General features: G+C 49.5%; 1 protein-coding gene and 1 pseudogene across 2 annotated transcripts in view; one reads left to right on the top strand and one right to left on the bottom strand.

The window, feature by feature from the left end:
• Nucleotides 1-8,074, bottom strand: part of LOC138452936 (zinc finger protein 773-like) — a 161,321-nt gene extending 153,247 nt beyond the window's left edge. Inside the window, exon 1 of one of the 2 annotated variants that reach the window (XM_069605300.1) lies at nt 7,902-8,074. In XM_069605300.1, coding sequence (XP_069461401.1) covers nt 7,902-7,907 — 6 coding nt within the window. In that variant the 5' untranslated portion in view covers nt 7,908-8,074. The remainder of the gene's footprint in view (nt 1-7,901) is intronic. The other variant, XM_069605299.1, reaches the window with a different exon arrangement.
• Nucleotides 8,075-37,706: 29,632 nt separating this feature from the next.
• Nucleotides 37,707-69,875, top strand: LOC138452724 (uncharacterized protein DKFZp434B061-like; annotated as a pseudogene).
• Nucleotides 69,876-72,089: the final 2,214 nt, after the last annotated feature.

Here is a 72,089-nt window from a genome sequence, read left to right as displayed (position 1 = left end):
TACTTTCTGGGAGCACCTAAAGTGGTTTTTAAGCAGCATTACTTATTTCCGAATTGACTGATTATTTAATTTCTGGAATACAATAGAGGTGTGCATCTCTACTCTACATTTACTTGGTTTCTTTTGGGAACTGTTTTTTATTAAAGTTTGTTTTGTTCAGTGGGAGATTTCATCAAAGATGAGCAGACCAGCAAGACTCATGGAGCCACACATAGCTCACCAAGATCAAAGGATCTCACCAATTGTCCTTTCAGGCTCTGCACACAATCACACCAACTGTGCATTCCCACGGTCATCTGCAGCACCAAACATGCAAGAGGACAACCACATACCAGAACCAGGAAGAATGACTACTCATGGAGCAAGATACGCGTCCAAGATGGCAAGACAATTCAGAAAACTGCTAAAAATCTGGCTCTTCAACACCGCAGATTCAAATTGAAATGACTAAACAATCAAACAGGAAACAGGAAAGAACAGGAGGACAGAATTCAGGATGGCACTGACAACACCCAGAACCAACTAAGGGAAACTCCTACAATAACAAGAGAGTCGACGCTAGGTCGAATAGGACACACGCGACACCCCCATGAGGACAGAAATTAGCATCCCTGCCCAACTCCATCCAACAACCTCACCCACTCCATGAACGCTACCAAGTACCATACTTACAGCGATGCCAATGAAACCAATCCACTAACAATTTCACACCTCTGCATACACCTCTCAAACTCTAACCAAACACAACTACAAGCCTATAACATAACAATCCAAACAAACTTCACTACACTGCAACAACAAAACAAACCATGTATAGACTCGCACAACAGCACACAATGGCTACCGACCGGAAAACACCCCGAGCCTAGCTAACAGTGTTAATCGGGTTGAGGCTGCCAACGGCACATCACTGCTCTCTTGCACTTTTTACCGCTTATTCCCACTAACTCACCTCCTCCCCCTTCCGTTTTCAGAGCTGCCAGAGCACCAGGGGACCACTCCGGTGGTGATAGTGCACGGTACAAATATCCTTAACATTAACTCTACTGCAATCTGTCCCTACAGAGGGAGGTGATGTAGCATACTATGTATGCTCGTCCCAGAATGCACTGCAGCACCCATTACGCACGTTCTACGCTGCATCATGTCGCCATAGGACGTGCAGAGAGAAAGGAGACAGACGTCGACTACTCGCGGCGGGTGCAGCTACGTGCATACAGTATTAGTAAAGGTACTCTGCTCGTACAACATCTGCTGGGCCCTGGACCTTTGGGCGTTTTGTGAAGACCACCAGCCACCAGTCATACCTCACAGACCGCAAAATAATTTACCACAGCTGGGTCCTTTACATAGTATCAATGCCAGCTGGGTAGTACATAAATTGGGGTGCTAAGGAGGGCACAGCCGAGGCCTCCCTGCCATGTTTCCCAGTTCCATGCATGACACCGCGAGCCAGTCCTGCTTTTTGCTTCCAATTGCATGCTAGTTTTGTTTTTCTCATTGCAAGGCTAGGCCTACAAGTCCCACCATGCAATGCGAAAAATAAACACAGGACTGGCTCAAAGATTCCGCATGGAACTGGGAAACTTGGCAGCTATGCAGAGGGTTCAGCTTGGGCACCTAGTGAGGATGGTGTAAACCGTGCTACAGTTCCCCATGATCAGGGGTGGACTGGGTAGCACGAGAGGCCCTGGAAATAATGTTCGAAGTGGCCCCATACTAACCCCTTTTCCTATGAGAAAATGTAAAAATAAAGTACAATACCACACAAAAGAGGCCCAACGGGCAGAGACCTACCAGTCCACCCCTGTCCATGATGCAAATGCAATCTTAGGTTGGGCTGATGTCTTTCAGCTTGTAATTAAGAGGGGCCACACTGGGACAGGGGACTCATAGGATGAGGAGGGTAAGAAGAGGGGGCCAGAAGGAAAACGGGGAGAAGGAAACTGTGGGCAGTAAAGAATGATAGAGAAAAGGCCACATAAAGGAATGGGCACATAGAGAGACTTACTTCATAGGACGGGCACAGCAACGTGAGGGCGGGCATACTGGGAGGGTGCAGAAATAGCAATGAGATAGAACATACAGGGTTCCTAGTGAGAAGGGGCAGTGGTGGGCTGGCCTACAGGGGTCTATGGAGATAGAACACATGGGTGAGGGGTTCCTAGTGAGAAGGGGCAGCGGTGGACTGGCCTACAGGGGACTATGGAGATAGAACACATGGGTGAGGGGTTGCTTAATGAGATAGGGGCGGCGGTGGGCTGGCCTACAGGGGACTATGGAGATAGAACACATGGGTGAGGGGTTTCTTAATGAGATAGGGGCGGCGGTGGACTGGCCTACAGGGGACTATGGAGATAGAACACATGGGTGAGGGGTTGCTTAATGAGATAGGGGCGGCGGTGGGCTGGCCTACAGGGGTCTATGGAGATAGAACACATGGGTGAGGGGTTTCTTAATGAGATAGGGGCGGCGGTGGGCTGGCCTACAGGGGACTATGGAGATAGAACACATGGGTGAGGGGTTCCTAGTGAGATAGGGGCGGCGGTGGACTGGCCTACAGGGGACTATGGAGATAGAACACATGGGTGAGAGGTTTCTTAATGAGATAGGGGCGGCGGTGGGCTGGCCTACAGGGGTCTATGGAGATAGAACACATGGGTGAGGGGTTCCTAGTGAGAAGGGGCGGCGGTGGGCTGGCCTACAGGGGACTATGGAGATAGAACACATGGGTGAGGGGTTGCTTAATGAGATAGGGGCGGCGGTGGACTGGCCTACAGGGGACTATGGAGATAGAACACATGGGTGAGGGGTTTCTTAATGAGATAGGGGCGGCGGTGGACTGGCCTACAGGGGACTATGGAGATAGAACACATGGGTGAGGGGTTCCTAGTGAGAAGGGGCAGCGGTGGACTGGCCTACAGGGGACTATGGAGATAGAACACATGGGTGAGGGGTTCCTAGTGAGAAGGGGCAGCGGTGGACTGGCCTACAGGGGACTATGGAGATAGAACACATGGGTGAGGGGTTGCTTAATGAGATAGGGGCGGCGGTGGGCTGGCCTACAGGGGACTATGGAGATAGAACACATGGGTGAGGGGTTTCTTAATGAGATAGGGGCGGCGGTGGACTGGCCTACAGGGGACTATGGAGATAGAACACATGGGTGAGGGGTTCCTAGTGAGAAGGGGCAGCGGTGGGCTGGCCTACAGGGGACTATGGAGATAGAACTCATGGGTGAGGGGTTTCTTAATGATATAGGGGCGGCGGTGGGCTGGCCTACAGGGGACTATGGAGATAGAACACATGGGTGAGGGGTTGCTTAATGAGATAGGGGCGGCGGTGGGCTGGCCTACAGGGGACTATGGAGATAGAACACATGGGTGAGGGGTTCCTAGTGAGAAGGGGCAGCGGTGGGCTGGCCTACAGGGGACTATGGAGATAGAACACATGGGTGAGGGGTTGCTTAATGAGATAGGGGCGGCGGTGGGCTGGCCTACAGGGGTCTATGGAGATAGAACACATGGGTGAGGGGTTCCTAGTGAGAAGGGGCGGCGGTGGGCTGGCCTACAGGGGTCTATGGAGATAGAACACATGGGTGAGGGGTTCCTAGTGAGAAGGGGCAGCGGTGGGCTGGCCTACAGGGGACTATGGAGATAGAACACATGGGTGAGGGGTTGCTTAATGAGATAGGGGCGGCGGTGGGCTGGCCTACAGGGGTCTATGGAGATAGAACACATGGGTGAGGGGTTCCTAGTGAGAAGGGGCGGCGGTGGGCTGGCCTACAGGGGACTATGGAGATAGAACACATGGGTGAGAGGTTTCTTAATGAGATAGGGGCGGCGGTGGGCTGGCCTACAGGGGACTATGGAGATAGAACACATGGGTGAGGGGTTTCTTAATGAGATAGGGGCGGCGGTGGGCTGGCCTACAGGGGACTATGGAGATAGAACACATGGGTGAGGGGTTTCTTAATGAGATAGGGGCGGCGGTGGGCTGGCCTACAGGGGACTATGGAGATAGAACACATGGGTGAGAGGTTTCTTAATGAGATAGGGGCGGCGGTGGGCTGGCCTACAGGGGACTATGGAGATAGAACACATGGGTGAGGGGTTTCTTAATGAGATAGGGGCGGCGGTGGGCTGGCCTACAGGGGACTATGGAGATAGAACACATGGGTGAGAGGTTTCTTAATGAGATAGGGGCGGCGGTGGGCTGGCCTACAGGGGACTATGGAGATAGAACACATGGGTGAGGGGTTTCTTAATGAGATAGGGGCGGCGGTGGGCTGGCCTACAGGGGACTATGGAGATAGAACACATGGGTGAGGGGTTTCTTAATGAGATAGGGGCGGCGGTGGGCTGGCCTACAGGGGACTATGGAGATAGAACACATGGGTGAGGGGTTGCTTAATGAGATAGGGGCGGCGGTGGGCTGGCCTACAGGGGACTATGGAGATAGAACACATGGGTGAGGGGTTTCTTAATGAGATAGGGGCGGCGGAGGGCTGGCCTACAGGGGATTATGGATAGAACACATGGGTGAGGGGTTTCTTAATGAGATAGGGGCGGCGGTGGGCTGGCCTACAGGGGACTATGGAGATAGAACACATGGGTGAGGGGTTTCTTAATGAGATAGGGGCGGCGGTGGGCTGGCCTACAGGGGACTATGGAGATAGAACACATGGGTGAGGGGTTGCTTAATGAGATAGGGGCGGCGGTGGGCTGGCCTACAGGGGACTATGGAGATAGAACACATGGGTGAGGGGTTTCTTAATGAGATAGGGGCGGCGGTGGGCTTGCCTACAGGGGATTATGGATAGAACACATGGGTGAGGGGTTTCTTAATGAGATAGGGGCGGCGGTGGGCTGGCCTACAGGGGACTATGGAGATAGAACACATGGGTGAGGGGTTTCTTAATGAGATAGGGGCGGCGGTGGGCTGGCCTACAGGGGACTATGGAGATAGAACACATGGGTGAGGGGTTTCTTAATGAGATAGGGGCGGCGGTGGGCTGGCCTATAGGGGACTATGGAGATAGAACACATGGGTGAGAGGTTTCTTAATGAGATAGGGGCGGCGGTGGGCTGGCCTATAGGGGACTATGGAGATAGAACACATGGGTGAGGGGTTTCTTAATGAGATAGGGGCGGCGGTGGGCTGGCCTACAGGGGACTATGGAGATAGAACACATGGGTGAGGGGTTTTTTAATGAGATAGGGGCGGCGGTGGGCTGGCCTACAGGGGACTATGGAGATAGAACACATGGGTGAGAGGTTTCTTAATGAGATAGGGGCGGCGGTGGGCTGGCCTACAGGGGACTATGGAGATAGAACACATGGGTGAGGGGTTTCTTAATGAGATAGGGGCGGCGGTGGGCTGGCCTACAGGGGACTATGGAGATAGAACACATGGGTGAGAGGTTTCTTAATGAGATAGGGGCGGCGGTGGGCTGGCCTACAGGGGACTATGGAGATAGAACACATGGGTGAGGGGTTTCTTAATGAGATAGGGGCGGCGGTGGGCTGGCCTACAGGGGACTATGGAGATAGAACACATGGGTGAGGGGTTTCTTAATGAGATAGGGGCGGCGGTGGGCTGGCCTACAGGGGACTATGGAGATAGAACACATGGGTGAGGGGTTGCTTAATGAGATAGGGGCGGCGGTGGGCTGGCCTACAGGGGACTATGGAGATAGAACACATGGGTGAGGGGTTTCTTAATGAGATAGGGGCGGCGGAGGGCTGGCCTACAGGGGATTATGGATAGAACACATGGGTGAGGGGTTTCTTAATGAGATAGGGGCGGCGGTGGGCTGGCCTACAGGGGACTATGGAGATAGAACACATGGGTGAGGGGTTTCTTAATGAGATAGGGGCGGCGGTGGGCTGGCCTACAGGGGACTATGGAGATAGAACACATGGGTGAGGGGTTGCTTAATGAGATAGGGGCGGCGGTGGGCTGGCCTACAGGGGACTATGGAGATAGAACACATGGGTGAGGGGTTTCTTAATGAGATAGGGGCGGCGGTGGGCTGGCCTACAGGGGATTATGGATAGAACACATGGGTGAGGGGTTTCTTAATGAGATAGGGGCGGCGGTGGGCTGGCCTACAGGGGACTATGGAGATAGAACACATGGGTGAGGGGTTTCTTAATGAGATAGGGGCGGCGGTGGGCTGGCCTACAGGGGACTATGGAGATAGAACACATGGGTGAGGGGTTTCTTAATGAGATAGGGGCGGCGGTGGGCTGGCCTACAGGGGACTATGGAGATAGAACACATGGGTGAGAGGTTTCTTAATGAGATAGGGGCGGCGGTGGGCTGGCCTATAGGGGACTATGGAGATAGAACACATGGGTGAGGGGTTTCTTAATGAGATAGGGGCGGCGGTGGGCTGGCCTACAGGGGACTATGGAGATAGAACACATGGGTGAGAGGTTTCTTAATGAGATAGGGGCGGCGGTGGGCTGGCCTACAGGGGACTATGGAGATAGAACACATGGGTGAGGGGTTTCTTAATGAGATAGGGGCGGCGGTGGGCTGGCCTACAGGGGACTATGGAGATAGAACACATGGGTGAGGGGTTTCTTAATGAGATAGGGGCGGCGGTGGGCTGGCCTACAGGGGATTATGGATAGAACACATGGGTGAGGGGTTTCTTAATGAGATAGGGGCGGCGGTGGGCTGGCCTACAGGGGACTATGGAGATAGAACACATGGGTGAGGGGTTTCTTAATGAGATAGGGGCGGCGGTGGGCTGGCCTACAGGGGACTATGGAGATAGAACACATGGGTGAGGGGTTTCTTAATGAGATAGGGGCGGCGGTGGGCTGGCCTATAGGGGACTATGGAGATAGAACACATGGGTGAGAGGTTTCTTAATGAGATAGGGGCGGCGGTGGGCTGGCCTATAGGGGACTATGGAGATAGAACACATGGGTGAGGGGTTTCTTAATGAGATAGGGGCGGCGGTGGGCTGGCCTACAGGGGACTATGGAGATAGAACACATGGGTGAGAGGTTTCTTAATGAGATAGGGGCGGCGGTGGGCTGGCCTACAGGGGACTATGGAGATAGAACACATGGGTGAGGGGTTTCTTAATGAGATAGGGGCGGCGGTGGGCTGGCCTACAGGGGACTATGGAGATAGAACACATGGGTGAGGGGTTTCTTAATGAGATAGGGGCGGCGGTGGGCTGGCCTACAGGGGTCTATGGAGATAGAACACATGGGTGAGGGGTTTCTTAATGAGATAGGGGCGGCGGTGGGCTGGCCTACAGGAGACTCTGGAGATTTTCCAGTTGGCCTTTAATGAATGGGCCTGTTTTGAGTGGGTGCCCTGGTTTTCTTCTCATCGCTTTTTTCCATCTCTCGTTTCCCCATCACACATTTGAAGGAAACAGTGTGAAAGCTGCCAGGCTGTTATGCTTTACTCTCAACAGGGGACACAGGGATAGCAGGCAGCATAGGCACAGAGGTGGAGATGGCACACAGGGAGAGTGTGCCAGCCTGAGTGAGGAGGATACATATAGGAAAACGGGGGCAATACAGAGAGGGTGACAGAGGAACAGCACTGGCTAACAGTGAGGGGATCTTACAAAGGCACGAGGCAGGCAGGGAGAAGGGGGCACACAGGGGCATCATAGAAAGGACACACAGAGCTAGGGGGTGGGCACTGTGAGAGAGATGATGTTTATAGCTAGGACCACGGGGCCCAGGGACACGCAGGGAGGCAGCGTGGGCAAACAGGAAGTTCACACTGAGAAGGGCACAGCTATGGAGCGTGCACCGTGAGAGTGGGGCCACAGGGACAGGGCATTTAGGGTCGGTGGGCACGGAGGGATAAAGGGGCTCTCGAGGTGAGGAGGCCCGGGCAGGAAATCATCAAGTGTTATTCACCTCCATGGCTTGCGGGCATTACTGCCGTATATCCGCCTCTTGGGAACAGATGACACGTGACTTCAAGTGCACCTCTTCACCCCAAAGCCAGGGGGCAACTGCTTGAGCTGGTCTTTCTTAGTTAGGCTGTCGGCTTCCGCAGCGGGCGGGGGGTGGAGGGGGGTGCGGGTGCAGGATGGGTCTGCTCGGAGAAGAGACGCTGCTCCCCGAGTCAGGGGCACTGGGGCCCGTGGTGCCAGAACAGCTGGGCACCGTCCAGACCCTGGCCAAGCTCGCAGGTCCATGCGGGAGACCTGTCAGACTGGTGTTTAAGAGTAACCCATTATAAGCCTGGCAGTGCCCAGATCATGCCAGCGCCGAACACGTGCCACCAGGGCATGGGGAAAAACCTCCTAATATTTCATTACCCAGATAGGATGGCGGCGCCCAGATGCATAACGGGGTGCTTTGCCGGGGTCTCGAGAGACCAGATACACAGCGAGGGTGGTGTGGGAGGGGGGGATAGTAGGATACAGAGGTGTGGAGGAGGGGTACACCTGTGCAGGGTGGCAGGGAGGAGAGGGGAGGATGGCGTCTAGCGAGCCAGGTGGCCCAGAGGGGTGGGGATGGCCTAGCTGTTTTCTGAGTGTGGGGGCAAGTCGGATGCTGACGGGGAGGAGGTTCCATGGCCCTGGGGGGTGTAGGCAGAGAAGGCTAGTTTTCTGGTCCTTTCCTTTTTGCAGCAGCGGATTTCAGGTCTGCACGTGTCCTGGCTTCTGGTGGTGCGCTGTCCACCAGAGATGCTGTGCTTGCCCGCGAGGTAGCTGGGTGACTTGATGGCGACTGCCTCATGGAAAGACCATTGTGATGTGATAAGAGGTTTATAGTTGTTGCTGATGTGGAAGGTCAGCCAGGCTGTGTGGCCAAGAGTAGGAGGCGGGAGATTGCTGTCGAGGGGAGCATTGGTGGAACTAGATTAAAACGGGGAGACAGTGACATGGTCCTTTGGTGGATGGCTGGGGGAAGCAAGAAGGGGTATTAGCGCTGTAAAGAATGGGTTAGCGCTGTTTGCATGAACAGGCTTACCCCGGGGTTAAAAGAAGGGTGAAGACTATGAAAGAAGGAGGGGCGTGGCCTTGGGGAGAAGATGGGGGAGAAAATAGGGAGACAGGGTTAGAGGAATTGAGGGGAGAGGTGGGAAAAAAGGACAGGAATGCTTTTGGTTAATGATCAATAGTCTGTAAGGCTAAAGAGCCAGGTTAGCGTGTTATTGTAAGCCGTGACCTTTCACATTAAATCAACCTTTTCCACCACACGCGAGTCTGGGGCTTTTGTGCAGTTTAGCCCAACGCTTCTGCTGGCAGGCTGGTGCTCCAGTGCAGAGACGGGCACCTCTTGCCAGGACAGGAGCAGACAGGCAGGCGTTATGAGAGTAGTCACACAAAGAAATTCAAAAGCGGTAGGAAATTATAAATTGATAGACTGTAGTCCTAATTTACACGGGATCCAATAAGAGATATCCTAATTATTTTAACCTGAAACAAACTGAGATAATCAAATAGAAATATAATACCAAAAAGAAAGGTTTTTTTTTCCTTTTTTTTATTTTACAAAAAATAAACAAGAAGAATTATGATATTGAAGTGACATAAAATTTACAGTGAGAAACAAACATTCCAGAGCATATAAGTCTGGGTGTACAATAACACATTTGCCATAATTTAACATTTAAATAAAGACAAAATATATATATAAAAGGGAAAAACATTTAGTGCAATTTTGTTTAAGCAAAAGTGTGAAATCACTTATACATATATGCCTTGTTTATTCAAAAGTGTAAATTCACTTATACAGGTCTGCCATTTTTGCAAAAGGAAAAAAAAACCTTTCTTTTTGGTATTATAGTTCTATTTGATTATCTCAGTTTGTTTCAGGTTAGAATAATTAGGATATCTCTTATTGGATACCGTGTAAATCAGGACTACGGTCTATCAATTTATTATTTTCTACAGCTTTTGAATTTCTTTGTGTGACTATTAGAGACCCCCTCAATAGCTGTATCACGTTGTGGCAATCCCCTATATTGTAATTGTTATGAGAGTAGCCAATTGGGCACAAGGTTCACAAAGAGAGTCCGGACATGTGAGTGCATGCACAGAAGCCACAGGGCTTGCCGTTAGGAGAGACATGATCACCAACAGGTGACAGGAGTGAGTCCACAGGAGAGGTTGACTTGGATATGGAGTGCATGCACGAGACAGGTGCATTGTCACCATGTCAATGAGAGACATGATAGGAGTGCATGATCTGGAGAGGCAGAGCTCACCATGTCAATAAGAGCGAGACAGATGATGAGAGTGCATGCACTGGAGAGACGCTGCTCTTCATGTTAGGAGGGACAGAGAGAGATGATACAAGTGTATGCACTGGAGAGACGCAGTGTGCATGCACTAGAGAGACGCTGCTCTCCATGGTAGTAGGAAAGAGACAGATGATAAGAGTGCATGCACTGGAGAAACGCGGCTTTCCATGTTAGGAGGGACAGAGAGAGATGATACAAGTGCATGCACTGGAGGGACGCAGCGTGCATGCACTAGAGAGACACTGCTCTCCATGGTAGTAGGAAAGAGACAGATGATAAGAGTGCATGCACTGGAGAGACGCTGCTCTTTATGTTAGGAGGGACAGAGAGAGATGATACAAGTGCATGCACTGGAGAGACGCAGTGTGCATGCACTAGAGAGACGCTGCTCTCCATGGTAGTAGGAAAGAGACAGATGATAAGAGTGCATGCACTGGAGAGACGCGGCTCTCCATGTTAGGAGGGACAGAGAGAGATGATACAAGTGCATGGAGGGGAAACCCTACCGACAAAGAGGCTATTAGCCTAGAAAAAAATCTTTCTAACATTAGCTATTCGATTGCCAACAATGGTCCCACTATCGGTTCCAACAACCAACTTGATTGGATTGTTTCCAACAATGTAGACCTTACTGTAACTAACACACAACCCTGTATCTGGAGCGATCATTACAAAATCGATCCACACTATCCCTGCCTTCCAAAAAAACCTATTCCGACAATCTACCCAAAATTACCCAGAGCAGAAACCTCAAGAAAATCACGCCAGATATGCTTTCGAGGGGGATCTCACACATCATGGATAACACCACAGACAACGACCCCTGTGACACTATCATCACCACCTATAACAACTACTTTCAAGATCTCCTAGACAAGTATGCCCCACTGAAAAACAAACTAGTGCGCCCCAATCTCAACCACCAAAGCTGGTACACTACGGAACTAGGCACCCTAAAGACTATCAAAAGGAAACTTGAAAGACAGTGGCTCAAAAACCCTACAGCACCCAATAAAGACACATGGAAGAAATCGGACACTCAGTACAGAAATAAAATTAAAGAAACAAAGAAAAACTTTTATAACGAGCAAATTTCAGGTGCATCCAACTCCACAGGAAAGCTATTTCAAATCTTAAAAACCTTCGAAAAACCACCCACTCTTACCCCTCCTTTCCAGCCATCTCTGCTGGACTGCGAAAAGGTCCAAACTGCTTTTTCTCAAAAGATCCTAAAAGCTAGAGACACTATCTTAAATTGCAACACCACTGACATTCCATTGACTCACATCAAAACTGATCCCGAGATTAAAGTATTCAAATTCCAATTCACACCAATAACACCAGAAACCATGGCGGAGACTCTCTCTAACATGAATTGCACTTCATGCCCTGAAAACATACTGCCCCCCAAGTTTATCCTAGATAACATAGACGTTTTTTCACCCTATCTTTGCCGTATGACAAACTCGTCCTTTAGAGACCAGACCGTCCCTACTAGCCTAAAAACTGTCACAGTCACACCATTGGTTAAAAAACCCGGCCTTGACCAGCAAAATCCAGCCAATCTCCGCCCTATCACGAACTGCAACTTTTTGTTGAAAGTTCTTGATAAAGTGGCCACCCAACAACTACAAGAGTACGTGGACAAGCACGATCTGTTACATCCCCAGCAATCAGGATTCCGAAGTGCACACAGCACGGAATCAGCATTACTTGACCTTCAATCCAAGATGCTAGAAATTCTGGATGGAGGCAAGGCTGGCCTGCTTGTTCTATTAGACCTCTCGGCGGCGTTCGACCTATTAGACCACGGTAAACTCCGTGAGGCCCTGGGAAAAGCAGGTAACTGTGCCGAGGAAGCTATTAATTGGATATCCTCTTTTTGAATGACAGAAAATCCAAAATCACATGGGGTGGACACTCCTCTGGCACGAATCCAGTGGATTGCGGTGTCCCACAAGGTGCAAGTTTCTCCCCTCTCTTATTCAATCTTTATATCCGTTGCCTCTGCGCCCTCCTCTCACAGTTGGGTATTTACTTTACCAACTTCGCAGATGATACCCAACTGATTATAGAACTCAGTGGAGACCACATCACAGACAACAACAGACTCTCAGCAATCTATAATACTATAGAAAGCTGGATGAAAGCCCACTGGATGTGTCTGAATAGTTCTAAAACTGAACTCATGACTTTCGGATCTTCAAAAGCCCTATCCAATTTAGGCCCAGCCTACTCATCTTTTACTATTAAGGACTCCAACATCCTGGTCTCTAATAAGGTGAAAACACTTGGCATATACCTACAATCCTCATTAGGAGCAGATGCTCAGGTCACTTTTCTCAAAAAAAACTGTCAATACTATCAGAGACTACTACACCGTATTAGGCCGTATCTTAATGCCACAAATTGCGCCACTATTGCTAGAGCCACGATTTTGTCCCGACTGGACTATGGGAATGCGCTGATGCTCGGTTCAAGTAACTCCTGCATTAAACAATGCCAAATAATCCAAAACAATGCCGTTAGAACCATCACCGGGAAGTCCAAGCGTGAGCATATTACCCATGAACGCAGAGGCCTTCACTGGCTCGCCATTGAGGAGCGCATTAAATTCAAATCCTTGACACTGGTCCACCGCTGTCTTTATGGCACGGCCCCCACATACCTAGAGAAGGAATTTCGCTGGTACGAACCAAGCCGCTGTCTTAGATCAGCAAAAAAAGGGCTACTCAAAGTTAGCCATACTAAAGTCAAAGCTAATGGACTCGGGAGAGCTTTCCCTACCAAAGCTATAGCACTCTGGAAAGAGTTGCCTGACAATCTCAGTTGTGAAAGTAGGTACTTGCTATTTAGGAAGCAGCTGAAAACGTTACTTTTTCGGTAAGCCGTTACATATTCAGCACGGACTCCCTTGAGTCCCCCGTCCTTTCTTTTTTATGTTGTCCTGTGATCTGTCCTCTCGTGTGCTTGTCGCGCCCTGATGCTTGCGAGCTCCGGCGCGTTACAAATATATAAATAAATAAATAAATAAATAAATGGAGAGACGCAGTGTGCATGCACTAGAGAGACACTGCTCTCCATGGTAGTAGGAAAGAGACAGATGATAAGAGTGCATGCACTGGAGAGACGCTGCTCTTCATGTTAGGAGGGACAGAGAGAGATGATACAAGTGCATGCACTGGAGAGACGCAGTGTGCATGCACTAGAGAGACGATGCTCTCCATGGTAGTAGGAAAGAGACAGATGATAAGAGTGCATGCACTGGAGAGACGCTGCTCTTCATGTTAGGAGGGACAGAGAGGGATGATACAAGTGCATGCACTTGAGAGACGCAGCTCTCCATGGTAGTAGGAAAGAGACAGATGATAAGAGTGCATGCACTGGAGAGACGCGGCTCTCCATGCTAGGAGGGAGAGAGACATATGAAAGGAGTGCATGCACTGGAGAGATGCTGCTCTTCATGTTAGGAGGGAGAGAGACATATGATAGGAGTGCATGCACTGGAGAGATGCTGCTTTCCATGTTAGGAGGGAGAGCAATAGATGATAGGAGTGCATGCACAGGAGAGAGACTACTGTCCATAGTAGGAGGGAGAGAGACAGATGATAGGAGTGGATGCACTGGAGAGAGACTACTGTCCATAGTAGGAGGGAGAGAGACAGATGATAGGAGTGGATACACTGGAGAGACTCTGATCACCATGTTAAGAGGAAGAGAGACAGATGATAGGAGTGCATGCACTGCAGAGAGACTATTGTCCATAGTAGGAGGGAGAGAGACAGATGATGAGTGCATGCATTTGAGAGACGCTACTCTCCATGTTAGGAGGTAGAGAGACAGGTGATAGAAGTGCATGCTCTGGAGAGATGCTGCTCTCCATGTTAGAAGGGAGAGAGACAGATGTTAGGAGTGCATGCACTGGAGAGACAGTAGTTTTCATTTTAGGAGGGACAGAGACAGATAATATGAGTGCATACACTGTAGTGATGCTACTCTGCATGTTACGAAGGAGAGAGACAGATGATAGGAGTGCATGCACTGGAGAGACAGTGGTTTTCATCTTAGGAGGGGGAGAGACAGATGTTAGGAGTGCATGCACTGGAGAGACAGTGGTTTTCATGTTACGAGGGAGAGAGACAGATGAGTGAGATGTCAGCAATGTGAGGCGGAAAACTGTTTGATTATTGTTCAAAGCATGCCAGTTCATTAAGCTGAAAATAATAGTAAATGCCTCGCTATTCCTACTCTGCTGAGGATTTCCCAGCCTAACAAAACTAAGGGGAAACACTCTAACACAGGATGTCTGGCCCTCACACTTAAACATACACTACAAAGAAAAATATATGGCAATTCAGTCAACATACACCAGGATAATTAGAGCTTCTTGTGAATCTTTTCAGTAAACTGGGTGAACTCCCTTTTCCAGGATTCAAGGTTCGTTCAGCTCCACTGTTCATCAAAAGAAAAAGAAGGAAATCCACAAAGGTAGCGAAGTCTCCAGTCAGTTCTTGCAGTCCCAATAGGAAGGTAAAATATTGCTAACCAAAGTTCCAAAAACATTGTTCTTCTTCCTAAAAAAATACAGACTTTACACTTCCTCGGAATAGCATCAATGGGCCTCATTCCGAGTACGGCGCTAACCAATGGCGCTATTAACGCCTTGGTTGACGCCGTACCCGGAACGGCAGCGCCTTAGTGGATGGCGGAATCACCGCCCCATTCCAAGGTTGGCGGGGCGGTAATTCCCCATTCACCAATGCTCTTCCCCATTCCCAAATGAGCGCCCATAGGGCTCAATGGGAATGGGGAAGATGCAAATAACGGTGACCGTTCATTACGGTCACCGTTATTGGCTTGGAGGCGCCTTTGCGCCCTCGACTTTAACACCTGCTCAAAGCAGGCATTAAATGCGAGGGCGCAGAGGGAACTCGGAGTATGGCGGTAAGGGAATACCGCCACAGGTCTCATTACCGGTGGCCGCTATCCCTTACCGCCATACACGGAATGAGGCCCAATGTCATTACTGGCCACAATGCCTTTTCACCACTTTCAAGAAGACTTGATACAGTTCAAAAGAAATACAACTTCTAGAAGGGTAGTGGGACATGAGTCTTGGTTAACAGTGCCTATTTTTCTGTTGAAATCGGTGTACAACCACAGCTTCACTAGTAGGCTTCACAATAGGTACATTTGTCAGTATGACTTCTCAGTGCTACCACTACTTCCACTTCAACAGCTTTACTTCTACCATAGTGTACCATGAAGACATTCTCCTTTGCCTCATAGCCTTCCACTTTGCTTATGTCACTGAAGGTTTTCATCCACTGACAATCAGATACCATGATTCTCTTCATAGAACTTTAACACCTTCAGATAGGCAAGGCACTCTTCCTCTGAATGACTCTCTTCAAAAGGGGCAGCCTCTTTTCCTCTCATGTCTGTCTGCTACAGTAACAACCCAAGTTTGCCTTCATGACCCACTTCGCACAGTCTTTGGCAATAAAGGTTGTGTCAACTTGAACAATCTTTATGAGCAGCAACCCCTTCCCCAACTTTGCCTTCACCTTCTCTGACAACTGTAAGCCAAATAATTACCCCAAACTTTGGTGCCACTCTCTTGGCTTCAGGTAGTGCTTGCCCATTGATGTCTTAAGCAAGATTACACTTCTATTGGCCTCACAGTATGGATATCCTTTTTTTATTTTTTATGTATTCATTTGTTTTTGGTACAATCACCTTTACAAATGTTTCTTACATAGTTTAAAACCACAATATAAACCTATATTTTTGTATCTTTAGAACACATAAAAATATTAGTAAACATGAACATCATATTCCAGTAATAAATTAAAATCAAACAGAGCTTCACATCTCTTCAAATTAAAGTCATATGAATTCTTGATTACAGCTAGATCATTACATCATTCTTATAGATCTTATTCACTCATATAGCAGCATTTCAGTGTTTCCTCAAGAATAACAATGAAGTGTATTAGTGCCAATATCACCCTCTGTGATTTCCCCCACATGCATTGTGACTAAAGCAACTCTCTTGACAGAGCTAAATTACTGTTGTAAAATTTACCCAACTGAGAACTTCTGATGTTTTCGAGCTCGCTACAATATATAACCAGATGTTTAAGCGATTCAGGACTATCTTTATTACGACAAAATCTACAACACATTCCTACTCCATGATTTGAAGCTTCGGAGCAGTACTTGATTCTTTCTCCTGTGTGTATGAGGTTTAATTTAAATCTCAGATACATATATCCTGCTTTAGGACATGGGAAGATAGTTAGATGGTGTAATCTCGGTGATTGTTTATGGAAGAAATGATAATGATCGTTATAGGATGTGAATGTTGCATTAGCTTCTATGATGCTTACCCAGTCCATTCGGAAAAATTTATTTTTGACCACGTTCTGTCATTCATACAATTCTTTGTGGTCCATGGCTATACTACGTAATAGCTCTTCCATCTTCTCAGTATGTCGTTTGATCGACATTGGATTTTATTTCATAACCATACAACACAAATCTTGGTACAATGAATTCGGAGGAGGATACAACATTTTGCTTTAATTCGTTAGCTTACGCCACCAGAATTTTGAGGCTAACGAATTTAGCCCAAATTCATGTATTATAGAATTGGGTACAGTTTTGGGTAGGCCTAATACAAATTTCCATATTTTTCCTTGCAGTTTGTTTAATATCTTTGTGAGATCCAAAATACACAAATCTAGACTATACAGTAGAATTGCTTCGACCTTCAGGGTATAAAATTCAAACAAAGGTTTGAGGGAAAATGTTGCATATTTGTAAAATATAACTTTCATTTGCGATATGAGAGGGGTAGCTTTCTGGTTAAGGGTGTTCCTCCACATATGCAGAGAATTAGAGTCACTTAAATTGTATCCCAAATACCTGGTTTTTAGCACACGCTGGTTAACTATATTGTTAATTTGCCAAGTGTACCTACATACTTTTTTCCTATTTGCAAAAACTATTATATTTGATTTATTAGCATTAATAGCCAAATTGTTGCTCTTTGCAGATATATTGAAGGCATTTAGTTTGGTCTGTAGCCCATATGGAGTGCGATCGCATAAAATGATGTAATCCACGAAGGCCAACCAGTTGATTCGAGTATCTCCCAATTTTACTGGAAATACCAACAATTCATCCCACAGCCTATCTACGTCGCATATATAAAGATTAAACAGGATAGCCGCTAACTAGCATCCCTGTTTGACACCCATAGCAGTGTCAATAGCATCAGTGTCGTTCCATCCTGCTTAATCCGCACCATGTAGGACGTATTACAATGTAAAAGGGCTATGATCCCTACAATGTGACCAGGAATCCCATAGTTTATAAGCTTGATCCATAGCCGCTCCCTGATGACGCTATCAAACGTGGCTGAGAGGTCCAAAGATGCCATATAGGCCGCCCCTAAAGATGTAGTAAGGGAATATTGTAGTAGATGGGCAAGAATCGTGGCGTTGAGTGTGGTGCCCATAGATTTTCTGAACCCAACCTGATATTTGGATAACAGTTGTTTATTCTCAACCCAAAACTCTAGTTCTCTTAACAATAATGTCGCAAAGACCTTTGCTGTCACATCGATCAAGGATATCGGGAGAAAATTAGCTGGATTGTCAATCGGCCCTTTCTTATGAATGGGGACAATTATCGCTGAAAACCAAGATTTCGGAATGGTTTTGGTTTCAAATATTGATTCAAATGTAGGCTTAATAAATTTTGCCCAGAAGTTAGGGTCGTTTTGTAATACACAAGATGGAATCCCATCTGGCCCAGCCTCCCTGGAGTATGATAATTTTTCAATGGCCCATATGATTTCACTCAACGACCAAGGACATTTACTAGCAACTCTTTGAGTGAGATCAGTAAAGTTATAAGAGTTAAACTCAATAGGGAGCCTATATTTCTCCCATATATACTAAGACCATACCTTGGCAGAAATTGCTGAATGGAAAATCGGTTGAGACACTTTCCCCTGTGAGCGTAAAATTCCCCAGATATCCTTGACTTTATGTTTGCAAATTAAGCTAATGAGCTTTTCATTTTCTGTTAAATGTTGCAAACGTTTGATCTCCTTGATGGTCTGTCTACAATGCAGCTGTATGTAATTTTGAACTATAGCATATTCCCTATGATCACCAATCAAAGTTCTAGCACTTCTCATCTCACGGTTACGTTTTCTTTTTGTTTCTGAAATTTGAATGCTAAACTTGCAGTCACAAGGTTTTACATACTTTTTTTGTTCAGTTGCTAGGACTGCAATGTGCATCGTTTAATCACATTCTGTGTTTAATTTATTAATTTTAGATGTATTCCATATCAATGTAGTCCTAGCTTCGAGGTGCCAGATGTCACGATTTACTAAGAATGCAAATTCTCGGCATAATTTTGGATTCCATCTTACTGACTTTGTTGGTTTGTCTATTTCAATTAAAGATAGATGGCTAATATTCGTATAATTTTCCCATGGTAATTGCATCACTAAATTTAGCATCATATGATCACCACAAGTCATACATTTGACTTCAGTGGCCCTCATTACAACACCGGCGGTAACCAATGTTGCTATTAGCACCATGGTTGCTGCCGGTATTGTAACGAGTCCGCCATTGGTAAATGGGGAAATACCATCCCATTACAAGGTTGGTGGGGTGGTAATTCCCCATTTACCATTGGCCCTTCCCCATTCCCATTTTTTCCCCATAGGGCTAAATGGGACTGGGGAAGGCGGTAATTACGGTACCGCAAATTGCGGTACCGTAATTACCTCGGAAGTCCCTTTGCGGGTCCCTAATTTAACTGCTGGTCCAGACCAGCAGTTAAGGTCGGGAGCCGCAAAGGGACCTCGTAATCAAGCGTTAAGGGTTTAACGGCACCGTAAAAGGTGTCAGCGCCGTTAAACCCTTAACGCCAGGGTCGTAATGACCCCCAATGGGTTTAACTGTTTTAAGTAGGCATTCCGACACCGCAGCATAATCTATCTTCGAGCATAGTTTTCCTCTAAACCATGTCTAGTGCTTCTGGTCTGGAGCATGTGAAATTATGTGTAGATTCCAGTTGTATAAAAGGTCAGACCAGAAATATCCCTGGTCCGTTACACGGGCTGAGTACATATTTCTTGCATTTGATGAAATAGGAGGATTTAAATCACAGAGAACAGAATTAAAATCACCTCCTAAAATGACCTCGTATTCAACATTTCTCACCAACAACATCTGTAAGGTGGCATCTAATTCCTTCATGATTCTAAAACATATACCAGCATTAGGCTTACAATGGAGATGAACCACTATGCCCTTGATAGTACCAACTGTAATTTCAATGAGTAAAAGGGCATCAGAGGAATACATCAAGTTAGCATGCATTTTACAGGCATTATTCACAAGTGTCAATAAGCCACCGGATGGACGCCCCAAAACTCCCCTTGTAGCTGGATGGTTAAAGGCAGTATACCCGTCTAAGACGATTGGATTGGTTGCCATTGTCTCCTGTATCATTATCACACTGGAATCGGAAGATAACATCTTATTTTTTATACATTTGTGTAAGTTGTTAAAACTGCAACAATTCCAGCTCACTATTGATACTGGAGACAATTATGAGTGACTTTGCTCTGACTGTGCGGAACCAGCTTCTTTCAGTAAAGATTCTAGTCCCGCTAGACCCTTAATAGCATTAACCACTCAGGTCAATTGTGTAAGTAGATTTTGTGTAATCAGTGTGTCAGCGCTCAGATTACCTCCAACATTGTTGGAACGTGACAACTGGGGTTTTTGAAATTCTATAAATTCGTTGACCTCATTCATGTCACCAAAACCATGCAATTCATGACCCAACATCTCAAAGTTATCCTTTTGCTCCCTTAGCATTTTTGCAATTAACGTCGATTGTACCTTATATACCATCCTACGATTGTTAGAAATGGATAGTTTGATCCAATCTATATCGTGGGAAATCAAGTTCCTTAGTGTTGGTATTTGTTGAAACATGCTTAAAAGATGGGACCGGTTTATTCTATTTTTCCCAAGAGTTTGTGGATCACTGCTCCAACCAATGATCAGATGCATTTCCTTCTTGTTCTCATCTTTGCTCCGTGAATTAAAGGCATCTGACAAATTCTCATTCACATGACCCGGGATAGTGAGTTTTCCCCCAATAGCAATACCACCTTGTTGAGAGTTGGAACTAGAGGGATCTATACTAGGGGTTTCTCCCGGATCATTAGAACATTCATTATTGTGATCTTTGTTTCTGTTATCCGGCAGATCGTCGGATGTAGTATCCTGCACACCTAGGTTCACATTGCTTGAAATCTGAGAATTACAGGGTACTAGTGGCGTATTTGCACTTTTTAGCCCTGCTTTTGTTTGGGGACCTTTAAGTGTAATTGTTTTGTCACTTTCCCCATTACGGCCATCTCTCTTAAATGTTGTTTTGTTTTTCGTAACCTGGTAAAACCCAGCTAGGTTCATTTGTTTCAGGTTATTTGATTGAGCCTTTCCAGGCATGGGATTACCTCCCTTTTGTGTAGTTACTTGTGGGACTTCAACTACCCCCTGATAAGTGTCTGGGATAATCATATTTTGAGGGTTCTTACTTACCATCTGTGGTTGCTCAGATGGGGGTTCAACTTCAAGATGCACTCGAGATTCGACATGTAATTGGCCAAAATCAAAATCGTTAGTTTATGGCACCTGTGTGTCTTCCATTTTATTATTTTTTTTCCTTTTTTTGGGGACAACGTTCCTTTTTTTCCCTTCAATTTTATTAGGAGAAATACGGACAGTTCTTTTTTTTATTTTTTCTTCTCTTTTTTGCTCTTTGGTGTAATTTCTTTGCCTTTTTAGACATAAAAAAATGTCCAACCCTTATCTGAGGGGAGCTCATTTGTATTTTGTGCCACCCTCTCTTCTTCCTTTCTGATATCATCTTGTTGATGATATCTCTGAAGGACTGTCAGGAGTGAGAGTGTTTGGCACCGGACAGGTATCTTTATTGGCGACATTTTGAGGACACTCTGTTACCTTCCTTTCATTAATCATCAAGTTTTCCAGAAGTCTCAATCTCTCATGATTTGATTTGGCTAACTTGATGAGCTCAATCTTTTCAATCTCCTTCTGGGAGGGGTAGTATGAGCCAGAGGGTCCTATCAATTGTTCACTCTGCACACAAGTACACCCTACTTTGGTAAGTGGAGTCATGGTTTCTGTAGCTTGAGATATTATGATACAAGGATCGTTCTTGACCGTTACATGGGTAACCGTGTCCTCAGGTCTCTTTGCATTAATAGAGGCCTGGAGGGATGCCATGCCTTCATATGCAAACATAAACCCTTCTAGTTTGTTGAGTTTTCCTACCATTTCAGCCAGGGATCCTTTCATTTCTTTTATTGCATAATGTGTGTATTCATGCCCCTTATCCAGGAGATTCAAGATGTGTGTTATAACGGGAAAAGTGTGACAATTGTGTTCATTGAGGTCCAACATTGTTTCATCAGTTACATTTTGGGAGATATTAGCTCTCCCTGGTGACTTCAATTATTATCCTTATTACCAATATTGAGTTTACGTAAAGGATCGAATTCTTCATATACATTGTGATCCCATACTTTTGGAATCTCCAGGAATGGCGGGGGATGAACAACAACATCAGCCTCAATAGTCTTTCTATACCTAAATTCACCATCGGGGCTGTATACCAATGTTTTTCGGTTTCTTTTTGAGTGTGTAAATGTACAAAATCTCTCTGTCTTCGTGGAGTAGAGACAGGTGTAGAGGGTCCTGTGGATAAACATACACGTCTGTCTAGTTTGACCATAATCGCTGGGGCCAACATCGAGACATCTGCAATCTCACAGTTACCGAGATTTTCACTTGGCAGGGATGTTTCTTGCAAATGGTCATTCCCATTATTTGCCCTATTTTCGAAAATCTGGTTGTTCCCATTTAATTCACTTAGGAACAATACCTTTACCTCGTTTTTGTCGGAATGAGTGACATACGTCATGACCTTCAATATGAGCAATAGAGGCATTATATGGTCATTATAGACGGTATAGTGAATGAGAGCTCTCTTATCCTGTGCTCTGAGGTGCCATCTAAGAGTGTATCATCATGTTCAATCTCATTTCTGTTTGTGTTTTTTGTTACTACAATGGTCTTTTTTTCTACAACAGCCGTCAAGACCTTACCATTTCTTAGGCTGGTTGCCATTTTTGTAAAACCTATTCGAACAAGCGTTCCAATTAATACCTTAGATAGTGATACGTATCAGAAACCAACCCAACAAGTTTGTATCAAAATGGTCTCTTCACCAAGATTAAATTCTGGAAATATGATACATAAAAAGGAATAAGGGTTCAACGACTCAGGGCCCACAGTCACACCTATTCAAATAGTACCTTAGAATAGAGAGAACATTTACCACATATGAGGGTTCAAAGGCACAAGGCCCGCAGTCACCCCTATTCAGATATTACCTTATAGTAATTAAAAAATGTGCCACATATGAGGGTTCAAAGGCGCAAGGCCCGCAGTCACCCCTATTCAGATATTACCTTATAGTAAAGTAAAGATTTTCCACGTGCAAGAGTTCAAAGGCACAAGGCCCGCCATCACCCCTATTCAGGTACTACCTAGAGTGGAAAGAGTCTTACCACATGTGAAGGTTCAAGGGCACTATGCCCACAGTTGCCCTCTTTGTTTAATATCTTTGCTGTGAGCGCTTGTCCTAGGCTGTATGTAGTAGTATAAGAAGTGTAAAAGAGGCTCCAAGGCTATTATGCCACTCGGTCACCTTCACACATTAATACCACGCTAAAGCTCCTAGGCACAGGAATTACATATGCTCCAGCGGAGGTCAAACAAGACGACATGGGACATTAGCAACTAACACACACTCCACGTGTCATAAGAACTTCACAGATTGAGAGAAAACATTGCAATGTGAAATGCTTAAGAGTTCGGTAATAAACAATGTGACTTTCTTCCACACAACGTGAGGCAAATCAGTGCTCCAAGCCTCCCTTTATCCACTGGCACAGTCAAACGAACAGTTTTTATAGAGCTTGCTCGTTAAGTTCTCTTGCCACGCAGTTTTTGTGACTATGCGTACAACATGACAGTATTGAATAACTAAGCTGCACTTGCGTAGAAGTCCAACACTGAGAGCTCCAAGCATAGATTTCTCAGGGCACATTCACAACGGCAAATAGCTTAAGTCACTTTTTCTTTTTGATCCATACGTATGGTTGGAATGTATACGGAAATGACTGCTGAGAGGCTTGGTTCACCATACAGTAGGCAATGGGAGTAAGAAAAGAGGAAAAAACAGTCTTACCGTTCTGGTGCGTTAAGTACAGAAGCGCAGTATGTAACTCGCACCACAGCACCTGAACACCCAAACACAGAAACACACTGCTGGCACTACGCGCCGCGCTCCGCACTTGCGTGGTGTGTTTATGGAAAATGAAGGTGGATTGATGAAAATGGTCAAAGGACTAATCCCAATGAATCAGGAAGTAGAGGTCTCAATACAGATGGACGGAGCTCCATGGAATAGGTCTTCCTCCCAGTCACACAGAAACACACTTCTGGCACAATGCGCCACGCTCTGCGCATTTGCGCGGTGTGTTTATGGAAAACGAAGGTGGATTGATGAAAATGATGAAAGGACTAATCCCAATGAATCATGAAGTAAAGGTCTCAATACAGCTGGACGGAGCTCCACGGAATAGGTCTTCCTCCCAGTCAAATAGAAACACACTGCCAGCACACCACAGTATGGATATGATTGCATTCTGGCTCTGAGGTAGGCTGCTTCCAGTGTCAAATAGGGAATGTTTGCTCTTTCTCCTCAGCCGCATATGCAATGATACAATGTTTAACCACTTGACTTCTTACAAGAGTTGTGATTGGCCATGTGAACAAAGGATTAGAGTTCAGTAGTTCTTTGGAAATCAAAATTAGGCACACACAACCACTTCTTAATACGTTTTACAAAGGTTAGAGGTTCAACAATGTCTTTCGCAACATTGTTCTGTATAATGGAAGACACATGACCACTTCTTCATAAAGTTTATAAGCTTTAAGAGTTTAACAATGGTCTTTGTAATGTTTACTCTTCACACGAGTTAGATGTGAATTACTCGTTCAGACGCTAGTGCTACTTTCCCATTCTCCCTTGGTTTAAAACTTCAATTAACACTTCAGCTTGCTTAAACTTATATGCAAGGGAATATTGGAACTGGATACTGTTGCTGGCAAAGTTTGCACAAGGATTCAGAACGCTAGGTTTGACTCACCGGCTTCTGTGATCCTTGTTCTGCAGATTGCCCAACATCTATTACATCAGGCACAACCTCTACTGCTCCTGGTTTCTCAGGGCCCTGCACCTTTTCTCGCTGAAGGTGTCCTTGGTCCAGCCACTCTCATTTGAAGCCCCTCACTCCCGAGGCCTGCGACTTGCTCACAGCTCCTCGCTTCAGTATCCAACATGGCTCCTGCACAGCAATCATGGCAAACAGGCTCACAAGAGGAAAGACAGCCTATCTGCACAACTTCCGCTGCACAGCCTCTGCACTTCAGTGTTTGGGAAACCAGGACCCTCTCAGAACAAGCAGGTGAAATCTACAGCATCCACGTTCCGGCGTCCCCCTGGTTCTCTCACTTCTGCTTGATTTGACAGCACTGTGTCTTCTACCTTCTGCCTCTGCTACTACAGCTCTCACTCCAGCCACAGTTCCAGCTCCTTCTCATTTTCTGCACCTGAAGGGGCCTTTTATACCTCTGGATTCCTTCAGATGTGGGCTGTTAGGCTTATTTGCCTGACTCCTGCAACTCCTTGCCTCTTCAGACCTCTTCCCCATCCCAGTACTCTTGGGATTATGGGGCAGGTAGTCCCCAACAACAAAATGACTTCTTTTAAGAATTGGCTTGACTTTGAGCATGAATTTGCTTCCCTCAAAGTCATTTAAAGTGGAATCATTAGAATTCATTGTTATAGGGGAAGACAATTTTGTTAAGGCAATATGTTTAAAGTTCTTTCAATTCTGGCTTTGGGGTTGAATAAGCCATTACCTGTTTTAGTAACCTAAAAATGCTCTTCCTTTCAGAGGACACATACTGCGTCACCCCGGGGCCTGTCTCCTCTCAGGGGATCTTCCCAGAGTACACCACCCCCAAGGTCAGGATCAGGAAGTGTCGGCCTTTCCCTGGCCACCTGGGAGGAGACTCTAGGCAGGGGGGTTTAGTGAGGGGTCCATAGTAATCTTCACAGCATGCACTGGAGAGACGTAGCTCACCATGTTAAGAGGAAGAAACACAGATGATAGGAGTGGATGCACTAGTGTGACACTACTCTCCATGTCAATATGAGTGAGACAGATGATGAGAGTGCATGCACTAGAGAGATGCTGCTATTCATGTTAGGAGGGAGAGAGACATGATAGGAGTGAATGCACTGGAGAGACACTTCTCTCCATGGTAGCAGGAGAGAGACAGATGATAGGAGTGCATGCACTGGAGAGATGCAACTCTCCATGTTAAGAGGGAGAGACACAGATTATACGAGTGCATGCACTGGGGAGACGTTGCTCTCCATGTTAGCAGGGAGAGAGACAGATGATAAGAGTGCATGCACTGGAGAGACACTGCTTTCCCTGTTAGAAGGGAGAGAGACAGATTATAGAAGTGCATGCACTGGAGAGAGGGTGCTCAGCATGTTAGGAGGGAGAGAGACAGTTGATAGAAGTGCATGCAATGGAGAGACACTGCTTTCCCTGTTAGGAGGGAGAGAGACAGATTATAGAAGTGCATGCACTGGAGAGAGGGTGCTCAGCATGTTAGGAGGGAGAGAGACAGATTATAGAAGTGCATGCACTGGAGAGACACTGCTTTCCCTGTTAGGAGGGAGAGAGACAGATTATAGAAGTGCATGCACTGGAGAGAGGGTGCTCAGCATGTTAGGAGGGAGAGAGACAGTTGATAGAAGTGCATGCAATGGAGAGACACTGCTTTCCCTGTTGGGAGAGAGACAGATTATAGAAGTGCATGCACTGGAGAGAGGATGCTCAGCATGTTAGGAGGGAGAGAGACAGATGATAGAAGTGCATGTGTAGAGATATCGCGAGAGTCACCAACTCTCGCGAGATCTCGCTTTGGTGGCGAGGACCACCCCCGCGCGCTTCGCGCGCATTACGGGAGCACCAGAGGATGCGGCAAGACGCGTCCTGCCGGCTCCTCCGAGATTAGGGCCTGGGGGCTCGCACCACGAGACATTTTAGTCCCACAGCCCTGCAAAAGTTATTAAGCACATTTGCCTAGCCTTCAGGTTCTGTATTACTTACATGTTCCTGGCAGATGTCCACTGTGCAATAAAAGACATCCAGCCAGTCATCACACCTCCTGTCATCTGTGCAAGCGTTTACTACATAAATTGGAGACGAGGATCACCACTGCAACCCACGTGGGATCATGCAAGGAGCGACGCCGCCACCCCCCTTCCTGCAAACTCCAGGTAAACCCGCCATCCCGTGGCCGCAATGGCAACCCCTTTTCACGACGTATGTAGAGGCGCTAGGAGGGGCAGGATTTTCAGCGGCACGGCGTAGGGCTATGTTACTTAATGCCCTAGGAGTGAAAGGACAGCGGGTGTTTGAGAGTCTCACCCCGATCCCTGTGGCAGGGGACAACGATGACGTCTTTAAGGAGGCAATTAGGAGAATAGTGAAGAGATTTGCCAGTAAAGAGAACACAGTGTTGCACAGAATACGCTTTTACACCCGCAGACAAGAAATATCTGAACCTGTCGACGATTACGTCACCAAGCTGCGAGAACTGGCGGCGCTGTGCAGTTTCGGCAACAATGCTGAGAGCCTCATCTGTGACATGTTGACAGTCCACACTAACAACAGAAAAGTTCAAGATAAATTCATTATGGAGAAAGAATTACAACTGGAGAAGGCGATCGAAATTACCAGAGCGGTTGAAGAAACGGCGGGAAGATGAAAAGAACTCACGGGAACCCACAGTTCTGCTGAAATCCTAGCAGTCACATTTCACTCAAAGAAAGAAAGACAGACACCCGACACAAGAGAGGGGAGAGGAGGTAAGAAAGAACCTCTGAAATGCCACAGGTGCACCAGCACGAAACACCTGGCGTTCGATAGGGAGTGCCCAGCTTGAGACAAGGAGTGCTCCATCTGCAAACGCATTGGCCATTTCTCGTTGGTATGTCGGTGGAGGAACAAGAAAGTTACCAGTGTAAACACGGATCACAACAGGGAGCGAGAATCGTCCTCAGAAGATGAGGGGAGACCCACAGTCATTATGGTAAACAGCACAAGGGCAAGAAGAGAAAAGCCCCATTGCACAATCAAAATTGATGGTTGCGAAACAAGAGTTATGGCGGACTCTGGTTCGGACCTCACCTTAATACCCCTACGGACATATAAGGAAAGGGTGGGGAAAGAAAAGGTCCAAGTTCTCACCACACGACACAAACCCACAGTATTTGGAGGGGCGTCAGTTGAACTACTGGGATATATCAAAGGGAAGGTGGAGTTTAAAGGAAGATAAACCACCACCAGAGTGTATTTCAGCCACGAAGGTCCAGCGGTACTGGGATGGGACGACCAAGACAAGCTCAAAATCAAACTGGACCCCAGCACAGAAGACCAGGTACTGTCTGTCTGCGCGAGTAATGGGCCCATTGTCAAGAGTGACTACCCAAAACTTTTCTCGGAGGAGCCGGGTCACATCAAGGGCTTTGTCCATAAAATAATGCTCAAAAAGAATGCCTTCCCAGTCAAACATCGAGTGAGGCCTGTGCCAGCAACCGCAAGAGACACTCTCAGGGATCAATTGGACAAAATGAGAGCGGAGGGTGTCATTGAAGAAGTTGAAGCGTCAGAATGGCTGAGCCCAGTAGTGCTGATAAAGAAACCGAACTCGCAAGAGCTAAGGGTGTGTATAGACCTTTGCAGTTTAAAGTTAGAGGTCATCACCGACAACTACCCACTACCGAGCATAAATTAACTCATTTTGTTGATGAAGGAAGCCATAATTTTCTCAAAACTGGATATGAGAAACGCATACCACCAAATACAATTGCATGAAGAGTCAAAACCCCTCACAGCATTCATCACACCATTTGGCACCTATCAGTTCACCAAGATGCCATTCGGGTTATCGTCGGCAGCGTCAGCGTTTCAACGCATGATGGATGTCTTGTTACGAAAGGTCAAAAACGTCGCATATTTCCAGGACGACATCCTTGTGTACGCAGGGGATGAACAAACGCATGACGCCACATTGAAAACTGTCCTGACCAAGTTGCAAGAAGCAGGGGTGAGGCTACGCCATGAAAAATGCGCATTCAAAGTGAAAGAGGTCGAATACTTGGGGTACAAAATCTCAGAAAAAGGGATCAGTCCCAAACAAAATCTGATGCATGCGATCATAAAAGCACCGGAACCTACCAGCAAAGACGAAGTAAGATCATTTCTTGGACTGGCAGAGTATTACGCAAAATTTATCCCCATGTTCTCTGAAACCTCAGCACCACTCCGTGACCTACTCAAAAAAGGTTTGGTATTCTCGTGGCAAGAACCCCAGAAGAAGGCGGTTGAAAGTATAAAACGGCACCTCATGGAAGCGCCGTGTTTACAGCCATTTAACCCAGAGTGGGATACAGTCATCACCACGGATGCCAGTGCATATGGACTAGGAGCAGTTCTTACGCAGAAGAAGGGGGACACGGAGCATGTGGTAGCCTTTGCCTCGAAGGCCTTGTCCTCGGCGGAACAGAACTACTCTACCATAGAAAAGGAAATGTTGGCGTGCGCATGGGCGGTAGAACATTTTAGAACATATGTGTGGGGCACGAAATTCAAATTCGTGACAGACCACAAACCCCTCATCCACATGCTCAGCCCGGGAGGTACCAAAGTGTCCACACCCAGATTGGCACACATTGCAGCAAAACTGCAAGAATACACGTTTGAAGTGCAGCACATATCAGGGTGGAAGAATTCGCAGGCTGACTGCATGTCTAGATTGCCAGAAGGTAAAGACAAGGCCACCACGTTTCTACAAGGAGAATGCATAGTGGAATCTATCACCGATATAAAAGCACCTGATTATATGGAACTCAGCGAGAAACATTGGCTGGAAGAGGACAGAAAAGACCCGGCCATGGCGAAAATCCGTGAGTGGATCAAGGAAGGGTGGCCAGGTGAAAAAATGGTGCCAGAAGGTATGAGACCCTATTGGAAGGTGGCCGAAGAGATATCTGAAACGGACGGAATAATAATGAAGGCGGACCAGATAATCCCACCTGTAGGCATGAGGAGCACCATTCTATGCAGAGCCCACGCTGGTCACCTGGGAAACACGATGACCCGGCGCAGAGTCCGGGAGGCCTACTGGTGGCCGTCCATGGACCAAGAGATTCGCACCATGATAGAGCGCTGTCATGAGTGCCTCAATAGCGACAAAAGACTGAAACTCAGACAGGCACCCCTAATTCCCACAGAAGTACCAGAAGCGGTGTGGTCAAAAGTGGGCATAGACTTTATAGGACCTCTGGAAGCGATGGCACCAGAACATCGGTACGGCATAGTGCTGGTTGATTACCTATCCAAGTGGGTCGAGGCTGAGTTCGTCCCAAACATTACCACAGCGATGGTAATTGAAGTCCTCACGGAAACTTTTCAAAGAGAAGGCCTCCCCAAGGAAGTAGTAACAGACAATGGGGTACAACTGATCTCACGGGACATGGAACAATTCCTAAGAAAGCACAATATAGGCCAAAAGAAGGCGGCCTTGCATCATCCCCAAGCCAATGGGCTTGTTGAAAGGGCCAACAGGTTCATTAAGGGAGCAATCCAACTAGCCACGGCTTCTGGGATGGACCCCCTAAAAACTACCAAGGAGGCCATAGCGGCCCACAGACTCACTCCAAACGGAATAACGCAAATATCCCCGTTTCGAATGTTGAGAGGGAGGAGTGCAGCCTCCACGCTCATACCACCATGGTTAACCAAAGTGAGAGAAGATGAAGCAGTGGACATGTCAGAAGTGGTGTGGAGAATGGAAAACAGCAAGGCACGCATGAAAACATGGAGTGACCAAAGAAGAAGAACCAAGCAAGCGTCAGACATTGGAGGGGGAGATTGGGTCAAAATAAGACTACCAAAAAAGGACCAAATCACATGCTCTCGGTTCAGCAGACCCACCAAAGTGGTCCACAGGGGAACTAACCATGTCCGTACCGAGGACGGGCGCACATGGAATCTGGAAAGAGTAGCCCTATATCAGAAGAGACAAGAAAGAGACGGAGAGACCACATGCCGAAGAAGGAATAGACAACGAGCGAAGGGAACAACGGGAGCCCGAGAGAAACGACAAAGAAAGGGAAGAAACAGAGATGGAACCGGGATCGCCCATGCCAGAATCCGAACAGGAGCAACAGGAAGATCGCACTGGAAAGGGTGACCGGCCGAGATGAGAGCACAGAAGACCGGTGAGATACAGTGACTATGTTATGCAATGAACTTCCTCTTTCCGTATCAAAGGGAGGTGTGTAGAGATATCGCGAGAGTCACCAACTCTCGCGAGATCTCGCTTTGGTGGCGAGGCCCGCCCCCGCGCGCTTCGCGCGCATTACGGGAGCACCAGAGGACGCGGCAAGACGCGTCCTGCTGGCTCCTCCGAGATTAGGGCCTGGGGGCTCGCACTACGAGACATTTTAGTCCCACAGCCCTGCAACAGTTATTAGGCACGTTTGCCTAGCCTTCAGGTTCTGTATTACTTACATGTTCCCGGCAGATGTCCACTGTGCAATAAAAGACATCCAGCCAGTCATCACGCCTCCTGTCATCTGTGCAAGCGTTTACTACGGCATGCACTGGAGAGACACTGCTCAGAATGCTAGAAGGGAGAGAGACAGATGATGGGAGTGCATGCACTGGAGAGACACTGCTTTCCCTGTTAGGAGTGAGAGAGACAGATTATAGAAGTGCATGCACTGAAGAGAGGGTGCTCAGCATGTTAGGAGGGAGAGAGACAGATGATAGAAGTGCATGCACTGGAGAGACACTGCTTTCCCTGTTAGGAGGGAGAGAGATAGATGATAGAAGTGCATGCACTGGAGAGAGGGTGCTCAGCATGTTAGAAGGGAGAGAGACAGATGATAGAAGTGTATGCACTGGAGAGACACTGCTTTCCCTGTTAGGAGGGAGAGAGATAGATGATAGAAGTGCATGCACTGGAGAGAGGGTGCTCAGCATGTTAGAAGGGAGAGAGACAGATGATAGAAGTGCATGCACTGGAGAGACACTGCTTTCCCTGTTAGGAGGGAGAGAGATAGATGATAGAAGTGCATATACTGGAGAGACACCGCTTTCCCTGTTAGGAGGGAGAGACACGGATGATAGAAGTGCATGCACTGGAGAGAGGGTGCTCAGCATGTTAGGAGGGAGAGAAACAGATGATAGAAGTGCATGCACTGGAGAGACACTACTCTCCATGGTAGCAGGAGAGAGACAGATGATAGGAGTGCATGCACTGGAGAGATGCAACTCTCCATGTTAAGAGGGAGAGACACAGATTATACGAGTGCATGCACTGGGGAGACGTTGCTCTCCATGTTAGGAGGGAGAGAGACATAATAGGAGTACATGCACTGGAGACACCCTGCTCAGAATGCTAGAAGGGAGAGAGACAGATGATAAGAGTGCATGCACTGGAGAGACACTGCTTTCCCTGTTAGGAGGGAGAGAGACAGATTATAGAAGTGCATGCACTGGAGAGACACTGCTTTCCCTGTTAGGATGGAGAGAGACAGATTATAGAAGTGCATGCACTGGAGAGACACCGCTTTCTCTGTTAGGAGGGAGAGACATGGATGATAGAAGTGCATGCACTGGAGAGAGGGTGCTCAGAATGTTAGGAGGGAGAGAGACAGATGATAGAAGTGCATGCACTGGAGAGAGGGTGCTCAGCATGTTAGGAGGGAGAGAGACAGATGATAGAAGTGCATGCACTGGAGAGAGGGTGCTCAGCATGTTAGGAGGGAGAGAGACAGATGATAGAAGTGCATGCACTGGAGAGACGCTGCTCAGCATGTTAGGAGGGAGAGAGACAGATGATAGAAGTGCATGCACTGGAGAGAGGGTGCTCAGCATGTTAGGAGGGAGAGAGACAGGTGATAGAAGTGCATGTACTGGAGAGAGGGTGCTCAGCATGTTAGGAGGGGGAGAGACAGATGACAGAAGTGCATGCACTGGAGAGAGGATGCTCAGCATGTTTGGAGAGAGAAAGAGAGAGAGAGAGAGAGAGAGAGAGAGAGAGAGAGAGAGGAAGAGAGAGAGAGAGAGAGAGGCAGATGATAGGAGTTTATGCACTGGAGAGACACTGCTTTCCATCTGAAGAGGGAGAGAGACAGATGATCGGAGTGCATGCAATAGAGAGACACTGCTCTCCATTTTAAGAGGGAGAGAGAGACAGATGATGGGAGTTCATGCACTGGGGAGATGCTGCTTTCCCTGTTAGGAGAGAGAGCTGTTAGGAGAGAGAGAGAGAGATGATAGGAGTGCATGCACTGGAGAGACACTGCTCCATGTTAAGCTTGAGAGAGAAAGATGATGGGAGTGCATGCATTGGAGAGACGCTACTCCCCATGTTAGGAGGGAGAGTGTCAGATAATAGGAGTGCATGCACTGGAGAGACACTACTCTCCATGTTAGGAGGGAGAGAGGCAGATGATGGGAGTGCATGCACAGGAGAGACGTGACTCACCATGTTAAGAGGGAGCGAGACAGATGATAGAAGTGCATGCACTAGAGAGACGTTACTGTCCATGTTAGGAGGGAGAGAGACAGATGATAGGAGTACATGCACTGGAGAGTGGCTGCTTCCCAGGTTATGAGGGATGTAGTGAAGGACACACACCAGCTTCTTAAAGATACGTCTTCTTCATTTAAAATGCATACGGATACTGAACTCGCCTCCTCATCGTCCTCCTACTTCCCTCGTCACGTCCGCTTGCGAAGCGCAGGGTGAGCCTTCTCTTAAAGAGACGGATACCTGTAACAACACCCCCGGACAAATGTCCTTGTGTGTATTAAACATGAGAACTCAACAACTTGGGTTTAACATTCCTCAACTAGTCTTGGCGGCCGATTGATGGTCCTTTGTGGGCGTCCTTGTGGCTCTTGAACCGAGCCGCCATCAATATAACCAGGCGATTCCAACTGACGTAATACCTTGGGTTCACAGGAGACCCACTCCTCATCTCGGGCATCGTAGTATTCAGGGTCCGGGTCCGGAGGCGGAGGTCTCTCCTCCTCTCCTCTATTGGCTTGCTTGAACAAGGAACTGTTCCTGGTTACCTCCCTTACATCGTTGGCTGCTGTTATCATTGTTCCTTTAACAGCAGTCACTTCAAAAGGCTTGGGGGTAAACTGTGAGTCTGTTTTCTTGCTCATGTTTTGTTGGACCCAAACTTCATCACCTATGTGAAACTCCTTTGGCCGGGCTCTTCTTCTTTCATCTGTCTCAACTCTAGTCATTTCCTTGCATTCATCCCCGAACTGGTTCGGGCTGTATTGCTGGGTTTCTGACGAATCTGGTGCAAACCTGGTATTTCATCATGAGCTCCGTTGGGGTTCTGTTAGTGACTTCATGCGGTGTGTTGCGGTAGTCTCTCAACATCCGACACAGTGCCTGATGTGGATCTGAGCCATCAATGCGGGACCTTTGCAACGTCTTCTTGAACAAGGCCATGAACCTTTCTGCCATCCTGTTAGCTTGGGGCCAGCGTGGCGTGATCTTTAGATGATTGAAACCCATGTGTCTTTCAAATACTCCAAACTCATGTCCACTGAAGGGTGATCCATTATCAGACTCAATGGTGTTTGGGATCCCCCATTCGCTTATGACTTTGTCGAAGATAGCAGCTACATGGGCGAATGCTGTGGATTTCACCTTCTTTACAATGGGGAATCTGGAGTGTTCATCAATGAAGAGTAACAAGTACTGACCGTTTCGAGGGGCCCGTAGAAATCTACTGCGACTCGCTCCCAGAGGTGTTCGGGGATCTTAGCGTTCTGAGCAGAGCCGGGGGCTCTGCTTTGGCAGTACATTGACAGGCTACACAGTTTTTCACCCACCAGGAACGGGAACCAGACATGATATCTGAGTTGTCTTTTGGTATTGTCAGCGCCCGATGGCCTTCATGGGCGGTCTTGATGATCTCTGATCAGAGTGTCGCTGGAATGACTAATCTGGACCCCCTTAGCAGGATGGACTTATCCTGGACGGCCAATTCTGTGTGCACCTTGGTTAACCTCTCGAGTTCATCTTTGCAGGCACCTGGGTGTCCTAGCACTGCATGGCGGAAGGCCTTCCACCTGTTGTTTTCCATTAGGCTTATAGCTAAGGCCATGGAGGGTTCCGCTGCTGAGGCAGAGGCTTTGGATTCTATCGAGATGGCTGGAGGCAGAGCGTTGACTGTCACATATCTGATGTATTCCTGTCACATAGTCTGGGGATCGGCTTGCCAGCTGGGTGTCTGGACAGGTAGTCTGCCTGATTGTTTTCGCCACCTGGCTGGTGGATGATCTCGAAGTCGTATTCCTGTAGGCGAATGCCCCAGTGCTCAATTCTTGGGGGCATATTTGTTCTGGGGTTCCCGAAGAGGGACAGCAGAGCCTGATGGTCCGTGATGAGGGCGAACCTTTTTCCGATTACGAAATTGTGGAAATGTTTGCAGGCCCAGACAGCTGCCAAACTTTCCTCTCCACCTGGGATTAAGCGGATTTGGGGAGGGGCTAGTGCTGTGCTGGCATAGGGCACTATGTGTCTCGGGTTGGCATCAGGGCTGCAGGTTTGTGCTAAGATGGCCCCTAAGCCCACCGGGCTGATGTCTACAACAATCTTAGTGTGCCAGTCCGGGTCGAAATAGGCAAGCCTCCGGGCTTCAGCCAAAGCAAGTTTGATTGTGTCAAATGCCCCCTGCCATTCATTGGACCAAACAAACGGGACCTCCTTCTGTAGCAGGCACCTCAGTGGTTCTGTGATGGTGGCAAAGTGGGGCACATATCTGGCGCAATAGCCTGCCATCCCCAGGAACTATTTCAAATCACCTACTTGGCAGGCTTCCTGCAGGTTGAAAATGGTGGAAACTTTGTCCGGATCAGGGGTCATGCCATCAGCTGAGAAGATGTGGCTGAAGAATTTGAGCCTTTACTTGCTAAATCAGTACTTTTCTAGATTGAGGGTCAGTCCTGCTTCTTGAACAGCAGTACACGCAGCACGGAGGGCTATGTCATGTTCTTCATGTGTCTTTCCGAATACAAGGATGTCATCACTATAATTGAGTGTCACCTTCACAGGCCTGATAACCTGTCTGATGGCTTTGTGGAAGATTTCAGCCGCTGATGAAATTCCGAAATTCAATCGTTTATACCGGAAAAGTCCATCATGGGATGCAAACGTGGTGATCACTCTCGGGTCGGGATGGAGTACCATTTGATGGTAGCCTTGGTTGTGATCGAGTTTTGAAAAGAGGACAGCTTTATTGAGTTGGACTATCATGTCTTCTATCCTTGGTCCTGGATGCCGTTCCCTTTGAATAGCCATGTTGGCCATCCTCATGTCCACAGGCGACCTCCTTCCTTCAGAACAATGACAAGTGGTGAGACCCATGGCGTCAGGTCTGTGTTCGGTTCAATGGTGTCATCCCTTAGGAGTTGATTAAGTTCATTGGATACTACCGTCTGGAGGTGGAATCCGACCCAGTGCGGAATTTGTGGGACAGGGCGGACCGACGGGTCAATGTGCAGTTTGACCGGGGGACCCTTCATCTTGCTGAGCCCTTGGCACAGGAGCGGGAATTCCTTCAGGATGTCATCTCTTGTGATGGCTGTATTTGATGGCGGTTTATGTTCTATGCTGCAACTGCATCCCTGTGTTGCAGATACGGGTTCTGTTGAATGAATGGTGTCACCTTCTTGCATGTGGATGTTGATTAGACCTAGGCATGAAGCAGTCTTATAGCTCAGTAGGCATCACCCTTTGGTTGGGCTCTGTATTACGTGAATGATCGGCGTTGTCGACTTGTCTCCATGAATGAGCCATCGCTTGTATGATCCAACACTATGCAGAGGGACGTCAGCACCCCATTGAAAGATTCTAGATGATGTCTGTGCCAGGGTTGGTTTGCTTTGAATTTGGTGAAATTCTTTCTCCTCCATAATGTTCACAGTGGCCCCTGAGTCGAAGAGGAAGCAACATTTCTTGTCACAAATGTCCACCGGTATTCGTGGTGCTTCTCTTGCTCCGCTGTCATCCATGATGAGGTTCACAAATTTGTCTTGTGAATACATATCATTTTGCACACATTCGTAGTCTTGGCTGAATTGTGGCATGATGTGGTGGCTTGGACGTGATGATGGTGGTGATCCGTCATATTTGTCACAAATTTGTGGCTTCAGCTCTTGTGACTCATATTCCTGAGGTTCATCTTCCAGAAAAAGTTCATCAACGATTCTCACATATCTTCTTGGCCTTTGTTGGTATGGGCGTACCTGGTATGATTGGTTTTGTGGTGTCCTTTGATATGATCTATATTGCGGCATCAAGGGTGTCCATGGCATAGGGAAAGGTCTGCCTTCTCTACAGACAGATTGGAAATGTCCTTTCCTTCTGCAATTTCCACACTTTTGGGTGAGTGCAGGGCAAGAACCAGCCTTGTGGAAAGCCATCCCACACCGGTAGCACTGGCATTGCATCCTTGGTGTTGACGTATAGGTGGGTCCATTGGCTCTCTCTCCCCCTCTTGTGGTATTTGTGTGGATTGCTGCTATCACATCTCCTCGATCTTACTTGGGTGTTGTGGTGCTGGTCATCTACGTCGCTTGTCTGTCTACTCGTTCGAGGATTCTGGCCATTTCGCTAACTTCTTCGATGGTAAGGGGTTTCTTGAGAAGCTGTTTCTTCAGAGTTGGTGAGAGAAATCCTTCTATTACTCTTAGGCGAATAGCCTCATCTAGGGAAAATGTGTGGAACTGGCAATGCGCCCCTTTGATTTGTAGTCTAGTGATGAACTCATCCACGGTTTCTTCAATTCGTTGGGTGCATTGGTTAAACACATATCTCTCATAATCCCTGTTGGGTTCTATTACCAGTCTCTTGTTGAGGGCCGTGAGTAGTGATGCAAAATCAGGGTGTTCCGCTGACGGGATGGTTTTGATCAGTGTTTTAATTTCAGTGCCAGCAGTATTGAGGAACGTACTGCGTAGTCGTGGGGATGCCTCCTCACCTGAGGCTGCTATGAAGTTATTGAAATCCTCAAGCCATTCCACCCACCGGCGCCCTTTGACGGCCTGCAGGGTCATTGAAAACGGTGGGGGCATGCGCCACGCGGTGGCAGTTGACCTTGTTGTCAGTGATTGGGCCGGCGGGGCCTGCCATGCTCGATCAGGTGATGAGCTCATGGTTGCGTTGGGCTTTGAGATGGATCTCGGGCGCGTCCCTGTTGAGATGTATGGGTAAGGGATGTTTCTTGGTGCATCAGGTAACACCTAATGGGGTTCCTATTATGCTTTGTGTTTTCCTTAACATAAAGGGAGTGAAGTGTTGTATGATGGCTGTCTCACTACACTTGTGTTTTGAGTCCCTTGTTTAGGGGCAGGCCCAAACACCCACCTGGGACTGTCTTTGAAGACTTGTTGGCTCTGCTGCAAGGTGAGCCCAGTGTAGGAACGTACTTGTGGCTCCTGCCATTGGTAGGCTGTTGTACTGCAAAAAGGAACAGTGCGCATGGTCCTTCTCGTGCAGTTCAGGTTGTGCGCAGTGTTTTCCTGATGGCGGGCACACAGAGAGGGTGCGTGGCCCAGGATTGGTTCTCCGGCACGTCCGTTGGATGGTGAAAGGAAGCGATCCATAGGATGGTGGGAGGGCGCTGGCTCTCTGGGCCAAGCTGGCGTGACTGTGCAGCGGGATCGCTGGCGCGGATTTAGGAAACGGGGCACGCTTACTGACACTGCTGCCCAGCGGGATTGCTGGTGTGGACATTGGAGGCGTGGCAGGATTGCCTGTGTGTGTAGAAGGAGGAGCGCCTCATCGCCAGTTGTTAGCCCCAGGGGACTGGATGTAATGAAGAACACACACCAGCTTCTTAAAGATATGTCTTCTTTATTTAACATGCATATGGATATTGAACTCGCCTCCCCACCCTCCTCCTACTTCCCTCGTCACGTCCGCTCGTGATGCGCAGGGGGAGCATTGTCTTAAAGGGACAGGTCCCTGTAATAGCATTCACTGAAGAGACGCTGCTCTTCATGTTAGGAGAGAGAGAGAGGCAGATGATAGGAGTGCATGCACTGGAGCGACGCTGCTCTCCATATTAGGAGGGAGAGAGACAGATGATAGGAGTGCATGCTCTAGAGAGACGCTGCTCGCCATGTTAAAGGGGAGAGAGACATATGATTGTTATGTTCTCCCTTGCCGGTGCTCCGCTGAAGGGCGAACGCATGAGAGCCTGCATGGAAGGCCCAGCTGTGCAGAGCTACAAACAGACACGTCACGCGTGGTATAAATCATGCCCGGAACTGGCTCACTCGCAGTGGGGAGGGCTCTTTATTTTAGGCGCCTTACGGCACAGCGCTCCTGGGACGTAAGGCGTACATAACATTCCTCCTTTTTCCAACAGAACACAATACCACATAATCTATGTAACTGTGTTAACCAAAACAGTTTAACTCTTCTGTGTACTCTAGTCCAGCACAGTTTTGCCCTCCCTCCAATGCAACTTTAGCACTCTTTTAACTTCTCCGGGGCCCTCAGTGCTGTTCTTAAAGCATAATGTCCTGGCCTAGGGGCCGTCCCCGGACTGGTTCACCATTTGAGATGACCTTCCTCATTTGGAGACGCCTCAACAGGTCCGTCCGGTGGTTCGTCTGACTCGTACCTCAGGCTCGCCTCTCCCTCGGGTGATGGTTTGCACCCTCCAACGGTGGCTCTGCTTCCTCCAGGAGCTGCTGGTCCCCATCAGTCCACATTTGTTGGGGCACCCTCTTGAACCACGAGGCATTCCAGGTGATCAAGCGGCGACCTTCTGCTGCCGTCACCATTGTCCCTTTGTTTCGGGTCACAGTCCAGGGGACTTGGTCATACTGAGTTTCGAGCTTGGACTTCGTGGAGTTTCGCACCACCAACACCTGGTCTCCGACTTGGTGTTCCGAGTTCCGTGCATGCCTCCTGATTCTCATGCGTTCATTTGCAATTACTCTCCTACGTTGACTGAGATTACTGTCATTTGTATCTATGTCCCTGCTAGGGAATGGGGGTTTGACGAGTTTATCAATGTCCCATACATGATGTCTTCCGGTGGTAGCCCCGTGGAGCTGTGGGGCGTCACCCGATAGGTCCATAGGAATCGGTACCGGCCCACTCTCCAGGGGCTATTATGTGCCCTGCGTAGACGTAGCACCTTGTTAATGGTTCGCATGAACCTTTCTCCATCGGCGTTTGCTGGTGGCCATCTAGGCGTGATGTAGTGCTATTGGATGTGCAGATCAGACAGGTACTTCTTTATCTCCGTTCCATGGAATGGCAGTCCATTGTCGCTTTTGATGCGTCGTGGCAGGCCATGGGTGGCAAACATCTTTTGCAGGGCTGGTATCACCATTTCTGCTGCTGTGGAGGACACAATCTCCACCTCCGGGTATCTTGAATGGTCATCGATTCCTACCAACAGATACGTTCCTTCCTGAACTATGCAGAAATCGATGCTGATCGCATCCCATCTTGAGGACCCACGCTCTGCCGACTGTATGGATTCAGGGTTTGGTGGTGCACTTTTAACCTGGCAAGGGAGGCAGGCTGCTATGAGTTGCTCCACCTTGGTGTCAATGTGTGTGAACCACGCTCAGTGTCGGATCCTGGCCTTACTCCTGACCATTCCTTGGTGGCCTTCGTGGGCCAGCTCTATGATTCTGTCCTGCAGACTGTTGGGGATCACAATCGGGGCCCCTTCTCAGGATTAACCCTTCACTGGTGACCGACAGGTCTTGTCGTATCGGGAACATGCCCCTGAGGAAGTCTTTGGCCTCGGGTGTGCGGTTGTGTACATTGCAGAGGAAGGATTTCCACTCGCATGATATGATGGTGTTCTTGATTAGGTCACACCAGGGGTCAGTTTGGGTGGTTTATACGATGTCCACGATTCTGACTGCTTTGGGTTTCATAGTGTGTACAACCTGGCATATGTGCTCCTCCTTTTCTTCTGCCTCATTCACTTCTCCTAGGGTAGCTGCCCTTGGGTGCCTGGATAGGAAGTCCGCTGGGTTGTTGGTGCCTGCTTGGTAGGCTAACTCGAACTCGTATTGTTGCAGGTATAGCAGCCACTTCCATATTTTGCTGGGGGTTGCGAAGATGACCCCCTGAATATCGGGATAAGGGGCTTGTGGTCTGTGTAAGCCTTGAACTTCCGCCCATAGAGACAGATGTGGAAATGGCAGTATCCCCACAAAACTGCAATGGCCGCTTTCTCTATGTGTGAGTACCATTGTTCTGTTGGTGTTAGGGTGTGAGAGGCATAGGCGATTGGCTTTGTCTCCCCTGTTTGAGCTACTTGAACAAGGATGGCCCCAAATCTGGCAGGTCTGGCGTCGACATACAGTTCTGTTGATAGTGTGGGGACATAGTAGGCCATTGTTGTCTCAGCTGAGAGGGATGTTTTGATCTGCTGGAACGCCTCCTGGCAGTCAAGGCTCCAGGCCCATTTGGTGTTAGATTTGGTGAGTTCTCCAAGCGGCTCAAACCTTGTTGCCAGGTTGGGGATAAACCTCCCGCAGTATGTCGCCATTCCCAAGAATCTGTGTACCTCTGTGGGTGTTGTTGGGGGAGAGGCTTCGTTAATGACCGCAACTTTTTGAGGTTCAGCCGAAACTCCAGCGCTGTTAAACACGTACCCGAAAAATGTGATCTCCTCCTTCATGAATTCGCACTTTTCCCGGTGGATGGTCAAACCTGTGGCCTCCAACCCGCTGAGCACCATCTCGAGGCGACGCGTGTGTTCGTATCTGTCGCTGGCATGGATGAGGATGTCACCGCTGACATTCAGCACTCTGGGGATGCCCTGTATCACCTCCTGGATGGCTTGCTGGAAAACCTATGCCGCTGAGGAGATGCCGAAACTCAGCCTTTCGTATTGGCGTAGGCCCAGGTGCGTGGAGAAGGTAGTGATATATCTTGAGCCACGATGTAGCTTCAACTGATGGTACCAAGCGTTGAGGTCAATTCTCGAGAACACTTTCGACCCTGTGAGGTCCATAATAATTTCGTCAAAGGTGGGGGTGATTTGTCATTCCCGCTTCATTGCTGCATTTGGAAGGTGCATGTCGAGGCAGATTCTCACCTTTCCCAGTTGCTTCGGCTTCATTGTCGGTGTTGGCCCAGTTACCTCTAATATGATTCCTGGTTTTTCAAGTTCTCACAGCTCTTTTTCGACTAGGTCCCTCATGTGGAACGGGGTTCTTCTGTGATGCACTGCTTTGGGCTGTACTGATTGGTCGATGTGGAGCTTTATAAGTTTTCCTTTTAGGCATCCAATGCCTTTAAGGATGCCCGAGTACTTCCCGAGGAGGCTGGTGATGTCTGTTGAGTCTGTTACATCACAGATGAAACGGATTAGTGCCAGGTTTTCCGCTGCATCACCACTTAGTATGCATTTGATTCGTGCATTGACGATGTATACCCTTGACTGTAGGACTCGATCGCCTCTGCTGTTGTTCTGAAGTGATCCTCCGCTGGTAGTGGGTTTTGCATCCATAGGCAAATAACAGTGTATCCGTTGGCTTTAGGCCGGACGGGGACGCAGCTTTTGGAACATTGTTGCCAGTATGACATTTACTGATGCTCTAGTGTCAATTGTCATTTGTGTCTCTTGGCCCTGTATGGCCACTAGGCATTTGCGTCTTCTTTGTCTCTTTGCCGACTCCATGTCTCTGTGTTCAAGTGCTGAGACTAGGCAGACATTCCTCCTCCTTCTCGTTTGTCCACTTCCCGCATCTTTCGTTGGGTCACCCTGATCATACTGGATTCGTCGGTTGATGAATTGGCAGTCTCTATGCAGTGGGCGTTGGCTTGTTTCTTCTTCTTGGGGATGCCTTTGCCTTGTTGCAGTTGGGGTTGGGGGCGTTGTGATTGCATTGACGATTTGCAGACTGTCGCATAGTGGTCCTTCCGGCCACATGCTCAGCACGTGGTTCCTTGTGCTGGGAAATTTCTTCTTACATGATGCACACCTCCGCACCATCCACACTTTGTAGGCCCTGGGATCCTTGATTGCCACCGTGGTGAGTTGTTTGTTTCATTGAAATCTTCCCTCAGCGGTTGGCGATTGGTGATTTGAGCTATTGTCGCCGTTGCCGGCATCAGTTGGAGCTTCTGCAATGTGGTGCTCATATGTGACGCCTTCACGAGCGAGAGTTCTCTTTGACGTCCAAATTTGAGGATCCCGGCTAGGGGAATGCCTTTTTTGCTCAACACCATTCTGCGCAGTTTTTCAGAGTGCATGCCATTGATGATTTGGTGTCTTATCTCCTTCTCAACATTGTGGAATTCACACAAGAGTGTGAGTTTCCTGAGTCTTGTGTGGTAGGCGTCAAGTGTTTCCTCCTCAATCTGAATAGTGGCACAGAAGATAAAAGTTTCGTAGTCCGGGTTCAGTTGTGGCATGAAATGTGCCATGACAGCTTCTTTGGCCAGTTGGTAGATGTCTGAACCATTGCCGATTACCAGTTAGTTGAAAATGCGCTGGACTTTGTCACCCACATTGAGCAGAAGGTGTGACATCATCTTCCTGGGCGTTGTGATGTCTTTGCAGTCCATCACCATCTCAAACTTCTGGATCCACAATAGCCAGCGGAGGCCCACTGACGATGGGTCGGTGTAGGGGTCGAATGGCCCAAGCGCCATTGTCGTCCCACCGCGAGGTCGAGAGGATGGTGCTGTGGGTGTCATTGACGCTGCTATCCTCGATGACGTGCTGGGTCTGGGTGTGGACAGACAAGTCGCCATGTTGTTCCCGGAGCCGGAATTTCCATAGTTGACATGTATGTGCGGTGAATCACTCCTCACCTTCGTGACCTTTGTGTTGATGGGGCATTGAGGTACCCAGGGGCTCTTCTCAATTGCTGTATGCGGTGCAGTGGCTCCTACTGCGTCACCTGGCCTGAGAATGGGTTTCAGGTAGACCACTGGTTCACATCTACCTCAGTTTGTTTGATGTCCTGTTGTCTTCGGATGTCCAGGCGTTGCAGGAGGAGATGGAGTAAAAAGATAACAGGAAGAAAAAACGTTTTTTTTCGGGTGGGGAATGGGCCTCCCTCCGTGTCTCCAAAAAATGTGCCCCTGCCGAGGGCTTGTAGGCCGAGTTGTAGCTTATGTTTGTCTTGATTGTTCAGTTTGTCCCTCGTTGCCTGCGTGGAAGGCCCGGCTGTGCAGAGCTACAAACAGACACGACACGTGGTATAAATTGTGTCCGGGGCGGGCTCTTTATTTTAGGTACCTTACGTCACCGTGCTCATGGGACGTAAGGCGTATATAACAATGATAAGAGTGCATGCACTGGAGAGACGCCACTCTCCATGTTAGGAGGGAGAGAGACAGATGATGGAAGTACATGCACTAGAGAGACACTGCTCACCATGTTAAGACATAGCTCTCATCCATTTGCCTCGCAAAGGCAGGTGAAATCACCCGATTTTGTTTTTGGCGGGTGAGACGCCCATTGGAATGAATGGGAGTGCAGGAGGCTTGGCGGTTGAGTCAGCCCTTTGCAAGGCGGTTGACACCCGCCAAAAGCGGGTGAGTTGAGAGCTATGGTTAAGAGGAGAGAGAGATGATGGGAGAGCATGCACTAGAGAGACACTACTCACCATGTTTAGAGGGAGAGAGGCAGATGATGGGAATGCATGCACTAGAGATACGCTATTCACCATGTTAGGAGTGAGAGAGACAGATGATGGGTGTGCATGCACTAGAGAGACACTGCTCACCATGTTAAGAGGGAGAGAGGCAGATGATGGGAGTGCATGCACTAGAGAGACACTGCTCACCATGTTAAGAGGGAGAGAGACAGATGATGGGAGTGCATGCACTAGAGAGACGGTATTCACCATGTTAGGAGGGAGAGAGACAGATGATGGGAGTGCATGCACTAGAGAGACACTGCTCACCATGTTAAGAGAGAGAGAGGCAGATGATGAGAGTGCATGCACTAGAGAGACGCTATTCACCATGTTGGGAGGGAGAGAGACAGATGATGGGAGTGCATGCACTAGAGAGACACTGCTCACCATGTTAAGAGGGAGAGAGGCAGATGATGGGAGTGCATGCACTAGAGAGACGCTATTCACCATGTTAGGAGGGAGAGAGACAGATGATGGGAGTGCATGCACTAGAGAGACACTGCTCACCATGTTAAGAGGGAGAGAGACAGATGATGGGAGTGCATGCACTGGGGATACACTGCTCACCATGTTAAGAGGGAGAGAGGCAGATGATGAGAGTGCATGCACTGGAGAGACTGCACTCTCCATGTTAGGAGGGAGAGAGGCAGATGATGGGAGTGCATGCACTAGAGAGACGCTATTCACCATGTTAAGAGGGAGAGGCAGATGATGGGAGTGCATGCACTAGAGAGACGCTATTCACCATGTTAGGAGGGAGAGAGAAAGATGATGGGAGTACATGCACTAGAGAGACACTGCTCACCATGTTAAGAGGGAGAGAGACAGATGATGGGAGTGCATGCACTGGGGATACACTGCTCACCATGTTAAGAGGGAGAGAGGCAGATGATGAGAGTGCATGCACTGGAGGGACGCCACTCTCCATGTTAGGAGGGAGAGAGGCAGATGATGGGAGTGCATGCACTAGAGAGACGCTATTCACCATGTTAAGAGGGAGAGGCAGATGATGGGAGTGCATGCACTAGAGAGACGCTATTCACCATGTTAGGAGGGAGAGAGACAGATGATGGGAGTGCATGCACTAGAGAGACACTGCTCACCATGTAAAGAGGGAGAGAGGCAGATGATGGGAGTGCATGCGCTAGAGAGACTGTAACGCTCACCTGATTCCCGTATAGGCGCCGGTCTTGACTGGGCGTATACCGTATCTTCAAAGGTGATGTGCAACACACGGCTGGCTCTTTGGGCTGGACCTCTGTGCACTGTATGTCTGACTTGAAGGGTAAGATGTCTGCAGATAGAAAATATGGGATTAAGGAACTGGGTTATTGAATGTCTCTCTCTTCTTCCCTTTCTCTTCTCCTGTAGAACCCCAAAGGTTAACGCTCTCACCTTAGGTAAGTGAACGGCGTGCTCTCCATCTGCCTCGTGGCAGGGTGCTGTAACCAGTTTCTTCACTGGATAAGGGAAGCAGGCCTCTTGACTTCAGAGGACTGCTGTCCGTCGTTTACTGCACGAACGGTAAGTTTCGAGTAATTCTAATGTCTTTAAAGTCTTTAGTAATGATGTTTCTTGTTTTGCAGGGTTCCGGCGATGGCGGATGACGGGCTGAAGTGAGTTGAAGATGGAGCCCGTGTGATGAATAGAAGCGCCTGGAAGCACGTAAGTAAGCGCTTGTTGCCTGCTTCACGATGCGCTCTAACTGTCTTTTTATTTTGCAGGTACAAGTTCGGAGCGGCTGCAGGGTGCCGGAATACCCACTGGGTTAGATGTGGAAAGGAGTAATGGCACGTGAGTATTAAAGTTCCCCAAAGTCTTTAAACGCACCTTGTTTTGTCTTTCAGATGCGGGATGCAGCGCCGAAGGCCTCCGGAGCGTGCGAAGAGTTGGTAAGCTTTTGTCTTTCAGATGCCGAAATGCAGTGTGAAGACCTCCGGAGCGCACGAAGAGTAGGTAAGCCTTTGTCTTTCAGATGCCGGAATGCACCGCAAGGCGTTGGTGACAGCCGATGGACCAGGTAAGTGAAGAGCTGTCACTGAAGACCGTAATGCTAACCTGTTCTTTCTTGTCTTTATAGGTGTTGCTGAAGACTGGATTCAGGATGGTAAGCCTTTTTCCTTAGGCCCAGGATCAGATGCAGAAGACACGATGAGCGTTCTGCTGCAGAGGATGCAGAATAACGCAAAGCAAGATTCATCCATCGGGTGTGGTTTAAATAGCCTCCTGTAGTGCTTAGGTGTCTCCTTCCACAGCCACGCCTAGGTAAGAAAAGAGTTCCTGCTTTCCAGAAGAGTTCCAGTGTTCTGAATCTAGGGAGTGGCTCCTGCCCCACCCAACAGAAAAAGTAGTTCCAAACAGAAGAGGATCAGAGGCTCAACTGGCAGGCAAGTAAGCAGCATGGTCTGCTGCAGGTAAGTCCACCCAAGCATTATGAGCCCGGCGCTTCCAGCGCTTGGACTGGGCATATTTATGAGCCTGGTGCCACTGGCGCCAGGACTGGGTCCAAAAGGTCCCAATTGGGACTGGTTGGCACTCGGAACCTGGGTTATGGATCTGCTTCCAAGGGAGTTGGGAAAACCCTGACCTTTTGGAAGCAGAGATCATGACAGAGACACTGCTCACCATGTTATGAGGGAGAGAGTCAGATGATGAGAGTGCATGCACTGGAGAGACGCCACTCTCCATGTTAGGAGGGAGAGAGGCAGATGATGAGAGTGCATGCACTAGAGAGACACTGCTCACCATGTTAAGAGGGAGAGAGGCAGATGATGAGAGTGCATGCACTAGAGAGACACTGCTCACCATGTTAAGAGGGAGAGAGGCAGATGATGGGAGTGCATGCACTAGAGAGACGCTATTCACCATGTTAGGAGGGAGAGAGACAGATGATGGGAGTGCATGCACTAGAGAGACGCTATTCACCATGTTAGGAGGGAGAGAGACAGATGATGGGAGTGCATGCACTAGAGAGACGTTATTCACCATGTTAGGAGGGAGAGAGAAAGATGATGGGAGTGCATGCACTAGAGAGACGCTATTCACCATGTTAGGAGGGAGAGAGAAAGATGATGGGAGTGCATGCACTAGAGAGACATTGCTCACCATGTTAAGAGGGAGAGAGGCAGATGATGGGAGTGCATGCACTAGAGAGACACTGCTCACCATGTTAGGAGGGAGAGAGACAGATGATGGGAGTGCATGCGCTAGAGAGACACTGCTCACCATGTAAAGAGGGGGAGAGGCAGATGATGGGAGTGCATGCGCTAGAGAGACACTGCTCACCATGTTAAGAGGGAGAGAGGCAGATGATGGGAGTGCATGCGCTAGAGAGACACTGCTCACCATGTAAAGAGGGAGAGAGGCAGATGATGGGAGTGCATGCACTAGAGAGACACGATTCACCATGTTAGGAGGGAGAGAGACAGATGATGGGAGTGCATGCACTAGAGAGACACTACTCACCATGTTAAGAGGGAGAGAGGCAGATGATGGGAGTGCATGCACTATAGAGACACTGCTCACCATGTAAAGAGGGAGAGAGGCAGATGATGAGAGTGCATGCACTAGAGAGACACTGCTCACCATGTTAAGAGGGAGAGAGGCAGATGATGAGAGTGCATGCACTGGGGATACACTGCTCACCATGTTAAGAGGGAGAGAGGCAGATGATGAGAGTGCATGCACTAGAGAGACACTGCTCACCATGTTAAGAGGGAGAGAGGCAGATGATGAGAGTGCATGCACTAGAGAGACACTGCTCACCATGTTAAGAGGGAGAGAGGCAGATGATGAGAGTGCATGCACTAGAGAGACACTGCTCACCATGTTAAGAGGGAGAGAGGCAGATGATGAGAGTGCATGCACTAGAGAGACGGCATTCACCATGTTAGGAGGGAGAGAGACAGATGATGGGAGTGCATGCACTAGAGAGATACTGCTCACCATGTTAAGAGGGAGAGAGGCAGATGATGGGAGTGCATGCACTAGAGAGACGCTATTCACCATGTTAGGAGGGAGAGAGAAAGATGATGGGAGAGCATGCACTAGAGAGACGCTATTCACCATGTTAGGAGGGAGAGAAACAGATGATGGGAGTGCATGCACTAGAGAGACGCTATTCACCATGTTAGGAGGGAGAGAGAAAGATGATGGGAGTGCATGCACTAGAGAGACACTGCTCACCATGTTAAGAGGGAGAGAGGCAGATGATGGGAGTGCATGCACTAGAGAGACACTGCTCACCATGTTAAGAGGGAGAGAGACAGATGATGGGAGTGCATGCACTAGAGAGACACTGCTCACCATGTTAAGAGGGAGAGAGGCAGATGATGGGAGTGCATGCACTAGAGAGACGCTATTCACCATGTTAAGAGGGAGAGAGACAGATGATGGGAGTGCATGCACTGGGGATACACTGCTCACCATGTTAAGAGCGAGAGAGGCAGATGATGGGAGTACATGCACTAGAGAGACACTGCTCACCATGTTAGGAGGGAGAGAGGCAGATGATGAGAGTGCATGCACTAGAGAGACACTGCTCACCATGTTAGGAGGGAGAGAGGCAGAGGATGGGAGTGCATGCACTAGAGAGACGCTGCTCACCATGTTAGGAGGGAGAGAGGAAGATGATGGGAGTACATGCACTAGAGAGACACTGCTCACCATGTTAGGAGGGAGAGAGGCAGATGATGGGAGTGCATGCACTAGAGAGACGGTATTCACCATGTTAAGAGGGAGAGGCAGATGATGGGAGTGCATGCACTAGAGAGACACTGCTCACCATGTTAAGAGGGAGAGAGGCAGATGATGGGAGTGCATGCACTAGAGAGACACTGCTCACCATGTTAAGAGGGAGAGAGGCAGATGATGAGAGTGCATGCACTAGAGAGACACTGCTCACCATGTTAAGAGGGAGAGATGCAGATGATGGGAGTACATGCACTAGAGAGACACTGCTCACCATGTTAAGAGGGAGAGATGCAGATGATGGGAGTGCATGCACTAGAGAGACACTGCTCACCATGTTAAGAGGGAGAGAGGCCGATGATGGGAGTGCATGCACTAGAGAGATGCTATTCACCATGTTAAGAGGGAGAGAGACAGATGATGGGAGTGCATGCACTGGGGATACACTGCTCACCATGATAAGAGCGAGAGAGGCAGATGATGGGAGTACATGCACTAGAGAGACACTGCTCACCATGTTAGGAGGGAGAGAGGCAGATGATGGGAGTGCATGCACTGTTACGGGTGACCCTCCCAATGTGTATTGCCCCTTTAAGGGGATGTGTTCCTCCCACGTGTGTTGCCCCTTTAAGAGGGGCCATGACTGTGTCATGGCCCAAGCTAATAAAAGGAGCTCCTGCAGGCACGTGAGACAGAGCGGCTGCAGACTCCCAAAGAGGAACGACTGAGTCCGTGTCTCATTATCCATGTAGGCCCCAGGCCTACACGTGGAGGCGCAGGCCTGCACGCCCAGACACTGAGGGACCCGCATGCCAGGATGGCAGTCGAGGTTCCCTCGGTCAGAGGCCTGGCAGGCTGTGACCCCACGCCAGGGTGCCAGAGGCCCTGGCACCCGGGGCCCTGCCGGATGTCCATGGCAGGCCCCCACCCACACACCTAGTGGGACAGCACGGCGCTAGCCGAGATAGCGCCCAGGGGCGCCTGCCGGATGACCATGGCAGGCGACCCCCAACAATGGCGACGAGGACCACGAGCCCGCGTTGAACTTTTCCGCCAGTGAGTGGAAAGGGGGAGGAAGAGGAGTATCAAGCCCCACCGCGGTATCGCGTGGCCTGCGCCGCACCGCCGTGACATGGCCGGTGTAGGCCCAGGCTGCCCTGCGGTGAGGTGCACTGGAAGAGGAGCGTCCGGTCCTACCGCGGTTTCGCGTGGCCTGCGCCTCACCGCCGTGGCATGGGCGAGGGAGGCCCGGGCTACCCCGCGGTGGGATTCACACCTGGCGGCGCTCTGCCGCAATGAAGACAACGGAGGGAGCCGTTTTCCCCAACCTTGTGGAGGTGGTCTGATCCGCGGCGTCGGCCGCGTGAAGATGCATATGCTGGCGGCACCGTGCCAGCTGATGCACTCTCCTCGTGAGGACAAGTATGGCGGCGAAGCTGGCCACGGACGTGGGGAGACAGAGCCTCGCCCCGCCTTCAGGCCCCACCATCAGGGCCCACGAGGGGGCTGGACGGTGCTCCGAGAACCGGAGCAAAGAAAACAAAAGAGAAGACGGACGAAGCGAAGGCGGCTGTCCACCCCTCCCCCGCGGGGAGGAATGGCTGCCGGCTGCCCGGTAGGGACGATGTCTTTCCCCGCCTCCACCCCTCGGGAGCCGTAACAAAGAGGTGAGCTGAGTGCCCCTCCCCCACCCGCGTGGACGCTAAGAAAAAAAAAAAGGATGAAAGAAAGGGGGAGTCGCCAAACAGCTGCCGCGCCCCCCCCAGAGACGGCCCCAACATCCACCCGGGCCCTAAAGAAAAAAAAAATAAAAAAAGAAAAAAAAAAAGAAAAATAAATACAACAATGAAAATGGCGTCGAAGGAAAGCGGCGTCGGCCGCGTGAGCTGCCGCTGGCCCCGCCGCGGTGTGGAAGAAAATCCCTAAGGGAGGGTGCCTGCCCGCAATACAAACCCCGCCCGGAGAAGGTGAGGCCGCATCTTCCCCCAGGAAGGAGAGGGCCCATGGAGGGGAAGGCAAGGTGAGGCCGCATCTTCCCCCAGGAAGGAGAGGGCCCATGGAGGGGAAGGCAAGGTGAGGCCGCATCTTCCCCCAGGAAGGAGAGGGCTCATGGAGGGGAAGGCCTCAAAGGAAGACAAATTACTAAAAGTAACTGCGGCGCCAGTCATCGGCGCAGTGGGGCGTGAAGTGACGGCTCTTCAGTAATCCCGGGCCCCCCTGGCAAGTCGTGGAGGGCAGGATGGTCCAATGGAACTTCGGGGACACGAGTAATGATGGGAAGTGCTGTGTCCTGCACCGGTGGTCACCTCCATGCACAGTGCCAGCAAGAAAACAAGAAGGGAAGTGACGGCGGTCATGTGGCAGTGCATGGAGAATCTAAATGCATCAAAAGCGCAGACGCCTGCCCCGGGAACTGAGTAAGACTCGGGCGCCTGCCGACACCATTCGCAGAACCCCGCTGTCGACATCAAACTGTCACGGGTGTCCCACGGCCACGGGCGCGCCGTACTGCCGGAAGAACAAGTGGCCTCGGCGCACAAACGGTGGCAATTTGCTGATCGACACTCCTCAGAACTCCAAGCCAGGACATTTCAGCATCCGGCGCCCAGCACTATGGACATTTTAGTGACAGGGCCAGAGGAAGATAGATCACCCTGACAACGAAGATGTCTTGCCGGCCCCGCAGACGGCCTCGACACCCTCCCACCAAGATCCCCTACTGGAACATCGGAGGATCAAGGAGCTGGTGGCCCTGCCGGCCTGCTAGCATCACCCAGGGCCCCACAAGGACTTGCTCCGGCCTGGAGCCGTGAAAGAAGAGCCCTACCCCACCATGGCCAACAAGGGACAAGGGGCCGCCCACACCACGTCCGGCGCCGCGGTGCCAGCCTCGTCCAGTCAGGAGTGGTGCACTACCACAGGTGCATGCTCCGGCCTGAGGAAGAGATGACCCCAGTACACCATAGGGGGCCACTGGATAGCCATGTTGTGATCAACCGGGGACTTCCACCCTCATGTTCATCAGAACCCGAGTGGGAACAGATCAGCATCCCACGCCCTGTGCAGTGTACTCCGGATCGTTTCATTGTCCTGATCCCTGGGCATTGTACACCGGGATGTCAGCATCATCGAGTGCGAGGACAAACCGACATGGAGGATTCTGTGCCCGCCCTGCAAGGGGACTCGACGTCTTGCCACGGAAGTCCCCACTGGACCACCTGAGGGCCAAGGAGTGGAGGTTGACCGTGACACTCCCATGAAGAGGTGGTGCACTGGGCAGGTCGGGGTGAGGCCATTCAATCCAGCGGAATGTGAGCGATCACGTATGCCATGTCGGCACAGCACTAGCGGCTGGGCAGTAGCAATCCGCCGGCACCACAGCGATGCCAGCCAGACAAGGAAGGGGCACGGTGACAACAAGGACAAGGGGAGGTCGACCTGCAGTGAGGTGGTCACCTCCCGGCACAGTGCCAGCAGAACACAGCGGAACAAGAGCCACCCGGCCTGCCAGACTGGTGGGCTCAGACAGCGGGTCGCCAAGGACACCCTGCATGCTACGACATCGAAGGTCTGTGTGACTTACCAGCAAACCAGAAAGCCCTGGACCCCAACCCTAGGGGTCAGTACGTCAGGATAGAAGGGAGTAGCAGCTCAGCTTGAGGGTTTGTGCGCCCGTGTGCGGTCCGGGTGGAAGGAGACACTTCGGACCGGGGAACATCGCCGGAGAAGGGGCAGGTGATGACCGATCACCCCGTGCCCGATCAACAGCACCGTGCCCCGCCAACAGCCAAAGGAGAAGCGGAATGACTAGTGACCGGTGTCCCGCGGATCGGCTATGAACATCAAGGAACGAGGCCGATGTGGCCCCTGGTACCCCCAGGTGCGGCTTTGCCGGCCATGGACTGTACTGTCACATGACCTGGACCCGGGAAGTGAATCCTGAGCTGATGCCAGTAGTAGGCGAGATGACATCCTGCGGTCCTACGACTGCGTAAAGAGGACTCTGTAATCTGGTGCAGTGCCGCTGTGGACCTGTCTATTACTAACATGCTTAGAGTGGTCTCCGTAGTGAGCCATAAGGTGAAGCGGTGGCCCCGCATATATGGGGCGTACACAGCGCCAGCCGCATATGGTGTTTTGTTAATAGTTGCAAGTTCTAACCCCAGGTTAATAAAGGGTTTGTAAACTGTGGGGAAAGGCCTACATTCCACGGGTAGCTCACCCCGCAACTGTTTTCCCCACGGAGAAGTGTTTGGTGTGAGGTTTGTTATCATTTTGAGTCATTATGCAGGTGGCCGTGTCATAGCTTAGAATGTGGTTGTTTCAGCAGGGTCTGAAGCAAGAAGTAGTTTGTCGCTCTGTAACCACTGGGACGCAAGTATGTGTCAGCCATGTTTGTTTGTTTGTTATGAAAAAGGAGGAGTGTTACGGGTGACCCTCCCAATGTGTATTGCCCCTTTAAGGGGATGTGTTCCTCCCACGTGTGTTGCCCCTTTAAGAGGGGCCATGACTGTGTCATGGCCCAAGCTAATAAAAGGAGCTCCTGCAGGCACGTGAGACAGAGCGGCTGCAGACTCCCAAAGAGGAACGACTGAGTCCGTGTCTCATTATCCATGTAGGCCCCAGGCCTACACGTGGAGGCGCAGGCCTGCACGCCCAGACACTGAGGGACCCGCATGCCAGGATGGCAGTCGAGGTTCCCTCGGTCAGAGGCCTGGCAGGCTGTGACCCCACGCCAGGGTGCCAGAGGCCCTGGCACCCGGGGCCCTGCCGGATGTCCATGGCAGGCCCCCACCCACACACCTAGTGGGACAGCACGGCGCTAGCCGAGATAGCGCCCAGGGGCGCCTGCCGGATGACCATGGCAGGCGACCCCCAACATGCACTAGAGAGACGGTATTCACCATGTTAAGAGGGAGAGGCAGATTATGGGAGTGCATGCACTAGAGAGACACTGCTCACCATGTTAAGAGGGAGAGAGGCAGATGATGGGAGTGCATGCACTAGAGAGACACTGCTCACCATGTTAAGAGGGAGAGAGGCAGATGATGAGAGTGCATGCACTAGAGAGACACTGCTCACCATGTTAAGAGGGAGAGATGCAGATGATGGGAGTACATGCACTAGAGAGACACTGCTCACCATGTTAAGAGGGAGAGAGGCAGATGATGGGAGTGCATGCACTAGCGAGACGCTATTCACCATGTTAAGAGGGAGAGAGACAGATGATGGGAGTGCATGCACTGGGGAGACACTGCTCACCATGTAAAGAGGGAGAGAGGCAGATGATGGGAGTGCATGCACTAGAGAGACACTGCTCACCATGTTAAGAGGGAGAGAGGCAGATGATGGGAGTGCATGCACTAGAGAGACGCTATTCACCATGTTAGGAGGGAGAGAGACAGATGATGAGAGTGCATGCACTAGAGACACTGCTCACCATGTTAAGAGGGAGAGAGGCAGATGATGGGAGTGCATGCACTAGAGAGACACTGCTCACCATGTTAAGAGGGAGAGATGCAGATGATGGGAGTGCATGCACTAGAGAGACACTGCTCACCATGTTAAGAGGGAGAGAGGCAGATGATGGGAGTGCATGCACTAGAGAGACACTGCTCACCATGTTAAGAGGGAGAGATGCAGATGATGGGAGTGCATGCACTGGGGATACACTGCTCACCATGTTAAGAGGGAGAGAGGCAGATGATGGGAGTGCATGCACTAGAGAGACACTGCTCACCATGTTTAGAGGGAGAGAGGCAGATGATGGGAGTGCATGCACTAGAGAGACACTGCTCACCATGTTAGGAGGGAGAGAGACAGATGATGGGAGTGCATGCACTAGAGAGACACTGCTCACCATGTTAAGAGGGAGAGATGCAGATGATGGGAGTGTATGCACTGGGGATACACTGCTCACCATGTTAGGAGGGAGAGAGACAGATGATGGGAGTGCATGCACTAGAGAGACACTGCTCACCATGTTAAGAGGGAGAGATGCAGATGATGGGAGTGCATGCACTGGGGATACACTGCTCACCATGTTAGGAGGGAGAGAGACAGATGATGGGAGTGCATGCACTAGCGAGACGCTATGGGGGGTTAGTAATGTATCTTTCACCGCTCTTCATCTTATTTCTAGGCACCTATAGATTTTGTAGGCCAACAGAAGGATGGGGTTTTCAGTAATTTGTCCATAATCACACAATTCTGGCCAGCCAAGGAGGGCTCGTTGTTGCAGGATTGTCTAGTTGTCCATTGAGACACTTAACTTCCTCTTCTCCCTCCCCCCTGCCCTGTGGTTGAGGGTGGTGGTGTGGCATGGAGGGATGGTGAATGTGTGCCTGTAAGAGTATGCAAGGGAGGCGGGGCTACGCCTGAAGGGGATTTGAGGCGCTGGATCCAGCGTGGGGATGTGCGTGTTAAGTGCACATTGGGGATGCACGTGTGTGTCAGGGTGGGTTTGTATCGCGCGGCTGTGGCTCGGGGGAGAGGTATGCCTGTGTGGGGTGTGACAAGGGGAGTGTGGAATGTGTCTGATGGTGGTTGGGTGGATAAATGAGCAGAAGACCACAAGGCAGGAGTGGGGGGGGGGCAGTAGCCATACTATGTGGGGCAACAGGCTAGGTAGGAGGGGGACAAGGTGAAGCAGGCTAGAATGGCTGCCCTGGGCCATGACAGTACCATGAATACCAGCATTCATGACTATCTGTTGAGCTGTTGTAAAGTGCTACACAAATAAAAACTAAAAGGAATTAAGATGTGCCTGACCACGGAGCCGCAACTAAAAGCTGGAAGATCTGCAGCTTGTGTATTATTGTGATCTGGTTTATCAAAGACTTTCACAACAACTTATAGACACAGATTACAATTACATTCTACATATACATTACATGTTTACACTGTGTTGTTTCTTTCCTCAATTTTAAAGGAAGGAAACTGTTCATTCGTTTTTTCCAGGTTTTTCAACTGTTTCCTGGTAATCTAGATTCTAAGTTCTAGATTCTTGAATCTTGAATCATCCTGTTCACCAGTCGTGGTCACGCTCTTAGTATAGACGTTGTTCCCAGTAGTGAGATTTTAAGCTTTTGGGAGAGTTCCAAGTTACGAGATTCCGATTTGGGGTTCTGTGTGAGTTCCGTGCGGCTTTAGATCTTGGTTCGTTCATTTCATTTCATTCTCTCTTTTGTGGTTGTTATTCTCTGCTAGACGCTATTGTTTAGAGCTGCAAAAGAATAGTTTGTATCATGGACACTGCAGCTATGACCGAGGCTGTTTTTGCCCCACTTATCAAGACTCCCCAACAATCCTCATCATCAATCGTCCTGTAGTCCTCCATCAGCGGTCTTAGATACCTTCCTCTCGTCTCTCTCAGACCACTACAATGGATCAAAGGTGTTTCATGGTTTCCAGAATCTACAGGAGCTACATTCTGATTTACCATGGATTGCATGTCTCTTGTTGGTGTTTTTCAGGTTCAACCGCATTCTCATCAACGTTTCTCTGTATCTTCTATCTGGACATTTTTGGAGAGTTGGTTTAACTTTGTACGTCAGTTGGTAATTCTCTGGAGAGTTTACTGGCATTTGCTTTGTCAAGGGTGTTTATCCAATCCTTCTCTCGAAGCTTCCTCTTAACTCGTCCGTTTTTTTTCTTTCTGTTATTGCCCCTTTCTGGTAACATTTTGTTTGAGTCATTCAGGAGTTCTTCGTATAATATCTTGAAGATGGGTGGGCTTGACACGAGTGTAATCTTACGGAGCAAGGCCAATCTCTTCCATTCAACAATTGCAGAATGAGATGAAATACTGAGCTTTCTGCGTATTGATGCTGTTGCTGTTGAGTTTGGGAGGTTGAGGATATTCCGCCAACATGTTCCTTCCAATGTTGCCCAAAGTTTTGTAGGAATGTTTGGCTTAGCTTCCGCTCCATATGTTAAGGCAGGAACCACCTTACCCCTATAGAGGGTGATGACTGCAACCATGGAGAAGCGCTCAGATCTCCTGTCCATTAGTCTCGCCTGGGTAGCCAATGTTTTTGCCAATGTTTTTGCTTTTGCCAGTAAAGCTTCTTGTATTTGATTTTGATTTTGATTTTGAATATTTATTACGCGCACCAAACAGAACAAACTGCATTCGGGCACAGATGTTAACTATGGTTTGTGCCTTGATCAACATGTAGCGACTGTGATATAGATCACCCAGGTTCACTTAAATAGAAAGGTTTTTAGTGCTTTTCTGAAGCTTTTCATTGATGGACAAGAGCGGATAGTCAATGGTAGTTGGTTCCATACCTTTGGGCCGAAGACCGAGAGCCTCCTATCTCCCTTTGAGATCTGTTTAGTCCGGGGTATAGTCAACAACATTTTATCTCCTGATCGGAGATCTCTTATTGCTTGGAGATGATGGATCCTGGCACTCAAATATTTTGGTGCATGATCATAGAAGCACTTATGCATAAGGCAGGCTATCTTAAATTTCACCCGATCCTCCACCATCAACCAGTGGAGAGCTCTACGCGAAGCTACACATGGTCTCTTTTTCTTAAGTGGGCAATTAACCTAACTGCCGCATTCTGGGCCCTTTGCAGTCTCATCATCTGTTTGGCTGGAATCCCTGCCATTAAACTGTTACAGTAATTGAGATGAGAGTTGGTTAACGCCCCTATGACCACAGGGTGGTCTTATGCTGCCACAAAGGGGAGCACATTCCTAAGCATACGTAGGGAGTGATATACGGCCTTCACTTTGGCACCTACCTGGGCTTCACTCCCTAGGAGAATTCAGAAGGATAGCCAATGGTGTAGCAGTTGGGTTGATAAGGGTGATGGGGAGCAACGTAGGAGTGTGAGAGAGGCACCAGATACAGAAGCCAACACAGGGGCAGGAAGGGATAGAGACAAGTAGAGGGCGGCAGCATGTGAGGAAGGGAAGCCCAGTGCAGAGGAAAGTTCTGCTGCCAGAGGCGGGAATCACAGAAGGAGCCCACACGGAGATCCCCCGGATGTTTAACATCATGAACATATCGATCCTGTTCCCGCCTCTTAAACAGTATCCTGGATGCAGGTAGCCCTATACTGCCTGTTAAACAGTATCCTGGATGCTGGTAGACCTGTACGACCTGTTAAACAGTGTCCTGGATGCTGGTAGCCTTTTACCGCCTGTGAAACAGTATCCTGGATTCTGGTAGCCCTGTACTGCTCGTGAAACAGTATCCTGGATGCTGGTAGCCCTGTACTGCCTGTGAAACAGTATCCTGGATGCTAGTAGCCCTGTACCGCCTGTGAAACAGTATCCTGGATGCTGGTAGCCCTGTACCGCCTGTGAAACAGTATCCTGGATGCTGGTAGCCCTGTACTGCCTGTGAAACCGTATCCTGGATGCTGGTAGCCCTGTACCGCCTGTGAAAAAGTATCCTGGATGCTGGTAGCCCTGTGCCACCTCTGAAACAGTATCCTGGATGCTGGTAGCCCTGTACCACCTCTGAAACAGGATCCTGGATTATCCTGGATGCTAGTAGCCCTGTACTGCCTGTTACACTGCACCAATTTCGCAGATTGCCCCTTTGTTAGGAAACATATCTCTTTTTGCAACTTTCTCGCCATAGTGTCTATGCACCCCCTTTCTTTTGGCTCTGTTTTTTAACCTGTTCTGACTTTCTGAAGGGAACTAAAGCCTTCAGCTTCACTCCCCTGTTGTTATGGGGAACTGATCATTCCTTCAGATTTCAAATTTGGGGGGGGGGGTTGAAAGGCAGAAAGATAGGGATCACCAGCTGGAGCTTGCCAAGATTCAGGCTTCACAAGGTTCCTCCAGAGGATCTGTAGATGGTTCTGGGTTTCCTTCACATCTTTGGTTTCCTAAAGATCTCTTGAGTATGTATGAAGAGAAGAATTACATCATTGACTGGCTTGTAACTTTTGAGTATGCATGTGAGGTACAATGAGTGAGTGATGCTGACAGGTTTGCATGGCTGATCAGCAGACTGCCCCATTCTGGCTGCAGTGCCCTTATGGAAATGTCAAAGGTTGATAAGTTAGACTTTGTAAAACTTAAACAATCTCTTATCCTCAAGTTTGGGAAGACTCCTGCCCAAAACTTGAGGAGATTTAGAGAATACAAAAGAAAGAATGTATGACCTATGTATGTTTTGTTGCAGATTCTTTAAAAAAAACTTGAGTGGCTGGAGATAAGGTCACCACCTTTGAGGGCATGGTCAATTTGGTCATGCTTGAACATATGTTTGCCTCTTGTTCCCCAGAGCTTAAGCAGCATTTGGCTGACTCAAAGGAGTTAACTCCAAAGAAGCTACCCATTGCTGCTGACTTATGGGTTTCACATAGAGTGTCCCATAAGGACAAGCCTGCTTCAGGTAAGCAGGAGGAAGGAAAGAAGCAGAAAGAGAAAGGGGGTGGGGATACTGATAAAACTATGTCCAAGAAGGCCCACAAAAAGATTAATAAGGGGAAGCCATCAGAATCCGGTCAGGGTAGTGGGACTAACCCTCCCAAGCAAGTAAGTGGCTACTCTAAGCCTCCCTATGTCTCAAGTGCCAGTGGGGCTTGTTACACTTGTGGAGCAAGTGGCCACAGGAAGGGGGGCCCTAGATTTAAGGGTAAGACCGTGGGGGTCCACTCTGCCAGTCTGGCCTTCTCTCAGTATGAGGAAGAATAGATGGCAGGTGTCTCATTCCCTTTAGACTGCATTCCCTCAGAGGAAGAGTCTGAAGATAGTCTAGATTCCTTGGAAACTAGCAGTGCTGGAGCCTTGGCTCCCGTTCCTGTCCTATTGCATAGTGATAATTCTACTGGGGATAGTGTTCAGGTATTAGGTGTAACTACCTCTACAGTTAGGCACACTGGGCCCAGTCCCACTGACGTCACTTCCTTCATGGTAATCCCACAGGTCCTTGCCAGAATTCCTGTGGGGGATACTCAGTTGGCTGGTAGGCCCTCTCTTAATGTTCCAGTAGCACCTGCCATTCAAGCTATGAATATAGAAATGATCAGGGCAACTGTCAATGTCAGGAGAGTGGTTCCGAGAAGAGTGCTGGATGAGTTGAGCCTTCAAGACTTAGTTCCTGATAGACCCTTCAAGCACTAGGTCTCAAAATCAGGCTGTTTTAGCCAAGCCTAAGAGAAAGCCTAGGCCTAAGGGGAAACCCATGGCTAGTGGAGTCACAAACAGAGGCAGAGGGAAGGAGAATATGCCATATGCCTTACCTACAACTGATGTTGAGGTTGTTCGAAGAGTACCTATTCCTAGTTTGGAAGAAGGACCACCAGAACACCTTGAATCCTATGGGCCTCCTTAGCTGCCTAGTCTACAGGTAGAGGAAAATCCCAGGAGAAAGTGATGTACGGGCCAACAGAAAAGGAAACCTTCTTGTCTAGGGCTATGGAGAAAGGCCTGCTTCAAATGGGAGGATTCTCCTCCAGTGAAGCAACAAATTCACCAGGAAGGTGGGTGACTGCAAAGTAAACCCACCAGAGAAAACCTGAGAGGTTGGAGGTTACTCCTACAGTTTGTGTGTAACATTCCCGTTGTGATGCATCCTAGTGTCAGGGTATCACCTGTGTGGTCTAACACACATTCCTGCTGGCCCATGATGGCGGTCTCAGAGGAAACCCAGTGTAGGGGTCTCACTCTCTGTCACCAGGTTGACAGAAGTGAGACAGGAATTCAATTACTCCAGAGTTCACTTTTAGCAGCGTGCTCATTGTTACCAGAGACAAGGCCTAATTTGATTAGCACCTTGACTCTGAAGACCTCAGGCAATAGGTTGCAAATGGTGATTTCTGATCCCAATCCCATATGCCCTTGTGCCAACACACAAGGAATGACTGCCAAGTCAGGCCTTCAAACCATACTGAATGACAGCTACAGAGGTAGCTCATCTGATGTGCTCAGTAGTGGTCAGACCCAGTGGAGGGATGGTGATGTGATCTGTCAGGTGTCACTGAGCTGTCATCCACAGGATGGTTTGAGAGAGAGATCTGTCAGATCTCTCGGGAGTTTGATTGGAGCTCTAAGTGAGCCCCAGAGAAGGAGGTGGGACCTTCTCTGGTCAAATCTGTTCTACAAATCCCTGACTACCTGTCAGTGGTCTGGGCCTTGCCATGTTTCACAGCCTGGCAAGGTAAACTATTCAGAAGGCCTGGGTAACCTGGACAGGTTGCCATGCAGTTTCCTATGAATAGTATGGAGGATTGTGTCTTGAAGGATACAATTGGAGCCCTGCTTACGGCTATAGAGTGGGAGCTAGAGAAATCTATGTGTCTCCCTGGCCTGTGTCAAAACAGCCCTTCTAATGGCTCCAGTGAGGATGGCCTAGTGTCTCCTCACCTGACCCCACATCTGCAAGGTGAGCTGGAGAGTTTGCTGAGTCAATATATCCCCTTTGCTGTCACTGACATCCCTTTTAACAGGATGGTGTAAAACAGACTGTATTCTGGGAGTGAGTGCACCCACCAAGTTTGGGTATTTTGGTGACTCAGAACAAAGAGAAAGTTCTGACAGTTGGTGTGAGATCCACCTTACGTTGGAACAAGGAGTGTTTGAGCACTCTAGCTGTCCAGAGTCCAGATCTGAGGAACTGGAGAGTTATACAGGTAAAGCCAGTTTTGCATTCTGTACAGACACTAGAGCTCTGTGTTCTGTTATGATCTCTCTGCAGGGTATGTCAGTCTATGCGGAGGAGGAGACAGCAGTTCCGGCCTTTTCAGAGCACTACTTCAGTGTAAGGTCTTCTGGATTGGTGGCTGCATCTGATACCTGTCAACTGAGCTTAGCCCCTGTACTGAATGGGAAAGTGGATCTCAGCAATACATGTCTGGATGACATGGCAGATTCAACCCCCAATTGGAAGGAACTGGTTCTGACTCAAGAGACTGGGTGTCAGGACCTTCATCAGGCCAACTTGTTCAGAAAGACAGCCAGGTGTCAAAATGAACAGGAGCCATTGGCCTTCCTCAAGCATGAAGTTGTGTGTATGTGGGGACAAGATGCAACCTCTTTTCAGTGAAGAACTTCATGTACAGAGCTGGGCAACCCCCACTACCCAAGCCCAAGCGAGGACCTTCCTGGGTCACAATGGGAAATACAGGAGTAAAGTGGCAGCCTATATCAATATAGCTGTCCCTCTGACTGCCCTCATTACTCATAGGCGATCTAAAGAGTTTTTAAGGTCCCCTGATTGTGAGAAGGCCTTCAAGAATCCCTATGTCACGGCCCTGGTTTAAGGTCACCTGATTGGAAGAGACCTTTCTTAGTGCAGCCTGATGCCTATAACACTGGGCACTGGGATAGGTGGAGAACATTCACAACTTAATGACAAAGGTGAGGAACATCCTATATGTCTAATCAGCTACCAGTTTAGGAGTGGAGAACTCAGTTTGCCCCAGGAGGCCTCAGTGGAGAAGAGTTGTTTATCCATTGTATGGAATTAAGTTGAGGTCCTGCCTCCATGGGACTCACTTCACTGTGTATGCTCACCCTAAGCCTTTGAAGTGGTTGATCAATGTTAAGGGAGAGAATGCAAAGTGGCTCAGGTGGTTCATGTGTCTGCAGGCCTTGAACTTCACTATAGGCCAAATCCCAAATGTAGCAGTGTTGATGGGCTGTCCAATAGGGATAACTGACTGGAACAGAGGAGCCACCCATCCAGGGGTGGATTAGTTCCCCTTGTCCCTTAGTCTGGGCAGTGGGGGCAAGTGTTAGGAAATATTTCTCTTTACTGCACCCTTCCCTTCCAACTTTATGGAACCCCCAAACATTTTGCTTTTATTTTTGAATCTGACCTGTACTTATTACAGCGCATTGAAGCCTCAAGCTTCACTGGACTGGCTTTTGCTTAGATGTCATGGGGAAACTGACATGTCTTTCAGGCTGTCAGTACTGGGAAGCATTGTTTCCCTTACTTGTGTTACTGTGTTACTACTTTTGGTTACTTTGTATCACTTGTGGTAACTTTTATCATTGTACAATGCAGCTTACACTGCAGTACAATGGGGTGTCTTTTTATTTTGCCCTAGACTAACATTCAGAGGATTTTTGGTTACTCTAGGTGTGCTAAAAGGATAAGCTTTTTGCAGCAGTGACTTTTTCCCATTTTTTCAATTTTTGTTTTAGCCTCACCGCGTTTTCGGCATTTGGCTACTAACTGTGACTACTGGTTAAACACGGCCGTGCCATGAGCATTTTCACTTGTCCTTTTGCCATCTTGTTCTTTAGCCTTCTTCCTGACCTGAGAGGCCAGGAAAATCCTTATAAGGACTTCCAGTGCCCAGGAAAGCAGAGGCTTTAGGCGGGCTACTGGAGGGCTGTGTGTGTTTACTGGCAGGAAATGGGCTGGTACTGTCTGATCCCAATCCACAAACTGGTTTTGGTGTGTCTGAGTGGTATGCATGAATGTTCCTGCCAGTGGTCCTGATTGGACCATTGCTGGGGTGTGTGTGTGGGCTAGGCCTGTTATTGGCTAGTGAGGGCAGCATCTCTTACCTGGCTTTTAGGATAAGAGGACCCCTGCACCCATTCGTCAGAGTTCCTGGAGAAACCTGAAGGAGCCAAGTATCCTATCCAGCTGCGAGACCTGTGAATAAACCTGAGACCCGACTGAAGGAGGCCTGGCAACCAACTTCTGCTGCTGTCCTGGAGGAGCCCTGTCTTGCTCTCGGTCTTTAGTAGTCCTGCGAAGGAGCTGCTACCCTTGGAGTGGAGGGACCATCCATTACTGACGTCTGCTCGGTGCCCAGCACAAAAACTGCCTTCAGAAGTGCCCGGGAATCATCCTGCGGCTGACCAGATTCGATTTTGAGCTACCGTGCTGCGGCGTTACCGTTTCGAGTTTCAGCCTGAAATTTTGGAGATCCTCAGCTGGCCCTACGAGGCTAACCTCTGCGAAAATTCAGCATCCTAGCATTGAGGTGACCGGAGAGAGGAGGGAAAGTCCGACTGTAGCTGCTGAGTCCCTTTGTATCACTGTGCTGTGGTGACCACCATCCGAAATTGCTTACCTGACCGGAGTCCAGTCCTCCATTGGGTTTTGCTGCATTCTTCCATGGAGAGTCATTGCAACAGTGAAAGACACCAACCTGAGATCAGCTCGAACCTACAACCGCTAGTAATCAAGGACTGCAACTTTTGGCAGGAAAAGCAACCTCAGACCATCTTCTGTTGCCCTGTCAAATCTGGGGAAGAATCAGAGTATGGGGGGTATGTTACAGAGCTTTGAATCTACCCCTATACTCCCATTATAATTCAAAAGGCTTATAATAAACCTTAATTCTAACATTATTGGCTTTGCCATTGCTTGCTTGCACAAGACATCTGACTGTTACGGGTACTTTTGGACATTAGTAGAACCCTAACCCTAAGAACCCTTCACTGTACTCCAGAGATCCTACCTGCATTTTCTACTGCCTCTAAACTTCTGTGGAACCTTTACCTGAACTATTGGGAAAAAGGCCCCACACAACTTAGGGATGGACAATTTTGGTTAGGGATCATCTCTGTGGACCATAAATGCATAATACTATTCTAAACTTTCCTTTTCAGGAGTTTCTGATTTGTATTATGCACTATAACAAAGTGAATGTATATATAAATTTAGTTTACTAGTCTTGTGTGATAGCTCTACTTGCTAGGAGTAATTTTTCATAGTGTGTTTTGGCCATAAATAAATAACTGTATTTGTATACATCCTGTCTAAGTGTTATCTGTGATTCCCATTGTGTGACCTCATTGTGGACCCCTTAAAAGCTCACACCTCGGAAGACCGCCAGTCACTGCTATCAAAACTGGTTAGGCTACAGCTTCCCAGTTTTTGTCCCTGTCACAATAAATGTTGGCCTTCTATACATCTGTCCACCAGGCCAGAGTATAGAAAATCAGTGCTAACAACCGGCTAGTGCTGAGCTTCACCATATGCCCTTTAGTGCTGAGCTTCACCCTATACCCGCTAGTGCTGGGTGTCACCCTATGCCCGCTAGTTCAGAGCTTCACCCTATACCCACTAGTGCTGAGGATCACCCTATACCCACTAGTGCTGGGCGTCACCCTATACCCACTAGTGCTGAGCTTCACCTTATGCCCGCTAGTGCTGAGGATCACCCTATACCCACTAGTGCTGAGCTTCGCCCTATACCCACTAGTGCAGAGCTTCACCCTATACCCACTAGTGCTGAGCTTCACCCTATACCCGCTAGTGCTGAGCTTCACCCTATACCCGCTAGTGCTGAGCTTCACCCTATACCCACTAGTGCTGGGCGTCACCCTATACCTGCTAGTGCAGAGCTTCACCCTATACCCACTAGGGCTGAGGATCACCCTATACCCGCTAGTGCAGAGCTTCACCCTATACCCACTAGTGCTGAGCTTCACCCTGTACCCACTAGTGCTGAGCTTTACCCTATACCCACTAGTGCTGAGCTTCACCTTATACCCACTAGTGCTGGGCGTCGCCCTATGCCCGCTAGTGCAGAGCTTCACCCTATACCCACTAGTGCTGAGGATCACCCTATACCTGCTAGTGCAGAGCTTCACCCTATACCCACTAGTGCTGAGCTTCACCCTATACCCACTAGTGCTGGGCGTCACCCTATGCCCGCTAGTGCAGAGCTTCACCCTATAACCGCTAGTGCTGAGGATCACCCTATACCCGCTAGTGCATAGCTTCACCCTATACCCGCTAGTGCAGAGCTTCACCCTATACCCACTAGTGCTGAGCTTCACCCTATACCCGCTAGTGCTGGGCGTCACCCTATACCCGCTAGTGCTGAGCTTCACCCTATACCCACTAGTACAGAGCTTCACCCTATACCCACTAGTGCTGAGCTTCACCCTATACCCACTAGTGCTGGGCGTCACCCTATGCCCGCTAGTGAAGAGCTTCACCCTATACCCACTAGTGCTGAGGATCACCCTATACCCGCTAGTGCAGAGCTTCACCCTATACCCGCTAGTGCTGAGCTTCACCCTATACCCACTAGTGCAGAGCTTCACCCTATACCCACTAGTGCTGGGCGTCACCCTATACCCGCTAGTGCTGGGCATCACCCTATACCCGCTAGTGCTGGGCGTCACCCTATACCCGCTAGTGCTGGGCTTCACCCTATACCGCTAGTACAGAGCTTCACCCTATACCCACTAGTGCTGAGGATCACCCTATACCCGTTAGTGCTGAGTTTCACCCTATACCGCTAGTGCAGAGCTTCACCCTATACCCGCTAGTGCTGAGCTTCACCCTATACCCGCTAGTGCAGAGCTTCACCCCATACCCTCTAGTGCTGAGCTTCACCCTATACCCGCTAGTGCTGAGCTTCACCCTATACCCACTAGTGCTGGGCGTCACCCTATGCCCGCTAGTGCCGAGCTTCACCCTATACCCACTAGTGCAGAGCTTCACCCTATACCCACTAGTGCTGGGTGTCACCCTATGCCCGCTAGTGCAGAGCTTCACCCTGTACCCGCCCGTGCAGAGCTTCACCCTATACCCACTAGTGCTGAGCTTCACCTTATACCCACTAGTGCAGAGCTTCACCCTATACCCACTAGTGCTGAGCTTCACCCTATACCCGCTAGTGCTGAGCTTCACCCTATACCCACTAGTGCTGAGCTTCACCCTATACCCGCTAGTGCAGAGCTTCACCCTATACCCACTAGTGCTGACCTTCACCCTATACCCGCTAGTGCAGAGCTTCACCCTATACCCGCTAGTGCTGGGTGTCACTCTATACCCACTAGTGCTGGGCGCCACCCGATACCCGCTAGTGCAGAGCTTCACCCTATACCCACTAGTGCTGAGGATCACCCTATACCCACAAGTGCAGAGCTTCACCCTATACCCACTAGTGCAGAGCTTCACCCTATACCCGCTAGTGCAGAGCTTCACCCTATACCCGCTAGTGCAGAGCTTCACCCTATACCCACTAGTGCTGGGCGTCACCCTATACCCACTAGTGCAGAGCTTCACCCTATACCCACTAGTGCTGGGCGTCACCCTATACCCGCTAGTGCAGAGCTTCACCCTATACCCACTAGTGCTGAGGATCACCCTATACCCGCTAGTGCAGAGCTTCACCCTATACCCACTAGTGCTGAGGATCACCCTATACCCGCTAGTGCAGAGCTTCACCCCATACCCGCTAGTGCTGAGCTTCACCCTATACCCTCTAGGGCAGAGCTTCACCCAATACCCACTAGTGCTGGGCGTCACCCTATACCCACTAGTGCAGAGCTTCATCCTATACCAGCTAGTGCAGAGCTTCACCCTATACCCACTAGTGCTGAGGATCACCCTATACCCGCTAGTGCAGAGCTTCACCCTATACCCACTATTGCTGAGGATCACCCTATACCCGCTAGTGCAGAGCTTCACCCCATACCCGCTAGTGCTGAGCTTCACCCTATACCCTCTAGGGCAGAGCTTCACCCAATACCCACTAGTGCTGGGCGTCACCCTATACCCACTAGTGCAGAGCTTCATCCTATACCAGCTAGTGCTGAGCTTCACCCTATACCCACTAGGGCAGAGCTTCACCCTATACCCACTAGTGCTGGGCGCCACCCGATACCCGCTAGTGCAGAGCTTCACCCTATACCCACTAGTGCTGAGGATCACCCTATACCCACAAGTGCAGAGCTTCACCCTATACCCACTAGTGCAGAGCTTCACCCTATACCCGCTAGTGCAGAGCTTCACCCTATACCCGCTAGTGCAGAGCTTCACCCTATACCCACTAGTGCTGGGCGTCACCCTATACCCACTAGTGCAGAGCTTCACCCTATACCCACTAGTGCTGGGCGTCACCCTATACCCGCTAGTGCAGAGCTTCACCCTATACCCACTAGTGCTGAGGATCACCCTATACCCGCTAGTGCAGAGCTTCACCCTATACCCACTAGTGCTGAGGATCACCCTATACCCGCTAGTGCAGAGCTTCACCCCATACCCGCTAGTGCTGAGCTTCACCCTATACCCTCTAGGGCAGAGCTTCACCCAATACCCACTAGTGCTGGGCGTCACCCTATACCCACTAGTGCAGAGCTTCATCCTATACCAGCTAGTGCAGAGCTTCACCCTATACCCACTAGTGCTGAGGATCACCCTATACCCGCTAGTGCAGAGCTTCACCCTATACCCACTAGTGCTGAGGATCACCCTATACCCGCTAGTGCAGAGCTTCACCCCATACCCGCTAGTGCTGAGCTTCACCCTATACCCTCTAGGGCAGAGCTTCACCCAATACCCACTAGTGCTGGGCGTCACCCTATACCCACTAGTGCAGAGCTTCATCCTATACCAGCTAGTGCTGAGCTTCACCCTATACCCGCTAGGGCAGAGCTTCACCCTATACCCACTAGTGCTGGGCGTCACCCTATACCCGCTAGTGCAGAGCTTCACCCTATACCCGCTAGTGCTGGGTGTCACCCTATACCCACTAGTGCTGGGCGCCACCCGATACCCGCTAGTGCAGAGCTTCACCCTATACCCACTAGTGCTGAGGATCACCCTATACCCACAAGTGCAGAGCTTCACCCTATACCCGCTAGTGCAGAGCTTCACCCTATACCCGCTAGTGCAGAGCTTCACCCTATACCCACTAGTGCTGGGCGTCACCCTATACCCACTAGTGCAGAGCTTCACCCTATACCCACTAGTGCTGGGCGTCACCCTATACCCGCTAGTGCAGAGCTTCACCCTATACCCACTAGTGCTGAGGATCACCCTATACCCGCTAGTGCAGAGCTTCACCCTATACCCACTAGTGCTGAGGATCACCCTATACCCGCTAGTGCAGAGCTTCACCCCATACCCGCTAGTGCTGAGCTTCACCCTATACCCACTAGTGCCGAGCTTCACCCTATACCCGCTAGTGCAGAGCTTCACCCTATACCCGCTAGTGCTGAGCATCACCCTATACCCACTAGTGCTGGGTGTCACCCTATGCCCGCTAGTGCAGAGCTTCACCCTGTACCCGCCCGTGCAGAGCTTCACCCTATACCCACTAGTGTTGAGCTTCACCCTATACCCGCTAGTGCAGAGCTTCACCCCATACCCGCTAGTGCTGAGCTTCACCCTATACCCTCTAGGGCAGAGCTTCACCCAATACCCACTAGTGCTGGGCGTCACCCTATGCCCGCTAGTGTACAGGTTTCGTGGATTTACTGGTGGGTTACAGTTACTGCCATGCTTGTAATGAGGAGCCATGTCTGTTGTGCTAGTTCAGGCCCTGCGCCGCTGCACACTTGTGTGGCGTTAGACAGCACACGAGGCTGGTGGGTTACATTGTCACGTGCACATTAAGCAGCTGTCACAGGCGTGCATGGAGGTGGCTGGCGGTCCAGGGCTCAGTGCCACCTCAGGTTGGCATCTATTTCAGGATGCAGGAAAGTAAGGAGCGGCTGTGTGACTGGCAGCTGCCGGCGCATGGGCGAGAGTCCTCGGGGGCACTCTGAAGCCTGCTGGCACCTGCGCCTGGACAGCATATTTAGTTGTTTGCCCCAGGCATGGCACGCCCCCACGGTGCACGGCTGCTTTTAGATTCCTGGCACACACCCGCTTTCTGGAAAGATGCTCTCTCGGGGCTTCGCACTAATTATGCTGTGATCTGCTGCACCTGTGCTGGCGAATAACACCTGCTGCAGGGCGTGGGGCTCAGGGACTGGAGTGGCACTGGGGCGGGCCTCCCGTGGGGGTCCCCGAGGCCCCGGAGCCGTGACAGCCTCTCTGAAGCCTCGCTGTCTAAATCAGCTGCTTCTCAATTAGAGAGTGGCGGATGGGTGGCGCGTGTCCTCTGCCAATCTGTGTGACACACTGAGAGAATCAGAGCTCTTCCGCCTGTGTGGCACACTGACAGAATCAGAGCTCTTCAGCCTGTGTGACACACTGACAGAATCAGAGCTCTTCATGGAGTGAAGATGAGGAGTGACACGTGTGAAGTGGCGCGTGTCCACTGACACCCTGTGTGACACACTGACAGAATCAGAGCTCTTCAGCCTGCTCAGAGCTCTTCATGGAGTGAAGATGAGGAGTGACACGTGTGAAGTGGCGCGTGTCCACTGACACCCTGTGTGACACACTGAGAGAATCAGAGCTCTTCCGCCTGTGTGGCACACTGACAGAATCAGAGCTCTTCAGCCTGTGTGACACACTGACAGAATCAGAGCTCTTCATGGAGTGAAGATGAGGAGTGACACGTGTGAAGTGGCGCGTGTCCACTGACACCCTGTGTGACACACTGACAGAATCAGAGCTCTTCAGCCTGCTCAGAGCTCTTCATGGAGTGAAGATGAGGAGTGACACGTGTGAAGTGGCGCGTGTCCACTGACACCCTGTGTGACACACTGAGAGAATCAGAGCTCTTCCGCCTGTGTGGCACACTGACAGAATCAGAGCTCTTCAGCCTGTGTGACACACTGACAGAATCAGAGCTCTTCATGGAGTGAAGATGAGGAGTGACACGTGTGAAGTGGCGCGTGTCCACTGACACCATGTGTGACACACTGACAGAATCAGAGCTCTTCATGGAGTGAAGATGAGGAGTGACACGTGTGAAGTGGCGCGTGTTCTCTGCCACTCTGTGTGACACACTGACAGAATCAGAGCTCTTCTTGGAGTGATGAGGAGTGATCATGGAGTGATGAGGAGTGACACGTGTGAAGTGGCGCGTGTCCTCTGACAGCCTGTGTGGCACACTGACAGAATCAGAGCTCTTCATGGAGTGAAGATGAGGAGTGACTCGTGTGAAGCTGGACCCTGTGTTGATCACGTCAGTGTCCATGTCATTAATCAATACATCAATCAATCAATGTAGTTGAAGCAGCTCCCGGCACACAGCGGTGGTAGACTTGTGCTCAAGTCCAATCCTACACACCCAGGCGGATCACCCCCACACACACGGGAGCATGCAGGCCTGGTGCATGCCCTCTGCCGCCGCAGGAAGCCGGGTTGTGTGGGTGGTGTCTGGGAAGGGCCAGCATTCACAGCATTGTGCATGCATGTACAGTGGTCGGACAGGCGACTACACAAAGAATCTCCGGCTCACTCGTGTCTAAGCAATGGGGGCCACCCCCCAAGTGGAGGCGCATGCGCATGCAGGTAAAAGGCCACATCTGAACCAACACACAGAGGGCGGGCCAGGTTCACTTGCATCATGTAAGCCGAGAGCTCACAGCCAATCAAAGCTCGGCTACCCCCACTACTTCCTCTTTAGGGACGAATTGGCGCCTTGCCACTATCATTTCCAATTCCGATTGGATTGTTTCTCTGGTGCTCCGTCCAATCATATTGGGACCAGTCCAGAGGGCACCACAACCTAAGCTGATGCATACATCTTGCACATGTGTGACCCATCCTTGGTCACTCACTGCCACTGGCTTTGCTCCAAAGGGGAACCCAGTGCAACAGAGCCTTAGACTGGGCTCCACGACCAATGGAACTTAGACCTAACTCCTCATGAAGAGGGGTCCTGGGTGGAGATCTGGGGAGGTTAAGTCTGTCTGGAAGCAGTGGAGTAACTTTGCTGAAAATGTTGGGGGGGGGACATAACACCTGAAGAAAAGGTGCCCCAGCCAAATGAATGGGGACAAAATACTGTGCCATCAAATTTGGGGGGACAAACACCCCCGTCCACCCTACGCCCATGTCTGTAAGGAAAGCATGTGTGCACATCTCCAGCCTGCCAGGAGTGCTATGGCCCCATACCTCAGTGCCATACAGTGCCGCCTGGCAGCGTGGATTTCCTAAATATTAATGGTCAGCACCAGTGTCAGGCTCTCTGGCATAGATGGCTATGGCCAACAATGAGTGGTTGAGTGGGCACTGCTTCTCAGTCCCTTTTATTCACATACATCTTAACTTGTGGTTCTAAGGTTGAGCTCATCTGGCAATGGGCCTACTGCACCTGCACGGGGTGAGGACCGATGTGTCAGTTCCTGGGTCCTTCGATCTCAGACCCGAATAATCAAAGGACTTGACTTCCTCTATTAGTGCCATGTTCAGGGATTTTTTGGATGGGCCTTGAAACCCATGCAGTTCGTTTTCACATCATGATATAGGAGATTTGTTTTATCATTTGTTTTAAACTGTTTCAACTGTCCTCTCAAACTGCTCGGTTTCATGGGTACCATC

The sequence above is a fragment of the Ambystoma mexicanum genome, chromosome 4p (assembly GCF_040938575.1).
Source record: "Ambystoma mexicanum isolate Mex_15411 chromosome 4p, UKY_AmexF1_1, whole genome shotgun sequence".
NCBI lineage: Eukaryota > Metazoa > Chordata > Amphibia > Caudata > Ambystomatidae > Ambystoma > Ambystoma mexicanum.
The sequence above is the reverse complement of the archived record's forward strand: the minus strand, read 5'-3'. Positions and strand labels throughout refer to the sequence as shown.